Source organism: Schistocerca nitens, chromosome 5, assembly GCF_023898315.1.
Source record: "Schistocerca nitens isolate TAMUIC-IGC-003100 chromosome 5, iqSchNite1.1, whole genome shotgun sequence".
Lineage (NCBI taxonomy): Eukaryota > Metazoa > Arthropoda > Insecta > Orthoptera > Acrididae > Schistocerca > Schistocerca nitens.
The window spans coordinates 89094271-89166359 of NC_064618.1; the positions used below are offsets into that span (position 1 = coordinate 89094271).

Consider the following 72089-nt stretch of genomic DNA (forward strand, 5'->3'; position numbering starts at 1 on the left):
TAAAATGTGTAGTTACGAATAGAGAAGATATTAAAGATCACGCACAGGGTTCTGAGGCCTGATGATAGGTAAATGGTTAAGAAACGAATATGTGACAGTGCAAATAGTGGATATGGTACTAAAATCAATAAAAATTTCCAGCTAAAAAAGTGTACACTCACTCTCCAGGTGTATTTTAATGCTTGCTACAATGAATATTGTGCTGACGGACCTCACCTCACATCGTGTAAAGGGTGTGGTCTTGTGCTTTTAAAATGAACACTGCGACAGTGCAAACAATGGATATAGTAGAGAACCAATGAAATCTCCAGCTAAATAAGTGTAAACTCACACTTGCAGTATGAACTTATTCTTGCTACCATGAATACTGAACCGAGAACATTGAATACTGCGTAGAATAAACTACAAGATAACTACTTAACACCATCCAGCTGTCCTTAAACATACATTCACCTAGCAAGTTCCACACACTATGGTGAGCAGAAGACTTCACCAATAACGTAATGCTAGTAGGACCAAACAACAGCACGATAACCAATATTGAGTGAACATTGCGGGCTGGATGGACATTGTTTCCTAGCGAGTGGTACCATTGTGTCTTAGGGGGTGGGAGACGTAAGCCTCTTACAAGCGAGCAACTATTAAAAAAGAACACAATAGCAACGACTATGTTACGCTACAAGTGCATCCCAGCCTTGGTTTTACAGGAAGACAAAACCTTGTAATAACACCACATAACTATCGGAGAATAAACTGTCCACCAGAACAGCGCATGTGTTTTCACCTCGATGTGTGAAACACACCAAACAGCTTAGAACCAGTCTTATCTCCCCTCCTCCCTCACTCTCTACCCAAAGTGCTTGGGGATACTGGTTTTCTATCCTATCGCTGATGGTACACAAAGAGATCCATCTGCTTTGGTCGGTGTCAGGCTGACGATGATGTACTGTTTCAGGTCTGTGTAAATCAAACGTATTTCTAGGAAATGCCGACCCCTGGAACAACAACGAAATAGTTGCCTATTTGTCATGGAATGGCCAACAGCATGCTATAGCCCTCATCTGATTTCATGGTGGGAAGAGGCAGCACTCGTCAGACGTGAGAACGCTGTGACCAGGCGGACATAGTGACTGGCGGCCGTTGAAATCGCTGAAAGCGATTGGTATTCAGTACACTGGCGCCAGGCCAGTCACAGCGCTGCCGCCGGCCACTTCCAGCATGGCCTGAGCAGTCAGAATTACTGTCTGTGGAAGTCTTGTAAATAAACTGACATGCACGTGGATATTACATAAAATTCAGATATGTCAATACAGAAGATTGGCTTCCACGCAAGCTGTTCACACATCGGGAAAAAGCATAGTCTTTTTACACCCAACAGCAAGCTACAATTCGCATCCCTCCATCTTCGTTATTTCGTAACATCCACCTGAGTGAAACTACGAACTCGATCTATGGAACTGCTGTCGATGAAAGATGAGCAAACTGTCGAGGCGACATATTTTCCTCAGTTTTACGGATTTTGCATCAGTTTTCGCTATTTTAACAGGTTTTTCCATATTCCAACATATTTGTCCCAGTTACTCAAGTTCCAGACCACCAGCATCTGAAAATTTCCGCTTCTGGAGAATTTCCTTACAACAATGTCCCCTTCTGCAGGTGATATTGCGAGTACTAGTAATAATAGAGAAGTTAGGTGATCTAATGGTTTTCTTGGACCCTGTCAAGCTTTTCAGCAAAATTTTCATATCAGGTGCCACACCAACGGTAATAATCACAATCACGACACATTTATGGCAACTACGACAGGTAGAGAAGGAAAGACAGGAGATATAATCCAGATTATGTGCCTCAAAATGGCAGTACTAATCATACAGGTATTTCGCAGAACTATAGCCAACAGTATGCGGAGAAGAACCAAGACTGGAGGAAATGGACACCCATAATTGAGGAATTTGCTGAAGACAATAATCGATAGTCAACTAATAGGCTGGAAAACTAATTGCAGCCACATCTAACCCTGAAGCATTGGTTGTGGTGCAGAATAGGTGTTGTGATAATGATGCAAAGCTATTAAGATTTAATGATGGAGTTGATTCAGACACATGCTTTTCGACAAAACTAACAATAACAAACAAGGCTCAAGTGTTGTACAATCAGCAAGTAGTGCACAGATAGCTGAGATACCAGTGACTGGTACTATCAACACAGCTTCATCTTTGAATGTTGTGTCATCTGATCTGTTTCAAAGGATATGTGGCTGAGTTGGAGTTTCAACTTTACCAGTCAAGAACCTTAGAATTTTGGGAGCAGTTGGCACCCATTCAAGAAAGATTAGCATACAGATTAGACTCAATGTAATAGTAGAAAATGGAGCGAGTAGTTGCTCGTTTCTTTCATTTAATGGATTGGTCGTACAATGCATGATAGGCTTTGATTCACTGTGGCCAATGGATGCAAAGATCGAATTTCCTTAGGAAAATGTTATTTTTCTTTAAACAGGGTGATTACTTTGGTCAATCAGTTGAGGACTGAAATTATCAGAAGCAAACTCTCATGTGAACTGAAAGGAGAGCAGATAGATCTGATGACAGTTGAATCTGGTGTGCATCAGTCTGAATACAAAACATTCATGTGCACTAAAGAGTGCAAAGAAGCGGAAGTTGCACAATCAAGGTGTTTAACTATTTTCTGAGCTTGTTCACCTATTAAATAACTATCGTAAACTGTTCAAGCAGAAATCAGGTGTAATCTGTGCATATCAATGTCACATAAATGTACAAGCACATAAAATCTTTTGACAAAGTTCCTGGTCTCTACCATGGTCAAAAGACTTGCAGAGATTAGAAGGACGTTAAGGTTGGTGCTCTCAGAACTGTCTTACAGTCCTCATAGCAGTCAGCAAGGCTGATGAAAGTATTCGTTTAGTGCTAGACACCAGAGAAATTAATAGAATTATTATACTTTTCAGGACTGGAAAACAATGATGAGTTAATTCAAAATTTTCATGACATGAAGTACTTAACAACTATTAATTTAAGCAGGTTTCCCTTCATAAAGAGTTGCCAAAATACACAGCCTTTATTCATGCAGAAAGAAGATACCAACTTAGAATTCTGCCTTTTAGTCTAAACGTCAGCTTGGGAGTTTTCATCACCGCATCTGATTTGGCTTTATGACCAGAGATAATAGATCGTGAATGATCTGTTCACAGCGGCCATAACGTGGGCTGATCATCTAGAATTAATTCATATAATCTTACACAAGTAATCACAGGCTAGTGTCACTGCTCGAAAAATCTAAGTTTTTTCATGAACAGATCACGTTCCTGGTTCTTTTCATGACATTTCATGGAATACTTTTAACCAGGCTAGGTTATCTGCATTGATTAATGTCCCTGCTCCTTATACAAATAAACAATTGAAAGAGTTTAAAGATCTCACATTCCTTTATCGAAGATTTGTGCCAGATCAGTTGCTTAGTTCCGAAACTCCAGTGTATTTATTGACGAATAATGTTCAGTGTCATTGGTCTAAAGATTGCCAAAGGGAATTCGATCGTATGAAACAGGCATTACTAAAGAAAAAATTGCTTTGACATCCTGACAAGAGGACTCGCTTTTGTTTTTTGACAGTTGCATCATGCATTGGACTGGGCTCTTGCTTACTTCAAATAAGAGAAATAGATGAAAAACCCACATTCTGTACCACTGAATTCGCAAATAGGGTCTTGTCTCATGCGAAAGATCATATTTGACCGTTGGTTTCGAAGCTCTTGCTGTTGGTTGCTTGGTTTGAGCGATAAAGGGACCGAACTACAGGGTCATCAGTCCCTTGCTCTTGCTGTGGTATGGGCATTCTGTAAATTTCATCACTATTTAGCCGGGACTCATAGTACAGTATATTGTGATCATCATGCCTTGAGTTTCTTAATGACTTGCAAACTTTATCATGCATAATGAGCTAGCCCTTCAAAAGTATGACTTCGAGATAATACATTTAAATGGGACAGATAACATAATAGGAGACCCTTCAAGATTGCAGTAAATGATCAGCTGACTGATCTAAAAGTATTATTGACGAAGGATTTACCCCACCATACATACTACTTAGACCTATGTAATAACATGACCAGTTTACAGAGTGCTGATCGGCGGTGAAGTGTAGTAAAGAAACAGACATTATAAGAAACGAATCAAAATTTATTTGAGCATTATACCATCGTCAATGACATTCTGTTATACTATAACAATCAACAACTGCGTCATTGGCGTGTTGCCATTATGGAAGATTGTGAAGATAATTTAATATGCTACATCTACTATGCATGGGGATCTATGGTGTCATGAAATGTGCACATAAAATAGCCACATACTGCTACTTTCCTAATACATGCCGGAAGGTACAGACTTTGCTAAAATCTTGTGCCACTTATGAGAAGGCTAAGCTTCTGAACTGTTGTTGCAAGTGTGAATTGCACCTAATGTTACCCACAAAACCATTAGAACTCATCACAGCCAATATGTGTGGAGCCCTCCCGAAGGTATGGTTAGAGTTTGAATATGTAGCAGCATTTTATGTTTTATTTTCAATATACCTAATAGTGTATGCCATCAAATGTGCTATCAGTTCCACCATAATTCAAAAGCTAATGAACAGTTATGTTCCAACAGTGAGGAAACCATTTGCCACAATGTCAGACAACGCCCCAGACTTTACCTGCTATTGTTGGCCAAACTGCTTAGCAAACCATCAGATGAGGCAAATCCTGGTTTCAAAATACCATCCAGAGGTGATCCCCACAAGCCATATGTTTAGAGAATTCAACAGATTTGTTGGTCTTATTGTCAAAACAAGTGGACTACCTGGGTCGATTATTTGAAACCATTTGAAGAAACTGTGAATCAGTAACCTCATTCTTCCACAGACTGTATCCCAATGGAACCAGAGTTGCACAAACCAGAGAGAAACGTGTGGTTAGCTCCACTGCCTCAAGTTCCAAGGGCAATGTAAATGGTTGCAATGAAATGGTTTGAGTCTCAGTCCGGCACACAGTTTTAATCTGCCAGAAGTTTCATATCAGCGCATGCTCCGCTGCAGAATGAAAATCTCATTCTGGAAACATCTCTCAGGCTGTGGCTAAGCCATGTCTCAACAATATCCTTTTTTCCACAAGCGCTAGTTCTGCAAGGTTTGCAGAAGAGCTTCTGTGAAGTTTGGACGGTAGGAGACGAGGTACCGGCAGAACTGAATCTGTGGGGACGGGTCGTGAGTCGTGCTTAGGTAGCTCAGATCGGTAGAGCACTTGCCCGCAAAAGGCAAAGGTGCTGAGTTTGAGTCTCCGTCCGGCACACAGTTTTAATCTGCCAGGAAGTTTCAGGTAACGAGTCTGTTTGTCCGAAAATCGTGGAGAAATTACCACTCGTCCCAGCCAGACATTCGAGAGTTCTACAGATTAAATACCCATGTATTTGCGATCACAGCTGTGCTGAATAAAGTAAAAGGAGCGGTCGAGATAGGGGAATGCAGAAGGATTGCAAGTAGAATATCGGAAATGTATCTATGAAATTAATTTAACGAATTTGTGGAAAAGATTTAAATGTTGAACTCAATAGAAATATATAATGTTGTTTTCTGTAAAACACGTCTGTAAGTATTTTTACTGACTGGCCCAATGAAATTAAGTCCTTCTGTACGCGGCTACTTGCATACTTTCTTCTGCCAAAACAGTACCCCAGTCGGCTTAAGGTAGAAACGACAGAGCCAGTTTCTCAACTCGATAGCATCGTTTTATGTCTGCCGGTTTCCATGGTGTTAATGTGAGAAATCAATAGGGTGGTTTCGATCATTATGGAAACGTGGTAGTGCCTACACTAGGGTGACGAGACGTCCCGTATTTTGCAGGACCGTCCCTTGTGTAGATTAAGTGTCCCGTTGTCTCGACAAAATACGCACTGGACATGTATTATCCCGTTTTGCATTTACCGTCTCAAATATTATGAAATAGCCTACTTCTAAGCAGCTTGTAGCATACTGAAATGGGGAATAAATGCAGTCATACGCAAAAAATAAACATAATACACTCTTTGATTACACTTAACTGAACGTGGCACGATTTTTGAAGTCCATGGATTGGTCCTATGTAATGATTTCACATGGCGAGAAGTTTTTCACTTCCGCTTTCTTTGTGCATTGCCTACTGCTTCAGGTCGTTGCGTTTAGAAGTGTGGTTTTAGACCGTTAGAATCATAGATTACGTTACTTGACCTCATGTACTGCAAACTTTTCACAGAAATGCCAAAAGAAAGTGTGTATTTGCTGACTAAAATAGATCTGAGTTTCTATTTCTGAAATTACAACAGCAAAGTGAGAAACTCTTTTGCACTTATGTAAACATACTGTTTCAATCGACCATGGAGGTCGATCTGACGTGCATCACATGAATGTGAAGAAACACAAGGTAGCTATTTCAAACAAACCCTCGTCGCATATTATGATGAGAATAATGCCATTATAAATCGTGTAGAAAAAAATCTTACTGATGAGAAAGGTCAGCTAGCTTTCCATGAAATCGGCATAACAATCCCTTGAGATCGATGGACTGCGCTATTGCGGTCAGCAGGAAGGCGTTTGAGACAAAATTTACCTGTTCCAGAACAAAGTGTATATTCATAATAGTAAATGTGCTGGACCCATACGAATTGCTTGAAATTTGTGAGAAGCTGAAAAACAGGAAGTACATTTCAGTTATGTTGCTGTAGATAAGTGCTTTTTACCAGAAATATAGTATGGAGTGAAGAAATGAATAGATTTAATGTGGAAACAACTAAGGAAATAATTATAACTAAGATTCTATTTCAGGGTACTTCACATGTTGATTCTTATGAAATTCTGTTCGAAAATATAAGACTCCGAAATCACAAACATTCTTCTGCAAAAACTAACAAAAAAGGTTTTTTTTCGGAGGCTACCCACAGCGGAACTTCCAGCCTCGTCGTGAGTGAGAAATACGTAATCTATGTAAGTAGTAGTCATCGTCTATGCTTCTTAAAGACCTTGTTATATTAAAGTGATATACTGTGTTTGCATTGACAACAAGAAAACAATAAAATATTTACTCAGTTAGTAATGCAAGTAATTCTGATGTTTTTTAGTACGAGTTTCAACAATGATCTATGTAGTTGTAGCACAAACCAAGTATTTTAACACAAACCAAGCATGTAAATCGACTATCGCCCATCCCTGTTTTAGCCAAGACAGTTGTTGGCCTTGCTTGAGTGCAGTTGTTGTTTTGTTAATCAGTCAAGTTCTTAGTTGCAGTTCAATTTAATGCAAGTGCTACCATTTAATGTTTTTGTGCTGTGTGCTGTTGTGACAATTTCTAATTACAGGTAAGTTTGTAACAATAAAAAAGAGAAAAACTGATTTTGTTTCACCTGCTAGCGTTATGGTAAGTTCAAAATATGTACACACTATTTCAAGATCTTAATTACCTTCATATTCTATCTGTCTCCTTATAGAAGAGCTGGAGTCGTTATTTGGCGCTGTAAGACAATTGGGGGCTGCAATATTTCGGTATATCATTACAAGTGCCATTAAATTAAAATCAGGGTATAAAAATACACTTGGATTTGTCTGTGTAGCCTACAAATCACGCTGATCAACAAAAATATCGCCCAAATGGCGATGGTTTCATTTCTTTAAAACATTTGCTCGATATTCTGTCATTAGCAGCGCAAATGACAAAATATCGCCCAATCTGGTCATCATCCGGGCAGTACTCAATTATGAAATCATTTCTGATACAGAAAATGTGAACAGGCTTGTGTGCATGGGTATGATATGCATGTAAATAGCTGATAACGTATTTTATGCACGCAAATAAATAGCTGAATAAGTGTTTAAGAGGTAGATTTAAATGATTTTTAACTGATGGGCAACGATACACATTTCCAGTAAACCGGAAAGCAAACAGTCGCTAAAATTGGCGAGATTTCTTTTTTCCTCCAAGGGAACTTTTACGCTCAATTTTGTACCCCAACGACACATCATCACAATTACTTATATATTAGTTGCATCTGGAACAACAAAATCCAGAGTAATACATTGCTTAACTGTCAAAGATGAAAAGATAAAATTAGTCTGTTTAGTACATAATTAAATGAATATGTATTGTAGTATGTCTTCACATACTACCAGGTGGGGGAGGGGGGGGGGAGCTCTACACATCTGCCTTAATTCAACTCATAAAAGTACACATTAAAGACTCGAAATTTGTATAACAGCCCGTGATCGTGGTGGACACTTTATTTATAAATTTCCGTCTGGATCATATATGTCATCAAACTCTCGTTACTGGTTTTGGCTTACTGCCGTCATCGGATCCTTAAACTAGACACAAATATCATCTTGGAATAATCTGCGCTCATCTGTAATGAAAGTAGTGAAGACTGGTTTCACTCAGAAGAATGAATGCTCAGTGAAATAAAGAAGGAAAACGTGTTCCAGATGAGAGAAAGGTTTCACTGCAACGGGCTGTGTCGATGGTTTCATTGAGTTGCTGTGACAGACTAGTTTCAGTCGAAAGAATAAATGATTGATTCAACCTATGCGTTAAACTACAACCGAATGAGTCCATTGGGTTCTAACAACCGACTGAATCGATTTTCGTTCGGTTATTGCAGGCCCACGGCTCGTACGGGCCAGGCGCCAAATCGGGCTGGGCGGGCTCAAAAAACCAGCACCGGGCATGACTCTAACCGACACACATTGCCTATTGGTAAAAAAAATACGAGCTTACCCAATATCGGACCAGATTTGCCACTGTATTCAAGACGCCTTGCAGACAGAACTCAACACTGTAACTTTCATTTAAATGTTAAGACATAACATGAAATTCTTACTAACATAAACGACCACTTTGTTTCGTCCAAGTCACAAATAAAGCCAATAGAAAATAATATTGGATACAATAACATCGTCTGTATCCAGTATGTTTAACGTCCATTGTTATTTTCGCAGAGGAGATACTTTCATACACAAACAACATTCACTTTAGAGATGTTCAAAGCGACCACCTTGCAATTGGAAACACTTCGCCACTCGATGGATCGTACTATGCTGGACGCTGCGCAACACACCTGCACCCACCATTGCTGAAGCAGCGTGCACGCATGCTGTTAGATCGTGTACATCCATGGGTAGAGTACTACAAACTTCTTGTTCCTTTAAGTGTCCTCACAAATAAAAATCTAGTGGATTAAGGACCGGAGAACATTGGACCTCCACGACCAATTCATTTCCCCAGGAACGTTTTAATTAAATATCTACGGATATTCATTTCAAAGCATGGCGTTGCACGATCTTGCTGAAACCATAGCTGTCGCCAAACACCAAGTGGAACGTCTTCCAACGCGTCAGGCAAAGTACTCCGAAGGAAAAGGGCAGATTCAACCTGTCTGGCAATAGGTAAGGACATAACAGCACTCCTCCCACGATTCCAGACCACAGGTTCATGCCGAAGTATGCCTGAAAGCCACATTCACAGGTGACATGTGGGTTGTGTTCCTACCAATAACGGTTGTTGTGAGGGTTGAAAATACCTTCATGAGTGAAACTGGATTCATCGGTCGATATCACGTTATTTATGAAATGTTCGTTATATTCCACTTGGCGCAAAAGCCATTCGCAAAACTGTACTCATTGAATGCGGTCTTCCCGCCGCTGGTGTTGAGATAACATTTAATGATATGGGTGTAGTTCTTCATCATGCAGCACTTCAATAACCGTTCCTTGAGATATCTGGGACTGCCTTGGAATATCACTGGTACTTCACTAAATGGATTGGTGAACGGTTTCAAGAATCGCGTCCTCTGTTTGTGGAGTACATCCAGGCGTTGGACGACCTCTGTCCATTACCTATGGACGAAGATTACCGGTTTCCCATAGGCGTTGCTCTAGGCGAGAAAAATATTGTTATCAAAAAATGTTCAAATGTGTGTGAAATCTTATGGGACTTAACTGCTAAGGACATCAGTCCCTAAGCTTACCCACTACTTAACCTAAATTAACCTAAGGACAAACACAAACACCCATGCCCGAGGGAGGACTCGAACCTCCGCCGGGACCAGCTGCAACATTGTTATCGGGTATGTATACTCTATTGGGAAGCTGCCCTGCATGAACTTGACAGACCAGTTATAGTTGTCTACTGTGCGGTTATTAGAAACACGGATGCAGTTTTATGGACCCACTATCACATGACAAAATTATGTCCTGCTTATAAGCGACGAGAACTAGGGAATGAAAGTGTAAAAAATTAAATAAGGACCCTTCCTAGGACTCGAACCATAGGTCCATGGTGGATGTTGATTTAACGTCCGAGCAGTCTATTCAGGGAGTTGCAACGGCTGGTGATGTAGTGCGGGGTGATGCACGTTCCTCTGTACATTCTGATGCATTGTATAACGTGGCCGTGTTGCCAGTTTCTAGTATTCATACAACTCTTTTCAAAATGCACCCTATCTGATTTTGCTAGATAAACTTTTGTCTTGAATCTGGATGAGGAATCAGATGCTGATCTCCAACTGTGGAATGTTTTCTTCACCTTGTGTAAGCCTCGTGAAGAATGCAAAACAAAGGCTGATTATCAAAATAAGCTGAATGTGGTGGAATGAAGAGGAAGCCAGAGGCTTATCATTCCTATGAAATACATGTACTACATTGCAACAAGTTCGTGGCAAGTTATCATTTACAGGTAAATTACGATGGCAGTCGAACAGTCTTTAAAGAGAGAGACTACGGTGTTGCAGAAGGATGCTTAAGATGTGTTTCTGCAAGCAATCAAAATTTGCTCATGGGTCCTTCTCCATCGCCTTCAGAGGCTAATAAATCTGTCCATGTATACAATCAGAATTGCTACTGGCTCAGTTTTCAGAATGATGTCAGTTGAAATAAATTATATTGGTATAAATGTAGCTGTGCAGTTTGACTCAACAGCTTAAGGAAATGTAACTGATAAGAAAATAGTCCCATCAATATAGAGTAACAAAACAATTATTCACAGAAATTATTTGGCAGCATCGGATTGTTGTCAGGGACGAAGTGTTCGAGTGAGTGGAACACTCAGTGAAATACTTTTGAACTGTATTTCTCCCTTTCATGCACAGTATAAATAATACAAATGCAGGAGTTATGTAATTCCTTGGGATGAACTAGCTTTAACATTTACAGATTTATACAGACTTCTCGAAATGGAAACTCTTACAACTGGATACCAAACTAAAGTCTTCCACTCATAACCGCTCTTTTAATCATGAACAATATTATCAGGTTTATTTTCATATACAGGAGAGGTGACTGATGATGTCCATAATAATTAATAGCATTGAAAAAGTTTTAATTAAAATTATCGATATATATAATCTTTCACCAGAATAACGCCTGCAGCAAAGTAGCGCCTCAGGGAAATCAAAGAGGGTTTAATGCAGCTGTTTTTGTTTCTAAATTATACTATACAAATCATGCACGGGTATTATTAGTTCTATTGTCTTGTTTTCTGCGCTCTGAATAAGTCTACTTAACAGCAGTGTGCGGTACAGTGGGCATTTCCTTGTGATATGCTACGGAAGAGATCAGGGCATTTATTGTTAAACTGCAAGAAAATTGATTATAGTTAATTTATATGGGACAGACTTTTGCCATAGTGTCGCAGACTAAGAATATCTGAGGAATTGTGGGCACGAGAAAAGTAGTGCTTAGTATTAAATTCTACTACATGTCGAATAAGTGATAATAGGATCTGTGGACTATATGAAGGGATGTTAAATTGAATATAAGAATAGAGCTGGGCACGTAGCTTTGTGAAAATGAAAGTGTACGAAGATTGAATGGCTGTGTCGGAGTATAGTAATGGACCATAGTCCTTGCTATAATATCACTGAGTGACGAATTATAAAAGTCACAGAGATTTTAGTGCTGTAATTGCTGAGAGCAAGTATAGGATCCACCCTCCTTTTCCCTCTATACAAAACGCAATCATTCATGATCATTTAATTATTATTGAATGTTGTGAATAAAAAATTAAAGTCATTCCATAATTGTGTGTGTAACAGTAAATAATAACTAACATCCAAAGACGTTATTAACTGCCTTGTCTTCGGAAATGCAGCAACAAATATCTGATGATCGACTGAGCAAAAAGTTAACATCAGTAATTGTAATGAAAACCCGAAATTTAGTCGCCATTACAGTGAAGGTGCTTGAAGTTGCTCCATCTGATGTATAGATATAACGAACAGTTGGGCATATAAAGTAGATAACAACATAAACATCTTACGTCAGAGAAGTCGACGACAGCAGATCTACAGAGGGCGGCTGCGCATTCTATGGAAACTTGCAGCTTATTCGTACAGCAGAAATTTCAGCCATAGAGAAGACAGTTGCTTATGGAAAACTCAGGATGCTGAAATATTAATTCTGGCAGATTCAAAATGTACTTTACAAAATCTAGAACATCAAATATGGAGTCTACGAATCTACATCTACATCTACATGGATACTCAGCAAATCACATTTAAGTGCTTGGCAGAGGGTTCATCAAACCACCTTCACGATTCTCTATTATTTCAATCTCGTATAACGCGCGGAAAGAATGAACGCCTATATCTCTCTGTACGAGCTCTGATATCCCATATTTTATCGTGGTGATCGTTCCTCCCTATGTAGGTCGGTGTCAACAAAATATATTCGCATTCGGAGGAGAAAGTTTGTGATTGGAAGATTCTGTCGCAACGAAAAACGCCTTTCTTTTAATTATGTCCAGAGCAAATCCTGTATCATTTCTGTGACAGTCTCTCCCATATTTCGCGATAATATAAAACGTGCTACCTTTCTATGAACTTTTTCAATGTACTCCAAAAGTCCTATCTGGTAAGGATCCCACACCACACAGCAGTATTCTAGAAGAGGACAAACAATTATAGTGTGGGCAGTCACCTTAGAAGGTCTGTTACATTTTCTAAGTGTCCTGACAATAAAACGCAGTCTTTGGTTAGCCTTCCCCAAAACATTTACTACGTGCTCCTTACAAATTTAAGTTGTTAGTAATTGTAATACCTAGGTATTTAGTTGAATTTACGGCTTTTAGATTAGAATGATTTATCGTGTTTAACGAGTTCCTTTTAGCACTCGTGTAAATGACCTCACAATTTTCGTTATTTAGGGTAAACTGCCACTTTTCGCACCATTCTGACATCTTTTCTAAATCGTTTTGCAGTTTGTTTTGATCTTCTGATGACTTTATTAGTCGATAAACGACAGTGTCATCTGCAAACAACCGAAAACGGCTGCTCAGATTGTCTCCCAAATCGTTTATATAGATAAGGAACAGCAAAGGGCCTATAACACTACCTTGGGGAACGCCTGAAATCACTTCTGTTTTACTCGATGACTTTCCGTCAATTACTACGAACTGTGACCTCTCTGACAGGAAATCACAAATACAGTCATATAACTGAGACGATATTCCATAAGCACGCAATTTCACTACGAGCCGCTTGTATGGTAAAGTGTCAAAAGCCTTCTGGAAATTCAGAAATACCCAATCGATCTGAAATCACTTGTCAATAGCACTCAACACTTCATGTGATTAAAGAGCTAATTGTGTTTCACAGGAACGATCTTGACTGTGTGTCCATAGACCGTTTTGTTTCGAGGTAATTCATAATGTTTGTGTTGTGGATTGGCAGGAGAGCCATCCCACGAATTTTAGAGGAAGCCGAAAGGCACGCGTTTAAGCTCATGCAGGCTGGCGTGAAGTCTGGAGCAGGACAAGGAAATTAGAACTTAGAAAAAAGAAGGTAACTGGTGGAATACTTAACTTTAATGCATTAATGTTGAACGTAGCTCTTGCCTGTACATTATTTACAATATCAATAGTTACTGAACATGGCGCCTTGCTAGGTCGTAGCAAATGACGTAGCTGAAGGCTATGCTAACTATCGTCTCGGCAAATGAGAGCGTATTTTGTCAGTGAACCATCGCTAGCAAAGTCGGTTGTACAACTGGGGCGAGTGCTAGGAAGTCTCTCTAGACCTGCCGTGTGGCAGCGCTCGGTCTGCAATCTCTGATAGTGGCGACACGCGGGTTCGACATATACTAACGGACCGCGGCCGATTTAAAGGCTACCACCTAGCAAGTGTGGTGTCTGGCGGTGACACCACAGTTTGAACACAGTATATGTCCCAAAAGCCTGCTGCATATCGACGTTAACGATATGGGCTTGTAATTTCCCAGCTAGCACTCAAGCTTATTTCAAGGTGGATATTGAGTTTAGGTTCAGTTGAAAATTCAAGATTGAAAAATCAAGCTGTTACACAGTTTACATCAAGCTGTAAAAATTTAGTTTGCATTAAAATAATTTTCCCAAGCTTGAAATAAACTGTAATTTCCCTGGAAGGCTGTACAGCAGATGCGCGCACAGCATAGCTTCCATTGACGTCCACGGGAAGCGTCACAAGCGTTTATAAGCGTTGCACTGACAGCCATTTTACCTTTGCGACGCGCGTTAATGATCGTTGACTGTTGTAAAGTTTGTTTTATACTGGAAAATAGTTCGGCAAGTGTGTGGCGTCTCCTGCCTTACAGCTATACCGGGTCTGAAGAGGATATATAGTGTATTACGGGTACGTTGGTGCATTTTTCTCTAGTGGTACATTAATATTTCAAATGATAAATATTATTATGTAACGTAAAGAAATATCATATTCTTTTACGTAGAAAAATTGAGCCTGGGTGAAAGTGAAATGGATTACCAGCTAAGAATACATATTACAAGTTGTTCAAAACTAGCTCTCTAGTACATGGCACCAATAAATTAAAACTTAGTGTTATTTTACCTTTTTAAAATCTCGCCTTTTTATATATATCGCCCTATTACATTTGTTTACTTGTAAGTAATCGCATGTGTCACACCATGGAAGAATAATCGTGAAGTGCGAAAAGTTTCTTTGTGAATACAAATAGTAATGACATGGTAAACGGGAAAAAGTACATCAAGAACCAGTCACTACGTAGGTGTCAGTCTTTTTTATTTACGTAGCTTTGACTGCTCTTTAACTCTGGAAAATATGAAATTTCTTCCCGTTAGTATGACACTCTTGCACAAAGTAAACATACTTAAGAAATTCAAGTCAAAGAAGTCTTAAAGTTGAGGCAACAGTAAAATCAGAGTTGCAGTCTGTTATTACGCCATCAGTCTTGAGAGATTTTGTTGAAGCTGTTAATTCTTTCTGTGATGATGGACACAAAATTTCTTGTGACTCATGCTTGGCAAAAAGTTAAGCATATTCATAATAAGTGTAACATTACTTTTCATGGAAAGTAGTGGCAAATTTCGGATCTGGGCTGTACTGTGAAGGATGAATCTATTGAGAATGATTGTCGTACTGTTGAGAAAGCTTACCATATTCCAACATTTATGAACAACAGGGGACACTTCTCATTTGACTAGAACTTTAAAAAACATCTGAGTTTATTGTGAATGTTTGTACCTTTTTAATGTTGTATTTAGCTTAAATGGTGTGTGTTTAGTTGCACTAACATAATTGTGGATAGAATAAAACGTCTACATTTTTCTAAACAGTAGTTTCCTTATAAGCTTACAGTATGAGGTGTATATGATTTCAAGTAATTGTTTCTTTATAATTCAGATTAAATGGCCCTGAAACTGTTAGAAATAGTGATGTGTGGCTTCTTCATGAAGTCATCGCAAAATTACCGAAATGTAATCCTTACTTTAAAAATTTCGTACAAAAAGTTATTCCAAATTACTTTAAAAACTCTTTGGAATGAAGTCACCAGAAGTAGCTGCTTACTCAGTGACGTTTATACTAGTTAATGACTCTTACTTCATCACTGAGTTTGAAGTTATTTTGGTAATCTGGGGCATAAATTATATTTAGGTTGATCAGTTTCAACTTTTTACATTTTTTATGTTTAGGTATGGCTAACATTTTCTTTTACCTGTTACAGGATCATTATACCGGCAGAAGTCAGCGATATTTGATCCTGCTCTGGTCTGTGTGCTGGGGCCGGAGGGGCTTCAGAATTATTAAATTTTAAAATAAAACAATTTTAAACACTTTGAAAATAAAAAATTTTAAACATACATGTCTTTATAATTTGTTTCACACCATTTCCATTCTGATATTTATTTAATTAATTAGGTTCAATAAATTCAGATTAATAATTATATAGCTTAAAACAAGCTGTAAATACCAGGCTGTATTCCACGTGTGTAGATACAGCTGGAGCCAAACTTGATAAGCCAAGCTTGAAATATAGCTTGAACTCTGCCAACTTTGATGTTTGTTTCAAGCTTGAATCAAACTAACAGGCCTGAATATTCCAGCTTTGATCAAGCTTACATACTTGAACTTTACATCTGGAAACAAGTATGAAACCAGCTTACTGTGCTATCTGGGTTTAGTGGATTACTCCTGCTACCTTTTTTGAATATTGGTGTGACCTGTGCAACTTCGTCGAGCGAGCGGTTATATATGATTGTTAAATATGGAGCTAATACATCAGCATACTCCGAAAGGAACCTAATTCGTATACAGTCTGGACCAGAAGACTTGCTTTTATTGATTTAAAATGCTTCGTGACTCCAAGGATATTTACTTCTACGTTACTCATGTTGGCAGCTGTTCTCGATTCGAATTCTGGAATATTTACTTCGTCTTCTTTTGTGAAGGCATTTCGGAAGGCTGTGTTTAGTACCTCTGCTTTGGCAGCACTATCTTCGATAGTATCTCCATTGCTATCGCGCAGAGAAGGCTTGGACTGTTTTTTGCCGATAACATACTTCACATACGACCAGAATCTGTTTTGATTTTCTGCCAGGTTTCAAGACAAAGTTTAATTTCGGAAACTGTTATAAGCATCTCGCATTCAAGTCCGCGCTAAATTTTGACCTTGTGTAAAAGATCGCCAATCTTGGGGATTTTGCGTCTGTTTAAATTTGACATGCTTTTTTCGTTGTTTCTGTAACAGTTTTCTAGCCCAGTTTGTGTACCAAGGAGGATCAGCTCTGTCGATTGTTAATTTATTTGGTATAAATCACTTAATTGCTGCCAATACTACTTCTTTGAATTTAAGCCACACCTGGTCTACACTTATATTGTTAATTTGAAATGAGTGGAGATTGTTTCTCAGGAAGGCGTCAAGTGAATTTTTATCTGCTTTTTTGAATAGGTATATTTTTCGCTTATATTTCGAGGATTTGGCGATTACAATATTTAATCTCACTACGACAACCCTGTGTTCACTAATCCTTGAATCGGTTTCGATGCTCGTTATTAATTCAGGATTGTTTGTTGCTAAGAGGTGAAGTGTGTTTTCACAACCGATTACTATTTGCGTGGGCTCATGAACTAACTGCTCGAAATAATTTTCAGAGAATGCGTTTAGCACAATTTCGGATGATATTTTATGCGTACCTCCAAAATTAAACAAGTATTTCGCCAATCTATCGAGGGTAAATTAAAGTCACTACCAACTATTATCATATGGCTTGGTTACATGTCTGAAATCAAACTCAAGTTTTCTTTGAAGCTTTCAGCAACTGTATCATCTGAATTGGGACGTCGATAAAAGGATCCAGTTATTATTTTATTCCAGTCATGAACAATGACCTCTGCACATACTAACTCACAGTATCTACTTCAATTTCGCGACAAGTTAAACTACTTCTAACAGCAACATACACGCCACCACCAACCGTGTTTACCCTATTCCTTCGGACACCATTAAGTTCTTCGCAAAAATTTTGGCTGAGCTTATATCCGGCTTTAGCCAGCTTTCAGTGCCTATAACTATTTGAGCATCAGTGCTTTCCATTAGCACTTGGAACTCTGGTACTTTCCCAACACAGCTACGACAGTTTACAACTGTTATACCAATGGTTCGTGTATCTACGTTCTTCCTGTGTTCAGCCTGCACCCTTTGTGACTGAAGTCCTTCTTGTGTTTTCCTGAGACCCTCTAACGTAAAAAACCGCCCAGTCCACGCCACACAGCCCCTGCTACCCGTGTAGGCGCCTCCTGCGAATAGTGGACACCTGACCTATTCAGTGGAACCCAAAACATAACCACCCTATGGTGTAAGTCGAGGAATCTGCAGCCTACACGGTCACAGAACCGTCTGAACCTCTGATTCAAACCCTTCACTCGGCTCTGTACCAGAGGTCCGCAATCGGTCCTGTCGACTTTCCTGCAAATGGTCAGGTGTGCTTTCATCTTGTAGGCAAGACTGGCAGCCTTTACCATTTCTGTTAGCCGCTCGAAACCAGAAAGAATCTCTTCTGATCCAAGGTGACACACATCATTGGTAGTGACATGAGCAACCACCTGCAGTTGGCTGCACCCTGTGCTCTTCATGGCACATGGAGTACACATTGGTTTTCTTACCCTTCTTGTCAGCCAAGTCCTTAAGGGCCCCATACCGCGCCTAACGTTGGAGCTCCCTGTGGTGTCACCGCTAGACACCACACTTGCTAGGTGGTAGCTTAAATCGGCCGCGGTCCATTAGTACATGTCGGACCCGCGTGTCGCCACTGTCAGGATCGCAGACCGAGCGCCACCACAAGGCAGGTCTCGAGAGACTGACTAGCACTCGCCCCAGTTGTACGACGACGTTGCTAGCGACTACACTGACGAAGCCTTTTTCTCATTTGCCGAGAGACAGTTGGAATAGCCTTCAGCTAAGTTAATGGCTACGACCTAGCAAGGCGCCATTTGTACCATTGCATGTACCTCAAGATAGAGTCTCACTTGTATCATCCAGAATGCTGTATACCAAAGGACAATATAAAAGTTAAGTGTTCTAGTAGCTACGTTCTTTTCTTTATCACATTCATTACGAATCCTGTTCCAGACTTAACGCCAGACGGCGTGAGTTGACGCGTGCCCTTTCGGCTACTTCACTGTGGACTGGCTGCCTTAACAGTCCACTACACTCCCAACTACCAATAATCCCATCCTCTGTGATTGCCCGGATCTTGCAGGCTGAGTGGTTTTCTCTGAAGCAGGACAGGCGACAGCATCTGGCTCAGTGACAGTGTCAGCCACAGACAGCACCTGGAACCTATTTGTCAGACAAACCATTGAGGCCTTACGTGCAGCCACCTGGGAAACCTCTCACCACCTGCTTCGCCCTGAGGCGACCTCCCACTCGACCGCAGCTGAGGGGTCAGCCTCAGTGCGAGCAGTAACTGGGTTGGCCACCGGTGAGGACCGATTGGAGGACTCTGACGTGCTGGACGTCCATTGGATCCCCACGGACGGCACACAGCAGTGGTGCCCATCCACTGCAGCCTCAAGCTATGTAACCGAAGCCATCACAATCTGAAGCTGGGAGCGAAGTGTCACCAACTCGGCTCGCATCCGGACACAACAATCGCAGTCCCTGTTCATACTCAAGTCCATGGAAAAATAAACTATGCAGATAGATAAATGGACTATCGACTCGCGCTACAGAAATCTACTGTAGACCCTGACGAAAATGCACGAACTGTGTCTGGTAATACGCAGATATTCAAAAACCTAACTACCGATGCACTCAGGTTAAACTAAATAATTCGCCCCTGATTAGGAACTTGTAATATGTCACAAAATCGGTTTGTTTCCCGACGCAATCGAAAATGCGAGAACAGTGGCTATTAAATATTAAATTTACACGCAGAAATTCAAGAAACTAAACTATTAAAGCACACAGATGATATAATAAAATTCGCTCCTGGTTAGGAATTCTTAAATGTCAGAAAAGCGGTTACTTCCCTGTTGCTGCGTCTGTCTCGTTCGGCTACTCCTGCCTGAATAGTTATTTCTATGACTTTTTGAGCTAGTTGAGAAAACTAAACGAGGCTGCAAAACCATTCTCCTAGTGTGGGTTAAGGCTCATCCAGGCTTAGCCTGTGGTATAATGAAATTGTAGAACTTTGGAATGGCAGTGCATTGAGAATGTGAATCCTCTCATACAGCTGTGTTACACAGAACTTATGCACAGTAAGAACAGTTGTTTCTATCAAGAATTTCTTTATCACTGACTCCTATCATAAATAGATAATGGTACACATTAGTCTAATATCCAACATTCAGACCAACATATAAGTAGTTCATGTGCAAGGACTGGAATATCCATAGAGTGAACATAGCCTAATGCACATGTTCTCCACATATAACCAGGCAAGTAACGTGATTTTGGGATGACACTGCTTGTCTACAATTTGCGGTATTAGCAAAACTTGGATATTACACGTATTCAACTTGTTTTATATACGTTTCGCATGTTTGAGTTTTAGTAACAGCTATGGTGCAGTACTGTCGTTGCTATGGATGTGGGGAAGAAGGGCCAGTTACTTTTCATCGGTATGTGCAAGAAATGTATAACTGTAAATGTCATATTTATAAGAGGCACTTTATGTGTTGGAAAACATCAAGACATGGTATTATAAATCTTGTACTGTAGAGATAATTTCTCCGATCTTATGGCTATGTGTTTACGAGACAAGTGCTGGATAAATTTGCAAGTGTGTTTGAGTAAACTGACAGTCAGTGCACACATATTGGTGCTATGTTCATACACCAATAAAATTTATATATGATAGTCTGCATAATTTCCTCCTCAGGGGACACTGCCTTAATGTAGCACTGCCCATGCGGGCGAGGAGGTTTCCGCGCTCTGGATCCAGAGGGCTATGCCAGCGGTAGCGTAGCTACCAGCAGGGCCACCCATGCCAGACAGACCAATGGGGAGGAGCCAGACTAAGTGTGTCCCACAACGACCTATCTCCTGTCCGATCCTATCCTAAGCCTATCCCACTCCCTTATCATTCTTAACATCCTACACCATAGGGCAGGGAGGGCTCTAGAGGCGTGGTGAAGCCAGTCTCCAAAATACAAATCACCTGCTGCCTTGCAGTTGGTAGAGGGACCTACAAAGGCTAAGGATGCTCCCCTAAAGGTGGGGCCAGTTACCCTGTGAGCTGTAAGGGGCAACCCCCAAAATTGTTGGGCGGAAGATAAACAATCTCCCCCTGTAAAACATCAATTGTTGCGAATGCTAGCAAAGGAATAAGCCAGACAGATATTTCGATGACGACCCCAGCATGCCAAAAAAGGATAAGAGATTTGTACATAGGAACATGGAATGTGCGGAGCCTATGCCAAGTTGGAGCCCTACGTCAGCTGCTAACACAAGTAAACAACTACAGTATAAAAATATTGGCTCTCCAAAAAATTAGGTGGAAGGGGAGTGACGTAATGGATGCAGGAAATTTCACTATCTTCTATAGTAGTGGGAGGATGAATACCTTTGGAACAGGTTTTGTGGTCGATAAAGAACTGAAACATGCGGTGATGTATTTCCAACCAATCAATGAACAGATGTCCATATTAAGATTAAGGGGAAAATTTTTCAACATTACAATCATAAATGTACATGCACCCACAGAGGAGGCAGATGAACAACAAAAGGACGAGTTTTACAGAAAGGTAGAACAACTGTATGATCAGGCTCTCAAACATGATGTCAAGATATTAATAGGAGAACTGAATGCAAAAATAGGAAAAGAAGAGGCCTTTCAGCCAATCATAGGAAGACATAGCCTCCATGAAATATCAAACGATAATGGATTTAGGGCTGTAGATTTTGCTATAAGCAAAAACATGACTGTCGGCAGTACATGTTTCCCACATTAAAAAAATACACAAAGAAACATGGATTTCACCAGATGGACAAACCAAAAATCGGATAGACCATATATTGATTGATCAGAGACACGGATCAGACATAATAGATGTTAGGAGCCAACTTGGAGCTGACTGCAATTCAGACCACCATCTAGTGAGAATTAAATATAGACAGAGGATCTCACTATTGAGTAAACAAAAATGCCACAAACAAAAGAAGTTTGACATTAAGAAACTCAAGTTAGAAGAAATATGGAGAGCATATCAGATGAAAATAGAAGAGAGGATTAAGAATGAGCCCAACACATCAAATGAACATACAGAAGCAATATGGAAACGATGTAAGACTGCAATCTTCAAGGCAGCTGGAGAGGTTTTAGGACATGAACGTGCTCAAACAAAGGAAGATTCGTTTGACGAAGAATGTATGAGAAGAACTGAGGAACGTAATATAGCACGAATGAAATTATTGCAGAGAACAACTCGAGCAAATCTGAATGAATGTAACGAAAAGCGCCGTATAGCAAAGAGGGTCTGCAGTCAGAAGAAAAGAGCACTAAAAAAGAAAAAACTGGAAGAAATTGAACAGCTAGCAGAAGAGAAGCAAAGTTGTGAAATGTACCAAAAGATTAAAGAAGGAAAGACCCGGTTCCCAGCCAGAACAAATATGTGTAGGAACAAAGAAGGGGATTTGATAGGGGAAAGTAATAAAATACTTGGCAGGTGGGCAGAATACTTCCAAGAGTTACTGAACCCAGAAGTAGAAGGGTTAGAACTAGAAGAACAGGTGGAACTAACTTACTATGGAGCAGAAGTTTTAACACCAGAACCTGCACTGGGAGAAGTGATGCAAGCCATTAAGACCTTAAAAAACAATAAATCACCTGGAGAAGATCAGATCCACGCTGAACTTCTCAAGTATGGTGGGGAAACACTGTGAAAAATAATTCATAAAATAATACTGAATATCTGGCAAGAGGAGAGCATGCCAAAGGAGTGGAAAACAGCTATAATGTGCCTCATACATAAAAAAGGAGATAAATGAAACTGCCAGAACTATCGAGGAATCTCCCCACTAAATACTACATATAAAGTTTTCTCCAAGATTCTAACCAGCAGGCTTACTTCATATGTGGAAGAGAGAGTTGGAGACTATCAGAGTGGCTTTACAAGAAATAGGTCAACAACTGACCAGATATTCACATTGTGCATACTACTTGGAAAATGTTATGAACATCAAATTAACATACACCAGCTCTATATCGACTTTAAACAAGCCTATGATAGCATCTCAAGAGTGGAATTGAAGAATGTAATGGAAGGGACTGTAATACCTAAGAAGCTCATTAAACTTTCTATGATGACCCTCAGCGAAACCAACTGTAAAGTAAAAATAAAGGGCGAAATCTCCAGAGAAGTAGAAGTGAAGAAGGGACTTAGACAGGGTGACAATATCTCCTCTTTGCTATTAACCTTTGCCTAGAAAAAGTCATAAGTCAGATAGAGTTAAATAAAGGAGGAACCTTCTTAAATCGTTCACTGCAGTACCTAGCCTATGCTGACGATGTGACATTACTCGCACGAAACACTGCTGTGCTAGGCGACGCCTATCAACAAGTGGAGAAAGGTGCAAGGAAACTTGGCCTGAGAGTCAACATCGAAAAGACCAAGTATATGACAATGACCAACCAACAAAACCTACCAAATCTCAGGATAGCCGACAGGGAGTTTGAAAGGGTGAGAGACTTCAAGTACCTTGGGTCGACTATCACTGAGACAAGTGACATTGGCAGTGAGGTGAAAGCCAGAATAGCAGCAGGTAAAAAATGCTACTTTGCCGCATTATCCAAGCTTAGGAATTCTCTTCTATCATGTAAATCCAAAATCCTCATTTAAAAAACAGTTATAAGACCAGTTGTTATGTGTGGTGCCAAAACGTGGACCATGACTGCAAATAAGGAAATGATCCTTAGCATATGGGAGAGAAAGGTGCTATGTAAAATATATGGCCCAATATATGAGCAACAATGTTGGCGCATCCGTACGAATGCAGAACTACTACACCTTTTTGAAGAACCTGACATTGTTACTACCATTAAAATAAGAAGACTGCGGTGGGCAGGGCACGTGGTCAGAATGGAAGAAGACAGAGCATGTAAGAGGATTTTTGATGGCAAGGCTGGAGGCAGACGAAGGAGGGAACGCCCCAGAAAGAGATGTGTGGATGGAGTTGAAGAAGACATGAAAAAGCTGGGTGTCAGAGGATGGAGATGGAAAGCCATGGATCGGATAGAATGGCAGGATATTGTGATGCCGGCCAAGGCCCTCCAAGGGCTGTAGAGCTGAGTAGTAGTAGTAGTAGTAGTAGTAGTCTGCGTAATTTCCTCCAATTTATGCAGGTTCTCAAACCGTTGTTTGCATCTAAGTATTTATGCATAAGAGAGTTTCCTATACAGTGTCATTGTAACGTAATTAATTAAAACAGATTCGACTATATGACTCAGTGCAATAGACAACTTTTAAAAAATGTTTGTGTCACTTCTTCTATTACCCCAAAACTCGGACACAGATCCTGTATTTTTAATTTATTTGTTTCTTTTCTGATGTGACGGCGAAAAAACTGAAAATAATAATGGACAAGCTGGTGGTGCAAATCACTTGCCTTATTTATTGTAACAATTTCTCATTGTCATAAGCGCTGTTTTATCATGACACCTCACCGCCCTCTACAGTGTCACTGTGGCATAATTAATTAGAAGAGAGATTCAATAATAAGGGAAATAGGAAACGTAAAATAATATTGTTGGCTGTCACTTCTTATCAAGTTACCGAAAAGACGTCAACAAAGTGGAGTCTGAGCTATAGTACTGTGGCAAAAAAGTACAATACCACACATCTTTGCGCCAACTTCAGTTTCTGACATGCAATTGTAAGATGTCGGTAAAACCCGTATACAAAGTTTCACGGTAGTTCTGAAGGCGATCTATTCGTATCAGCGAAGTAATAACATTCGAAATACGCTAAGCACTATACGGGCTAAAATGCGCTGCCTCAAAATCACGTGACCTGAGATGCAGAAGATGTTACGGTCTGAATACCGTTTCCGCTCATTCGAATGCTCACTGCATAGATATTTATACTCTATGGTGCGGAATGTGAAATCAAATCTAGTATCGCAGTTCCAACGATAGTCGAACATCCTTGTCGATTCTGTCCTCAGTGCGTGCTATGCTCCTATCGAAGATGGGGAGGAGGTATTCAAACAAATGCGTATTCATGATATTGTTGATGGACGGAAATAAATAGTGACAGTCTGAAATACAACAATATTTTGCTGTTTTGAGATTATTTGATTTTTAATTGCTTTGATCTGAATACCGAGGATGATTTATTTAAGTTATATTGGCAGGAGTTTAATAACAAGTTGCAGCACAACTCGACATTGTATTCGTAGGTACGATTAATTCATATAGTAAGCATGATCAACTAATGATACTGCGTAGATAAACGAGAGAAAACATCACATAGCATTGTCCCAGTTGTAGGTGAGCATGTGTCACATTAACTTCTAACAATCAATGTTTTCGCAGATGCAGTCAGAAAACTACGACGTCACAGAAAGAAATTAATAAAATACGACGATATGCACTTTCGCGCTACATGCAATTTGTTCAAGGCTATGAGACGCTTTTGGAGAAGAAGTTCCCCGCGGCTCTACGTACGTACAGGATATTTACTGCCGGAATTAAGGATTTCTACAGAGACTTGATGTCATTCTTTCAGATCTCAATGCAGATACATACCGCTCTGAGAGATCGCGCACTTTTAAGTCGAGGTGAACTTGAATTGTATCACAAGATGAAGAAAGACATAGTGAAAGTTGCTCCAATGCTCTTTCTATCCGTTTTGCCTTTTACAAATTATATAGTTTTGCCAATGGTGTAAGTATATCATGTCTCTTGTTGCACTTGGTTGTCTGTCAGCATATTTTGTGTGAAGTCTTAACTCTGAACGGAAGTCCACATTAATTACTAGCTCTGAGTTATAACCAAGACTTTTGGAGTATTAATTTTGCTACAAAAAAAGCCGCCATGTGAATCAATTATTGTGTGTGAAATTTTGATAGTGGACGTATGAATGTGGGTACTGGAGTTTGCTTGTTTCCATTAGTATAGGCCTAATATATATGACATTTAGATACTTCCCTATGCACTTGATAGATATATTGTACATGCACAATCTGCAAATCACTAGGATTTTTGACAGGACATTTTCAAAGCTTATCTTGCAGGAAGTGTATTTAGGTTTCACACATATATCAGAATCATCCAGTACATGAAGAAGATAGGGGAATGGAGTGTTCAGCTGGGTGGTAGTGTCATCTGGCTCAATATTTTAATACCAACATACCTTGCAATCCTTCTAAGCTGCATCTGATGTTTTTAGCTGTTCGTCCTTTTATATCTACCCTCTACTCCATTCCTTGGTCATCCAATTGCACTGTTGGCTATGTTACATTAGCCATCCACTCCATGTATCTGCTCCTGATAGTAAATAGCAGTTCCCATAATACCTCAGTATATGAGGAGTACTTACTGAGTGCAGTGCAGTAAATTGCCAAAATATTCAGGCACTAACATGCCAGAGGAGACTCGAAATCAGTGCTGAAATAACATAGTAAGTTAACAGATTGTAGATCTTTTTAATGGTATGCATTGTTTGGACATTTCTGCATACTTTGCAAACTGGATTTCTGTGAATTGCTTTCCAGTCCAGAAAGAATTTAGAGGTCTGCCGCACGAGATTAAAATTAATGATGAATATTTTTCATTAATCAAAGCCACTTACCACCATCATTTCATCTTTCACTTCAGACATGTGGTACAGATTGACATGGTTACGTAAGTACCTTCATGTTCATTTGTAACATCATTGTGTCCACCCTTTAGCTATCGGGTCACTGTGGTGGGCTTTAATTGGAGCCTCTGATAGCCCCAAAAAATGTGCCGCCCCCCCTCCCCCCAAAAAAAAGGGGGGCATGAATGAGATGGTAAGTGTTACCAAAATTACCACTGGACCAGAAGCCATAAATTAGAAAAGGCGACTGATGTCCCACTAATGATGGCATCGCCCCAAAGTTTGTTGGTTGGTTGATTTGGGAGAGGGGTCCAAACAGCGAGGTCATTGGTCCCATCAGATAGGGAAGGAGATTAGCCGTGCCCTTTCAGGCATTTGCCTGAAGCGATTTATGAAAATCACTGGAAAACCTCTCCGTTAAGTCCTCAAGTATTTCACACTTATATAATGTTGGCAGCAAGTTAAGGTGACAAGTAGAAAAAACTTGCTGCTAGATGATTTTCATATTCCAGCAGAATGTAATTTTGTTCAGGATTCATGTGGAGGGCATAGGTGAGGCCAGTGTGTTAGCGTCCAGCAGAGTTTAGATCAGAGATGATTATTTTCATGGTGTCAGCACTTCTCAAAGCGTAACAGAAAAGGGAGGGGGGGGGGTGCCAACAGCTGGTTGTAAATACGCAATGAGAATGCAGCAGACAGACAGTATGTTTTGTGGCAGTAAGTTGTTTCAGTTGTGCCAGATATTGACTCGAACATGGAATGTGCAACATATTTGGAAAAGCAGCAGTCATAAGCCTAAAATTAATTGGAATGTTCTCCACAACTGTAAAAATTATTTTATGACATGTGATATACAGCTGAAATAAGTACTTTTTGAAGTATTCAGTAACTGTCATTGTTTTTCCTCATATGGCAACTCATGTTGATTTTGTCAGCTCACACAGTCTGTCACCTTCCCAACTTAACATAAACATTGAGTTGGACGGTTGATGTGTTTGTCACCAAAGCCTTCATTCCAAAAAGGCAGAGAAAATACCAAAGACATAGTGATGGCTGTTTTAAGTCCACCATTAAGAATATCAAGTAGTTCCATTTTTGGTGCTCAAAATATGTGGCCCCTTTTCTTATTGGTTATTTTAATCTGTATGAAAAGAATGCATTATTAATCTATGTATCTTATTGGAGGTGGAGTGCCCTGGCTAGCATTGGTCCTGTAGCCATTAATATCTAAAGATGCTGGAATTCTTATACTCACTTCTAAGCACATTTAAAATTACTCTTCAATACTTATTGTTAGTAATAAAACTAAGCTTCTGCTGAAATTTGATTTGTACTTTCACAGTGCAAGACACTGATGTTTTTCATATTGACTTTTTTTCCCAAAAAAAAGTTCAGAGTTGAATCATGCACTCTGGACTAATGTCATTCATCTAGCTCCTACCTTATGTAAAGCAATAAATTGGGAATTATTAAAAGGAAATTAAATGCATGTCCCATTATGTAGCCTACTCCTCCTACAAATTGTATGAATATCTTGATTCAAGAATTGAAAATTCATGTTATCTACAAGGCAATGAACTGTAAAGCTGTATGCCAAGTGTTAGTCTCAGGTGAAGACATAAGGCCTCTGCTGTCAGAAATGTGGTAGCTATTTCCTCTGAATAATACTAGTAGTCAAGTAAACTTTTAAATACAATATGGGAAATTCTGGCAAAATGTAAAAATTTACACCAAATAGCAGAATTGCTGAGTTGCAACAGGCACACAAAGATGAATGAAGGCTTCACTAGCTTTTGGAAGAATCTTTTTTTTCCCATGTCAAACTTCATTGGTTGAGATGGTATTTGATATTATTTCAGTGGTTACAAAACTGAATCAGATTTACAAAGAACTTGAGCCTGCTTATCAATGTGATGTTGCAACCCCTCTGGCCCAAATGCGTGCATCAGTTTAGTTGGCAAAGCTGTCATAAAGCCGTTGTATCCTATCTTAAAGTAAGCTGCCACACAGCTGCTCTAACTGGTCCTTGATAATCTGGATACTGGCACTGGGACCAAGTTGACATCTACGCTGGTCACACACATTCTGTCAGGGATGGATCTGGGGATTTTACAAGCCATGGGAATACCTCAGTATTGTGCAGACATCTCATACACACATTTGCTGTGTGTGGATGAGAATTGTCACGTCATGTTGAAAACAATACTGTTGCATGAGAAGTAACTCGTGAGGATTTAGTATCTGATGGTGATTTGTATTCCCTGTCTAGCCTTAGTATTCACAGGCAAAACATACACTGTTTTACGGATGCAGAATAGGATAGAAAAGATGATGCAGGCTCTCTCTTATGTACTGTGTGCTGTCAGAGTTCCCTCAGTCATTACCAGCTATGATCTGAAGTCATACCCAATAGCTCCCCATATCATGATGCCCGAGTATCACTGCTGTGTCTCTCCAGTACACTGGAAGAGTAGAACTTCTCCCAAGGCCATTGCCATACTCGTTGAGAATGGTCATCAGGGGTAATGCAGAACCACGATTCATCACTGAACAGAACGTGATGCCACTCATCAGCAGTACCACTCCAAACAGCAATTTGTGTTGTGGTGTTAATGGCAGCCTACACATGGGAACATAATTTACTAGTCCGTCTGCTGCTAGTGTCTGAGCTACGGTGCAGGGTAACACCCAGTGTTGTAGGAATCTATTACTTTTTCTCAGATGACAGGAACAGGTGTGAAGGGATTACAATGTGCTCAGTGTACAATATGGTGGTTCTCTTGTGATAGTCAGACAAGGTCGACCAGAACTGTGACAATGAATATGCCTGCCCATATGTTCCCATCTGGTCAGACATCAGGCCAATGATCCGAATGCCCCATAAATCTGGATATTGTACGATTCAACCAGCTGGCCAAGTAGAGATCCACAATGAAGTCCCTTCCAAACTTCATCAGGTGCTGATAACATCTACAAGCATGCAGTGTCTCCGTGTTCTTCAGTGATCACTCAACATATGACCCTGTTCATGAACCTTATATACCGTACTGGGCCTGGTAACAATACTAATGCTCTGTGGTAGCCGTTGTACCTGTTAAAGAGAATTGCAACTCTCATTTTCGTATCCACCCGTGACGTGTACATGTACAAAGTTATATTGCCATCTGACCATATCTTGTGGGTGCTTCACTTTTTTTGTCAGGCTTTTCATATCAAAAACTGCAAAATTACGAGAGATGGAATGACTGGATAAACCAGATGGTTTGATGTTCCCTATTGGCTTTGACCAGTGATGTCATATTATGCCCTAAGATGCTACACAAACATCAGTTCCATATGTCGAGCAATAATATAGCATGTAGCCATGGCATGAAAATATAAACATGAAATGCAGAATTGTACAAATTCATAAAAAAACATTGAAAATTAGGGAGAACCGCAGGAAATTGGGAGTTGGAGGAGGGGGGGGGGACTACAATCAAATATCAACTGCAGAATTATTAATCCAAAGTGGTTTTTTGGTATGAGTGCAAAATAGTGGATTTATTTGCATAATTGTGTGAGAGACAAGTGCAGTTGGCTTGTGGCTCATTGTCAATAACCTAGTGTCTGAATCTATTGTGGTTATTATTATTATTTTGCATGATATAAGGATTCCAACATCCTTCATTTTCCTATAACAATTGTACATTTTTCCTTCGCTTGGTCCAAGTTTTGGTGTGCCACTTTCACCTAGTGAAGAATCTCCTTCAAAGTTCTGAAAGTCTGAAGTTCTATCTTTTTTTTCTGTTTGATCTCCTGTAGTTGTGCTCATCAACAGTTGGCAAACATGTGCCCTCCTATCCTATTTCTTAAAATTTATTAGTTTGATACGTGCTTTTTTAGTATAAGTCGTAATCTCAGATGTATAGAATATCTAAGTGAAATATAAATTATTTCTGTCCATGTAATATCCATTTCACACTTGGCTGATGGTAACTAGTGATATAAAATTCATTGAAAATTTTGATGACACTTTGTTAGTACAAGTCATGTAATCTAAAATGTTTAGAATATCTAAGTGAAATATAAATTATTTCTGTCCATGTAATATCCATTTCACACTTGGCTGATGGTAACTAGTGATATAAAATTCATTGAGCATTTTGATGACATTGTCATCAGCATTGTACATCCTGGGCTTTACGTACAATTTATTTCCAGTGTTAAAATGTTTACTGAATGTCTAGATACCTGTTCCCTCGACAACTGCTGTGCTCTCATTTCTGGACCATTCAGCAGCGTGTGGAATTTGATGTTCATAATCTTCGGTCACGTTTATACCACTGTCGACCAGTGTTCCGAGCTTTGCAGGCACAGTTGGACAATATAGAAGATGAATCCTTACACAAACCGTGGGCAAGGATTTTAAGTTTAATAGGAAGTGGTGTGCATCCAAAAACCGAGGATATTGTGAAGTGCATTGACTTATTTAAAGGACACCCATACCACATCCTGTATCTCTATACTGGTCACGTTGTAAGTATTACAATTCATAGATTGTATCCTTATGTGAAATTAGGATAAGTTATGAAAGAAGTTGGTTAAAATTAGTAGCAGAACTACTGTTGGTACTGTTATTTGAGTTTATAAATTACACAATTTTACATTTAATGTAAACGGATAGATAAAACTTCTGCTCACTAAGCGGCAGCAGGGGAACACACCCACACAAAAGGATTTAGCTATTAAAAGCTTTTGGAGCCACTGGCTCATTCTTCTGGCAGAAGAGTTGAAGGGGAAGGAGGATGGGTGAAGGAAAAGGACTGGAGGGCTGTAGGAGAAGGGATACAGTTCAGAAAAGTCACCCAGAACCCCAGGTCAGGGGAGACTCACCAGATGGGATGAGAAGGAAAGACCGATTGTTGGAGACTGCACCGGATGAGGTTTGAAACCTGAGAGCTTAAAGGTGGAAGACAGGGTAATGTGCAAGACAGAGATTACTTCTAAAACATTGTGCAAGAGTTGATAAGACTGTAAAGCTAAGTACATTGTATATAACAGAGGTGGGAGGGGGACAGCAAAAAATAGACGAGTCAGAAAATGAAAGATGTAGGAAACTAAAATGGAGTGAAGAAAGGAGTAGTTACTGTGAATAAATGCTGAGACTGAAGGAATTAACATAAATTAAGGGTAGACGGGTGGCGAGAACCAAGGACATGTTGTGCTAGTTCCCACATGCAGAGTTCTGAGAAACAGGTGCCTGGGGGAAGAATCCAGATGGCGCGTGCAGTGAGACAGGCACCATTGTCATGACTGTCATGTACAGCATACTCTGCAACATGATATTGTGTGTTGCCTTTATATACCCCCTGCCTATGTCCATTCATCCTGACTGATAACTGGGTGGTAGTCCTGCCAATGTAAATGGCCAATCAGTGCTTACTTAACAGCTGGTATGTAATGTGTCATTTCAAAGGTGGCTGTATGGGAGGGAACATGTTGATTTCATCCTCACTGTAGCCAGCTACACACTTTCGTCCACATCAAGCCTACCAAGTAACAACATTACTTACATTTTGACAGTTGCATTCCTTTCCATGTCAAACGTTCCCTCCCATACAGCCTTGGCATTGAGGACAAATGTATTTGTTTGGATGCAGACTCTTTACAGCAATACACCACCACCCTCAATTCAGCCTTCACTGGACATAATTATCCCAGCAGCCTAGTTCAAAAGCAGATTTCCCGGGCCATCGCATCCAATCCTGGTACTGCTGATCCCTCCAGAAAACAACTTCGGAGCACACCACTTGTCACCTGGTATTATTCTGGTCTTTAATGTATCAATTAGCTACTTTGACAAGGCCATGACTTCCTAAAATTGTGCCCTGAAATGAGATGCATTCTGTCTGAGATTTTGCCCACCACGTCTGGAATAGCTTTTCGTTGCTCTCCCAATCTCTGCAACATCCTTGTCAGACCCTATGTTTCTTCTGCACCCATCTCCCTACTCTATGGCTTTGTACCCCTCTGACCATCCCCAGTGCAAGATTTGCCCTATGCAACCCCCCCTCCCCTACCACCATCTATTCCAGCCCTGTAACTGGCATAACATATACTATGAAAGGGAGAATCACCTGCGAAACAACACGTTACATACCAGCTGTTACGTAAACACTGTTCGGGCTTTTACATTGGCATGACTACCACCCAGTTGTCAGTCAGGATGAATGGGCGTATGCTGAAGGGCTACACAGCCAACACACAATATCTTGTTGCGGAGCATGCTGTACACAACAGCCATGACCACAGTGCTTGTTTCACCACACACGCCATCTGGATTCTTCCCCCAGACACCAGTTTCTCAGAACTCCGCAGGTGGGAACTAGCACTACATGTCCTTGGTTCTCGCCACCTGCCTGGCCTTATTTTGCGTTAATTCCTTGCGTTTCAGCATTTATTCACAGTAACTACTTCTTTCTTCACTCCATTTTAGTTTCCTACATCTTTCATTTTCTGACTCGTCTATTTTTTGCCGTACCCACTCTTATTAACTCATGCACGAAGTTTTAGTAGTATTCTCGTCTGGTGCAGTCCTCAACAATTGATCTTTCCTTCTCATCCTGTCCAGTGAGTCTTCCCTGGTCTGAAGTTCAGACTTTTCTGAACTGTACCTCTGTCTATACAGCTCTCCAGTCCTCTTCTTTGATCCCTCTTCCTTCCCCTTTAACTCTTCTGCCAGAAGGAGGGCCCACTGGCACTGAAAGCTTGTAATAGTTAAATCCTGTTGTGTGTGTGTGTGTTCCCCTAACGCCGCTTGGTGAATAGATTTTTTATCTATCTGTTTAAATTATATTATCAACAATTTTACATTTGTAAGATTAATTATGTTAAATTTCACGTTTGTGGGTACCGGTTAAGGATGCATTAGTAAAGCTTAAATGCAAGAAATTTTATGAGGGCCGTCCCCCCCCCCCCCCTCCCAAACCTCCAATAGACTATAAATAAAAGACAAGTTCATAGAAAACAATTATTTTTTACCAAAAGTTTTGTACACTTACTGTTACTCTTCAGGCATAATCACCAAAAAGATTGAGACATTTATCATACCTGTGGACGAGCTTTGCAATACCCTCTTCAAAAATGTTGCCGGCAATGACTGCAAATGAGTATTGACGTTTTGAAGATCTTCGTTGGTTTGAAAGTGCTGGCCTCCTAGCCGCGTCTTCAGTTCAGGGAAAAGGTGAAGTCGCTGGGAGCCAGGTCAGGGCTGTACAGAGGATGATAAAAAATGTCCCATTGAAAGTGTTCAAGGAGCCACTGGGTTGTGCCAGCAGTGTGTGGAGGAGCATTGTCATGGATCAACACAATTCCTGAAGTCAGCATTCCTCTTCGTTTGTTTTGAATAGTTCTCCACAAATGTCGTAAAGTTAAACAATAAGCAGCTGCATTGATAGTGGTTCTGGGCTGCATAAACTCTACAAGCAACACATCTTTTTGGTCCCAAAACATGGTAGCCATAACCTTTCTGTTGTTGAATGTTTGTTTGAATTTTTTTGGTTTGTTTGGTGAATTTGGATGCATCCATTGTTGTGATTGTCGTTTTGTTTCCGGTGTGTCGTATTGGATCCAAGATTCATCTCCAGTAACAGTTGATTTCAAAAAGTTCCCTCCTTAATCTTGATAACAATCAAGGAAATTTAAAGCTGACACCAATCATTGACTTTTGTGGGCGTCAGTCATCATTTTTGGAACCCAATGGGCACAAAGTTTTTTGTACGCTAAATGTTCAGTAACAATAGTGTGTACAACAGGTCTTGAAACTTCCGAAATTTCCATAGACAAAGCAGTTATGGTGAACATATAATTTTCCCTTACCATTCTGTCAACTCATTCAACAAGGTCAGCTGTAGTAACAGACTTGCGTCCTTCGCCCCGTCATCATGCACGTCATTTCGGCCATCTTTAAACTTTTGGCACCATTCACGCACACAACCATCAGTCATGAAGTTTTCACTGTACACTTGGCTCATTCTCCGATGAATTTCTGCTGCACTGTTCCCTTCTGGTTGCAGAAACCAAATTACACTTCGTAATTCACACTTGGCGGGAGCAAAAATGACGGCAGCCATATTTACGTGGCTGTAGTGCAATGCAGACTGATGCCTTGAGGTTGGCAATGGCGGAGTGTGTAGTGCGAGAATTGCGCAGTAGCCTACAGCACATGTCCACTTTCTGCCGCTTACGTAGCTTCTATACTAAGCAGTCAGAGGTTGAAGGGGGGGGGGGGGGAACCTGCCGTAGTGTAATGCCATGTTTATACTTCACAGCTACTTTCTGATGTTTCAAATTGATTGCCATGTAGTCTGTTCGATTTGCTGTAATAGTTTCTAATCGTCATCATTTAAAGATTTTGCGCCTACCAAAAAGTAAATTTGACTGGAGAACATTTCCAGGCTGTATTTTTTATGATGTTAAATTGTCACTAACTGTGAAGATTGTCTTAAAAATGTATTGACAAAGAGCCCCATCTAATGCAACAATTTATAATTGGTAGTGTAGTTCAAGTTGATCAACAGACATCCTAAGCCTTTTTTCAGGCAAGACTGGGCTTTGGCACTACATGAAAATAAAACATTTTATATCAACAGGTGTGAAAAAAACTTTGTTGCCAATGGATTCCACATAATCTGACTCCTGATCAAAAACAACACATTGATTGGTACAGAAAAACTCTTGGTGTTTTGAGCAGAACGTAAGCCTACGAGAGTCTGATGAATTCACAGTGCGGATAAGAAGATTGTTGTTAGGTTTTTTCCAAAATGGACCCTATTGGTGTTGTAGCATTAGAGTATAGATGTCCATTACTGACAAGTGGCACACAAACGTATATTTACTACAAATTTTTGATAAAGTTCACCCACAAGGCAAAAATTTCATGTCATGATGACAAATCGCTGCATGCAGCAAAACTAGAGACTTCTTAGCTGTATGCCCCAAAGGTCACCATACAAGCCGGACCTAGCAGCTTGTAGAAAAAATAATTTAAAATATTTGAAAAACTAATCTTGTTTGTTTTTGTAAAAAATTCACCCTTGTAAACGAGTGTTTTTATTTTAACTGCAATACACTATTTCAAGCAGACCTTTTCCAGCAAAATGGTGAAATACTTTGCTGTGTAAAGAATGGAGCAATGGCATATTGAAATGCCAGCTTGCAGCTCAACATTTTCATTTACACAGACTATAAGCTAAATGGTGTTTTGCAAGAACAAGACGCAAGGTTATAATTCGGGGGCCACGGCCAAATCCATATCTGCCGTTGTGATTTGAAATTTTATAGTGGTCTGATACATCAAGCATTCAAACACAACAGAAAATAGTATTCACACTAGCTTTTGAGCTCTTGCACTTTTTCTAATAAAAGTGTACACACAGACCCAAACATACACTCCCATGCCATGAGTGATACTGATTATAGATTACTGAAGGACATGGAAATGTATGTTCGGGTGTGTGAAAGTGCGTACTTTAGCTAATGTGAACACTGTTTTCTGTTGTGTGTTTCTGTACTTCACACCAGTCCACTAGAGGTGAGTTGTTGCCTTTCCCTTATTTTACATCTTGTTCCATCCAGGAATTTCCATTATTGTTATCATTTGAAGTTTTCTTTTGCTCTCTGTCACCCAAGACAAGCGTCACTCTGGTCATAACTTAGTCAGTGCCCAGAACCTTTAAAGTGAGTCTGAGTATATACAATGTTTTACATTCTTGTCAATCACTTATGACGGAATGAAGAAGAGGGTCCATACAGTATACTAATTTGTCTACTGTCTTACAGGTTTTGCTGATTTTTTTATTTGTTGCTGGGCTTTTGGAGAACTGAAATGGGACTTTTTTAAAACCTTGAAATTATCAAATTAGAATTCATGTTATAATGGTAGTAGAGGATGAGATAAGTTAAGTAACAAATATAAACCAATGCAGTAAAAAATTACTAAATATAGATTGAAGTTTCTCTTGCCCTTTACAGTCAGGCAGCTTAGATATGTTTGAAAGCAGTATGGTAACTCCAGTGATATACACAGAGGAGCCTACTGCCGAACTTAAAGAGTATTATGAACAAAATGTTATTTTATGTTGTGAAATGACGATGACAATAAAATCAGAGAAATTTAGCCCTAGACAGAGATTGTATGTTGAAGATATAATGATGTTTTGTGTGTAACTAGGCGATGGAATCAGAGATCGATTGAATTATCTTATAGTAACAAGTCACTAAATACCTGACATTCTTTGGACATGGAGCAGTCATATCCGGATCGACATTAAGGGACAAAATGATTTATTGACTTTAAAAGAAATCAATACTACACAATTGAAAATGATTGTTTCAGAAATGATAGGAAAAATTGTGTTCCTCCTGCACCAATGCTGCGTTTGGTCCATCAGTGTGATCATAATTTCTAGAGATAAAATGATTAACATTCAAATAATGAGGAGATGGAGATACTTAAGGATTATTTGTGTAAATAAGCACACTTCATATATAACACATTTTTTAATGCTACATACCTTTTTATATTACAGTTACAATAGCTGGTGCGTATTAACAAAAGCTTTGCACATCACAGGCAATACTTGAGATTAATGTCCTCTTGATGGTGCCTGCTTGTAATTAATTATATAAAACTATATGTTTTCTATTAATGATATGAATATAATAGAGGGAAACATTCCACGTGGGAAGAATATATCTAAAAACACAGATGATGTGACTTACCGAACGAAAGTGCTGGCAGGTCGATAGACACACAAACAAACACAAACATACACACGAATTTCAAGCTTTGGCAACAAACTGTTGCCTCATCAGGAAAGAGGGAAGGAGAGGGAAAGACGAAAGGATGTGGGTTTTAAGGGAGAGGGTAAGGAGTCATTCCAATCCCGGGAGCGGAAAGACTTACCTTAGGGGGAAAAAAAGGACAGGTATACACTCGCGCACGCACACACACACACGCGCACACACACACACACAAGCAGACATTTGTAAAGGCCAATGTCTGCTTGTATCTGTGTATGTGCGGATGGATGTGTGTGTGTGTGTGTGTGTGTGTGTGTGTGTGTGTGCGTGCGTGCGTGTGCGTGCGTGCGCGTGCGAGTGTATACCTGTCCTTTTTTCCCCCTAAGGTAAGTCTTCCCGCTCCCGGGATTGGAATGACTCCTTACCCTCTCCCTTGAAACCCACATCCTTTCGTCTTTCCCTCTCCTTCCCTCTTTCCTGATGAGGCAACAGTTTGTTGCAAAAGCTTGAATTTCGTGTGTATGTTTGTGTTTGTTTGTGTGTCTATCGACCTGCCAGCACTTTCGTTCGGTAAGTCACATCATCTGTGTTTTTAACTATATGTTTTCTGATTGAGAAGACAATTGGCACATTTACAGACTATTTCGCACAAATTATCAAATACAGATTGTGGATTGCAGCAAGTCCGTGTCCCTTTCATGGAATAGAAACAGTAACAGGTGACGTGCTCAAGGCCTCATTTGTCTTGAAACAACAGAATTCTTTTTATATCATTAATCGATGTGTGTACATAGAGATTTACAGCCGCCATGCAGGAGTGGCAAAGGTAAAGAATGATAGATTCTGTTGCTGCTATGCAATGCTTCATTCCTTTTACATTACAATTGTTGATAACTTCAGGCTATCAGGCATTTACTATTGAGCGTGTACTAATGTTTGAGAGGCGAAAATTACCTGTATTAAAAGATCTGCCAACAGTTGTTCATCTTGTGCACTATTTGCAAATGGAACTTGAGGAAGATGAAACAATAAGATACATAAAATATTCTGTCACTGTGTTGGGAGGTTTCAAGGAATTCTTCTTTTCAATGGCAGGTATGGTGAGGGGAGAGATCAAAAGGAACGAAATGGTTGATGCTGTTTAATTGACCAGAAATCAGTACACTTTATTAACTATGTTTACAGATCTTCCACATAATGCACTTGTGTTTAAATATTAACAATGCCTTTGACTCATAAGACAATGCATCTAAGGCTTAAAATCTACTTACAGTAAAAATGCAGAGTACAAGCTGTGTGACAAATGAATTCAGCGGCATTATTAGTAGTCATTTTTGTTTCTGTCGTATGTCATCTACTTGTCGGTCATGCTAGGCCCATCCATTGTTTTCCCTTGTGTAACGAGCCACCCTCACAATGTGGTTTTGGATCCAGACTGATGATCTCCCAAATATTAGTGGAATGTCCCCATCTTTTGATACTAGTATAGCCTTCCCAATTCCTTGTCTTAATATTAGCAGATGATTGTTGAAACTGGTCCTCAGTTTCCTTCGCGAAAGTGGTTTTTATTTTCAGTTATAATATTTTGCATTCCTCCTGGAGCAGGGTCAGGGTGGCCGTGGTTGGGGCCGAACAAACAAAGAAAATTATTTCATAGCTTTATTTTTTTGGTGTGATAATTAAAACTTTTGACTACCTGCCTTAATGGTCAGTACGTGCGGTGTTACCTCACTTGATCAGAAACGCAGGAGAGAATTTAGAAAGGGAATTGAATTAATGGAAGTTGTATACACTGTGAATTAGTGAAGCTTGGTGGCAGGAGCAGCAGGTGAGGCCAGGATTATCTATACAAAATCAAATAGGAATAATACAGAAGTAAGTCTTAACAGTGAGTAAGAAAATAGGAATGCAGGTAAGTTACTATAAACAGCATAGTGAATGCATTCTCATAGCCAAGGTAGCATTTTGTCTAATATCTGCCCAAGCTGTACAAGCTGATATTTCTATTTGCTCCACAAGTGATGAACAAAATAAAAGAATGTATGATGAGATAAATTAGGCAGATTGACTGTTCACAGAAGCTCGTGCACATTCAGTTTCTAGGCACCAAGGCTATGATATGAAAGTATAGCAGTCATGTTAAGGAGAAGTTTGTTTCTGTTGTTTTGGAACTATATATCTGAATCATACAATGAAGGCTTTCACGACCGTATGGTACTGTTGTTGATAATTCTTCCGGGTTATATGGCCGTGGTCCATGGAATTCTTCTATTCCTAACGTTTCGTCCAATACTATGTTGGACATCTTCAGAGGTATGGCTGGTCCTGCTGACAGTCAGTAGGACCAGCCATACCTGTACAAAATGTTAGGAATAGAAGAATTCCATGGACCACGGCCATATAAACCGGAAGTATATATCTGAATGATGCTTCATTGGTGTGTGTGTCAAACATAACAGTAATTACCTGCAATAACTCTATCAAATTTGTATGTTATTTGTAGGAACAGGCTGTCTGTATGTTCCTAGTTAAATGGAAAATCTGTGTGTAAAAGCAGGCCTTTACCCTTTGTGATTTGTTGTGTAGTCATGGAGATATGGGCAAACAATCTCCGTGCATATTAAAGCATCATGGTGCTCAAACCAACTTTCCAGTAATTCTTTATGGGGCTACTTGAAGAGCAGCAACATGCAAGACAATTCCTGCAAACATTTGGGAGTACCAGGATTTTCCAGACTGGGAATATGCATCTTTATGTAGTCTCATCTGATGGGCAGCAGCATCTAGAAACATATACTTTGGAGTGCTGCCAGAGATCTGTTGAAATTGTGTGGTAGTATTTTAGAGATACATACCGGATTTAGAACATACTACAGTGAGTCCTCTTGTACCTTTAAATTAGTGTACTGGTTATTAATAACAAATCCTTTGATTACGCTTGCATGTGTACAGAGCCCTCCACATTGAGTTCATATTCGTGAATGCATCATGCAGTTGACTGCCCGGCTGTTTCCTTATCTTCCTCCTTGCCACTGAGATTATTCAGTTATCAATAGCAAAATGTGGTATAATTGCTAAAGTTGAAGACCAATGGGTAGCTTCAAGAGATGAAATTAGTGAAGGTAGCGGAGGATGACATGTGTAAGGAATTAGAAGCATGTATGACTTGAGAAAAGACATATACCAGCTAGAGGAAAATTAAAGAAGAAAAGAGAAGCAACTGCAAGAGCTCAGATGGAAAACTAGCACTAAGCAATGAAGGGAAAGCTTAAAGATGGGAGTATACAGAGCTTCTATACAATGAGATGAACATGAGGCAGCATTATAGAAAAGGAAGAGGACATAGATGAGATGGTAGATACGATATGCAAGGACAATTTGATAGAGCAGTGAAAGACTTAAGTTGAAACAAGCCCTATGGAGTAGACGACATTCTGTCAGGAATACTGATAGCCTTGGGAGAGCCATCCATGGCAAAACTATTCCATCTGGTTTGCACGATGTATGAGCCAGGCAAAATATCCTCAGACTCCAAGAAGAATGTGAAAGAAAGCAGGTGTAGACAGGTGTGAATATTACCAGACCATCAGTTTCATAAGCCATGGTTGCAAAATACTAACACAAATTCTCTACAGAAAAATGGAAAAACTGGTAGAAGCCGGCCTCGGGGAATATTGGTTTGGATTCTGGGGTAGTGTAGGACCACACGAGGCAGTACTGACCCTGTGATCTCTATTAGAAGATAGGATAAGGAAAGGCAAACCTTACATTTATAACATTTGTAGAATTAAGAGAAAGCTTTTGATGGTGTTGAGTGGAATACTCTTTCTGAAATTTGAAGGGAGTAGGAGTAAAATGCAGGGAGTGAAAGGCTATTTACAACTTGCACAAAAACCAGATGGTAGTTACAAGAGTCGAGGGACATGAAAAGGAAGCAGTGGTTGACAAGGGAGTGAGACAGGGTTGTAGCCAATCACTCATGTTATTCAGTCTGCATTGAGCAAGCAGTAAAGGAAACCAAAGAAAAATTTGGAGTAGGAATTAAAGTTTAGGTAGAGCAAATAAAAACTTTGAGGTTTTGTGAGGACATTGTAATTTTGTCAGGAACAGCAAAAGACTTGGAGAGTGTCTTGAAAGGAGGATATAAGATCAATATCAACAAAAGTAAAACAAAGATAATGGAATGTAGTAGAATTAAACCAGGTGATGCTGAGGGAATTAGATTAGGAAATGAAACTCGTAAAGTAGCAGATGAGTTTTGTGACATGGGCAACAAAGTAACATGATGGCTGAAGTAGAGAGGATATAAAATGTAGACTGGCAATGGCAAGAAAAGTATTTCTGAAGCAGAAAATTTTCTTAACTTCAAATATAGATTTAAGTGTTAGGAAGCCTTTCCTGAAGGCGTATAACCTTATATGGAGGTGAAAAGTGGACAATAAACTGTTCAGACAAGAAGAGGATAGAAGCTTTTGAGATGTGGTGCTACAGAGGAATCCTGTAGATAGCTAGCCTGTAATTAATGAGAAAGTTCAATATAATTGGAGAAAAATTTTTGGCACAACTTGACCAAAAGAAGGGATTAGTTGATAGGACACATTCTGAGATGTCAAGGGATCACTAATTTATTATTAGAGGAAAGTGTGGAGTGGAAAGGGGGAGGGTGGTAAAAATCTTTCAAGGGATACCAAGAGATGAAAACACAGTAAGCAGATTCAGAATGATGTAGGTTGCAATAGTTATTTGAAGATGAAGAGCCTTGCGCAGGATAGAACAGCATGGAGAGCTGCATCAAAATTATGTTCAGCCCGAAAACTACAACAACAGTGTAACATTTAATATATTACAAATTTGCAATAAATATTAGCATTGTACTACCTCTACATGCTGGTCAGAAGATCTTTATTTATGGATTCATTCTCTAAGTCTCCAATCCAACTACTACTACACATCAGCTACACCTGTTTCTGTGTGGACTGAACCAGTGGGCAAACTAATTGTCTGTTGTTGGGTAACCTATAGTTAAATGTCAGACTCATGGTAAAAAGTTCTAAGAGTTGCCAAAAGTGAAAGTAGTAATTTTTAGGACTCACCAGGGACCCACTATAGCCTGATATTTTTTACCACACATTCCTTGAGAAGAGCAGCCAGTGCTGTTTTACAATTTTTTATTACACTCACTGAATCGAGCAGAAAATTAAGAAGAGGGTAGTTTCTAAACAGATTTCCATAATGTTCGAGACAAGAAACTAATTCTTTACCACACACATCCACGCGAGTTTTTGGGGGGAGGGTGCTTATCATAATTATTAGAATTGTTTCATTTGTTGAGTGTCTTTAAAAAAAAAAAAAAAAAAAAGGCAGTAGATAGATTCAGTTCACTGTTTTGTTCCAGAGACATCTTCTTAAAATGCATGGCATGCATGTTGGATGGCGACGCAGGTACCGGTTATCTGATCGAGCTCGAATCATACACGAAATGGATATGGCAATTTTGAGGGAAGGTGGAGTGAAAGCAATGAGCCATGACCAGCTGAGATGGGTATGATACTTGTATTTAAAAGTGTAACATACTGTGTTTTGTATCCAGAATCTTACTGAGTTGACTTTCAACAGGCTTGTTTCCTCCGTGGATTAAATCCTGTTAATGTGAAAGAAGATGATCTGATAGAATGGATAAATAACTGGATTGTAGTCTCAAAGCACGTGGATGAAAGCAGTTTGTCACTTTTGCTACATTGCCCTATTCTGCTGGCATACAATCAGCCCGGTAACTGGGCACTTATATATTGAGTCTCCATTTGAAATTTGGCTCTGTACCCTCTCAAATTTGGTATGTAAATTGACAGGCATTTCTTCAAATTTCCACTTTCTGATAAGTGAATGCTGAGACAGAGCCCAGGCAAGGTAGCTGATGCCATGTGGGATTTATTACAATGATCATTCTAACACTAATAATTTTATGGAAAAGCTTGAACAATCTGTGTTTATTTTTTCATCATACTGTATTATCGGAACTAATAAAGAATTTTGAAATTTCTGCTGACTGAAATTTATTTTACTCTTCCAAAGTGGTATTAATTGCCACGACAAAATGAAAGTGACATTATGAAAACAGTTTAAAAAAAAGCTTGTTGGTATGAGATTTGAAATATATGTATAAACAGTCAGTGTGTATTCCATAGTCATGGAAACCACAGCTTTAACCTTGTGAGCAGCATGTTATGTGACTTTCAAGCTTTGGTTTTGACAATATGCTGCACATAATAGTAACACATTTTTCATATTTTAATTAGGCATGTGTGTTGCTCAGTTCTATAATTTAAATTTTTGGATGCACAGATACAGCCAGCTCTTCAAAACAGAATTACATTCAAAGAGGCAGTGTTCTTTTCTTAAAAAAGTTCTTAAGAGAAAAAAAATGTACCCCTGTCCGAATTGCTGTATACTGAAAATGAAGTGTTTATTTTCCTTGTTTCTGCTCTTGGCACCAAACAAAATGACATAATTTATAAAGTTATAACTACTTATAGAGTGTGTAAATGAGTTTGTACTGGAAGTATCATCAGAAAGTGCATGGATTGGAGCTTCAAGTGACATTGTGGTCAATTAAGACTTATCACTGTCTCAAGTTGAGTGCAGACAGAGAAGAAATTGACTGCAGCCTGGTTGAATGTACCATTCTGACTAACACTTTCGCTGCGACATCGGTGCAGGTGCGCAACTGTCCAGTGCGGCCTGGCAACGTGCGAATGCGGGCCGATAACACTCTGAAAAGGCAGGTACTGTCATGAAACAGATTCGAAAGCTGTGCTTCCACGCTATAATCACTCTGCAGTTCTTCTGCAGCCTCTAAATGATAATCTCCGTGGTATGCCTAATCCTCACTACACAGAAAATCACTGTCTATTACATTAAGTAACTGTTCCTGTCAATTTAGCACTTTTCCTGCTTCTTTTCACATTGGAAGGTCCAGGTGTCTGTTCATTAGTCTTCATTACCAACAATATATGTTCGATAACTGACCACACAAAGGTGTACACGCTTTTATGCTAGCTTCGTCGCTGCAACTAGACTGCGTAATCTGGCAGAGAGTGCGGACACTTACGAGTGTCAGCCACACTGGCTTGTGGCTTGTTGTGACGCTTATAAGCGTCAGCCACAGCGAAAGTGTTAATCTGAAGTGATTTAGCACACCCGACCGCCAGTTTTCTAGTATAAGTGTAGTGCCTTAACCATCCACCAGCTTTGAAAACACACACAGTTGGGACTCGGTTGTTGCTATCGACAAGTTAATTGATTGCTGGTTTTAAAAAAAATCCGTTAAATGTAACAAAAGAAATACTGCCACATTCAATTTTGATTTCTACTAAATAAAATGGTCTATTTCTGTGACACTGTCAAACTGCAGAAAGTATTTCTTCTGATACCACAGTGATATTAGAAAAGATTTTCTACGGCACCTGTTATTGGGCAGATGTGCTGATGATCACTGCCTCCTGTCTGGTGCATATGGGATAATCTTCATTATTTTTAACCTGGTCCCATTCAAATGTATGATTCACATTTGAATTGCTGGTACTAGGTGTGCAAATATATACAATTCAGGTGAAAGATGAGGAAATAGCTAATATGGAATGTGGTGTCATTTTGAAATGGTGTTCCAGTATGGATTTAGTCTGCACATTCTGAAAATAAGGTTCAGAATTCCATAGTGTGGGTATTTCCATAAATTACAAAAGTTTACTTTACAACTTGACATTTCTTTAAAGCAGTTTCAATAACATGAAAATTTTCTCTGGAGGGGTCAGGTGCATTAAGCAGTTTTGACTAGTTTTAAAATTAAGCTTGCCTAATATGCTCTGCTATGTTCCTCTTCTCCAAGTATCTTTCACATTTGTGAGTAGCGTCTTCTCAACATCCAACAATAGTCATCAATTGTATACTTTCCTCGATATATCTTTACTGTTACTTATATCATGATGGAAGTGCTCATTTCCTCCCATAAAACAACTGATTGTTAGAAAAATAATTTAGGTGAAGAAAGTAAACTTCTACATACATGTTGCATGAGGCAGTTTCAATAATTTCATTGAATTTCCACTCTGCAGCAGAGAGTGCGCCTATTTTAAATTTCCTGGCATAATAAAACTGTGTGCCAGATCAGGAATAGACTAAGATTTTTTTTTACCTCTTGCGATCAAATGCTCCGTATGAGCCATCCAAGCATGACTTGGTAGATACCTGCCCAGGAAAGGGAAAAGTCCAAGGTTCAAGCCCCAGTTCAGAACCCAGTTTTGATATGCCAGTAAGTCTCAGATCAGCATATATTGCTCCAGTGTCAGAACCCATTCTGGGAACAATCCTGTAGGCTGTGACTAAGCCATTTCTCTATCTTTTCTCCCAGGAGTGCTAGTAAATTTGGAAGGTTGGAGAGATAAAGTGTAATTTGCAGCTAGTACATACCTAATTATTTTTTGTACCAAATTTCCTAGTTGTCTTATTGTAATGCGGTCATAGTTGACTCCATGCTCATAATTTCACCAACTCGCAGTCTCTTTAAAATGACGTCCCTATTAATTATTCTATTTCTATAAAAATACCATCATTAATTCTTTTTTCCAGACATGTTCTATCCCTGCTGTATAGCTGTCACAAATTTCTTCATGAAGCCCAGTTTTATACGTAGAAGTGGAACTTCTTTTGTCACTGCTTCCAAAAAGACTTATCACTGTTCTAGTTTACATATGCAAGAAAGAAAATTTGATGCCACTTGCTTATTGGCTGAGTAATATTCCAGTCACCTTCATACCACACACAGGGTACATGAGGCTTATACAATACACACTGCAGAACATTGTTTTCATGTCTTATTGAAAGTCAGAAAATGGATGGTTGTTACATATAACAATTTAAACTGTATTTGGTACCTTTTCTGAAAAACCTCCACTGTCCTGAATTGGATTAATATATGTCACAACTGTCAGAATGTCCCAGTATACAGATATACCTCCAGCAAAAGAAACTGACCTGTGCAGTTTCTATCTTTTGACACCTTGACATCAAACACCCACTGTGCTTTCACAACTCTTTGTAAATTTGAACAGATTCATCAGACTGGACACGAAACATTTCCTCAAAGTATGTGATACTATGTTCTATTTTCTTCTTTGTGTATGCACCAGGAGAAATTTTATAAGACTACAGTACAGTCTTCTCATGAAATTTAAAGTATTCGCTAGGCCTGCTATTTTTAGGCAAGCCAAAACCCCACATTTCTCTGAACAAAATTTAAACTTACGAAATATTTCTTTGGAGGCGTAATTCTCAACCAGCCGTTACCTGTAGTAGTTTTTAATTTTTCCAAATGAATGACTAGAGGTGTTTCACTTTCAGTATTCAAAGACTCCTCGTTTCCTGTGATTAATTATGATTTATAAATATTTTCTGAAATATTGCTACCACTTTGACTTTTTGAATTGTTAATATTTTACCACGGTTGGTGTCAAAATCACTTGTATATTCAAGTAAATCATAAATCTTTGCCATTTTATTCACATAATTTTTCCCTGAAATGCCACTTTCCATGACTGTTTACAAAATTCACACAAGTTTAAACTTTATAGCCTAAAATACCTCTAACATCAACAGAAAACTTAACAAATTGGATAAATAAACTTCCCTGTGCATTTTAGTAACTTTAGTTACTCAATAGAAGGCACATCGATATTATAAACTCGGTTTTTCTAAAGGTTGATTATTTTGATGTTGGCAGTTCTAGGTAACTTAAAGAGTCATAAATGTTGATGTTTGGCTATTCTAGGGTTAATTCTTTGACATTTAAAACATTGAAAACCAAAAAATGTGTATTTCCAACAAGGACTTAAGTCCAGATCCATATTAAATTGATTTAACCACATAATTACTGCTTTTACCTATTTTTACCGATTAAGTTTTTTGAGCTATTTCGCTTAATTAATCAAATTCCCACGAATTTATGAACTTTGGGAATGTTACCGGCAATATTCCCTGGGAATATTTCTTCACTTTTAAATTACCGGGAATTTTACAACGCTAGCATACTAAAAATTATCACTAAAAGTCCAATTATACATTGTTGAAGTTAAATTATAATCTGTTACAATTCAGAGTTTTAACCAAAATGATTGGACCTAGTGTATCTCATAAAAGACATAATAAAGATCTTAATAACTCATAGTAATCATCACTCTAGGCTCCTTAGGAAACTATTTTTAACTAGCTACGATAATATAGTTCAACAGGGGGTATCAGATACCACAATTTTCAAACCATACAGGGTCAAGAATATTAATAGCTAGTGCAACATTTGTTGTAGCTGCAATAATAAAACTACAGTATCTGATAATAGGTCCTATTTGGTATAGCAAACATATGATTTCAGGTGTAATGGATATCACATTTTAGTAAAATCACTATTCCTATATTTTGTAGCAATGTCTTCAATTCTGTAGTCTCATGACTGAACAGATTTCAAACTACCAAATTTACAAGAAATTATCAAAAAAATATTTTTCTATATTTGCACATGACCACTTACTAATCCTAGACCCATTCTCTATTTATGCCAAGAAAAATATTCAGTGTTATCATTCATTTCCTCAACTATAAACTGAAATACATCATCTGTATTTAACAGCCTATAGAAAGCTAGTAGGATGATGACAAAAGTCATGGGACAGTGATATGCACATATACAGATTATGGTAGTATCGCATACACAAATTATAAAAGGATTGTGCATTGGCGGAGCTGTCTTTGGTACTCAGGTGATTCATGTGGAAAGGTTTCAGACGTGATTATGGCCACACAATAGGAATTAACAGGCTTCTAACATGGAACGGTAGTTAGAGCTAGACACATAACATATTCCATTTTGGAAATTGTTTACCTCTCACCAAGCACAATACAGTGGAGATAAGCAACACTGCATGAAATCAATATGGGGCATACAACAAATGTATCTGTTAGGATAATTTGGCGTTAATGGGCTATGGCAGCAGGCGACCAATACTTCGCTAACAAGCACGACATCGCCTGCAGTGCCTCTCGTGGCCTTATGACCATATCGGTTGCATCCTAGGCAACTGGAAAACTGGCCTGGTCAGATAAGTCCCAATTTCAGTTGGGAAGAGTTGATGGCAGGTTTCAAGTTTGGTGCATACCCCATGAAACCATGGACCCAAGTTGTCAAAAAGGCACTATGCAAGCTGATGGTAGCTCCATAGTGGTGTGGGCTGTGTTTACCTGGAATGGACTGGGTCCTCTGGCCCAACTGAGCTGATCAGTGACTAAATGTTTGTGTTCAGCTACTTGGAGAGCATTTGTAGTCATCCACACGCTTCACGTTTCCAAACAATGATGGAATATTTATGGATGACAGTGCACCGTGTCAGATCATTCTGTACAATTAGAGTGAATGATTAGGTCACCCACGTCACCTGACATGAATCCCACTGGCAATTTATGGGACCTAATTGAGATGTCAATTCATGTACAAAATCAATTTTTCTGCAGTGGACTTACAACAATTTGTTGACTCCCTACCGTGTTGAGTTGGTGCACTATGTCATGTGAGAGGAGGTATCCCATGACTTTTGTAAGTAAATATTCTTGTTTTGTAAATATACTAGGTACTGCATGTCACATGGTTAATGATACAAAATCTCACCTGACTATTAACTTCTGCAAGTGTAAATTCTTATCACAATCTATTTCCTCACCAAAGCCTGTCTCTTCCAATCCTGCATTGCAATGAAAGATGTTTTACAAGTTGTGCTTTACACCACCGCCACCACTACTGAAGTTTGTGCACTAGCCCTCCAATTAGTGATTATGAGCACAGAGATATAATCTTGTATGCTCAGTAATTGTCAGTAAATTATACCCGAGATTATGCATATTTATAAGTGTATGCCACACTGGCTTGTTAGCCATTAAGCATCAGCCACAGCAAACGTTATTCATGATCACAAACCAAACCATTCAGTTCATGCTGTGAAAATGCACTGCAATTTCATTCAACGTAGTATCAAGTTGGTACCTCTTGTCACATAGCCTGCCAGCTGAATCTTTTGTCTGAGGGCTGACATCTTGCAGTGATGGCACAGGAATGTGTTCATTATTTGAACATACAATGTTGCATTTAGCTGTTATCAGTAGGACCCCCAGATCTTCACTGGATATAATTGGTATCTGATGCAGTTGTGGTGGCCCACACCACACCAAGTGTACACCAAACCATTCCACATGCATGACATGCTTTGTGGGAAGCCCACTTATTGAACCTGATCTGTTAGTTTATTTTTGAAATATTGAAAATATGTATTTTCATTAACATTTTTTGCAATTTCTACCCATATGTAACAATGTGTGTGTTGTGAATCCATTTGACTAATAAACTCTTCCTGCTCCATACATCACCATATGTGACCATTCATAGAAAGAAGGGGTGGTGGGGAATGATGTCCACACCATATTGGTGCACAAAGGTAACTTTCACTTTTGTCAGCAGCTATGATGGGTGTTTATTCCTTGTGTTTATTTTGTCCCTCCAGAGAATATTTGCACAACAATATTCCCATATAGCAACAATTTGCAGCTAAAATCCACATAAATTAAGAAACAAAACAGTTGCATATTGTTTTAATCCACTTTCAAAGTACACTTTAGTCTTTCTGAATGACCTTATGGTCATATTTTTGACAACAGGCCATTAGGAAGACTATGTTAGGATGGTAATGACAATCAATAAGAAAAAAAAAATATAATATTCAGAAAATGTAATAAAATATTTATTGATTTATAGTAATAATACACACAGTTTTTACACAAATTTTTACGACAATCAACCATAATCATCACCGTCAAATCACTGATAGTTGATTCATGTCAGGAACCCAATGGTTCCAACAAGTCCATTCTTTGTAAGCGCTAATGGCTAAGAGCAATGAATGATGGCAGACGTCCTATTCTTGGTCTCTTCAATACTGGCTCGTCTTTGTCAGGTCCAGATCCTTTCAAATCACGGTGACTATCCTCTGCTTCTTTATGTGGACTTATCTCTGACTTTTTGAAATTTTCTTCTTCAGTTACAGATGAGTCTTTATTTTCAGTTTTTTCTTCTTGGTAATATCTCTTCCTGGCCGGGTCTCCAGGTGTGTGTTCAGCCTTCACCTGTTTAGCTTGGTTTGAAACAGTTTTCTTGTTTAACTTTGAACCTGTGTTGTGGGGGTAGGGGCAGTACTTACCTTTCTTACAGGTTCCATGCTTCTCATACTCGGGGCATACATAAGAATGCCTCTTCTTGCACTGCTTACGAAAATTGTGAAAGAAAAAAAAAACCCAAGGGGTTATAAGAGAGAAATTTAAAGGAAAAACAATGCAAACATTCCATATCCATTACTTTACAAGAGGAACGAACTTTCAGCAGCACCTAAATAATATAATACTGCTGATGCTATTAGTACTATTACAATTCTGCAATTTACAAAAGAAATAATTGACCTCATTCCCGATAACACAACAACTATACACTTACAACAGGTATTGGCTGCAGTAAGTTTGAACTGAATGTGCCTAAATATGACATTTATGTCAGCAACATTCCATCAGATTCTGTAATTTTACTTTCCTTTGGAAGATTATATTCAAATCAAGGTAAATAATTTAGGAATAAATGGGATCACTCGTCAAACAGCAGACGCACTGAATCACCAACAAGCGCACGCACGCACACACACACCTGTCTGTATGCTATGCTGTGTTGTGCTGTGCTGGCTGGACACACACACTTTTAAAAGGATTTTTTTTTTAAGGCTACCAAGTTTTCACTCTCGTATGTGCGCCTGTCAATGAGTCAGCACTTCTGCTATTCAGTGAGTGGTCTCCTTTGGTCCGAAATTATTTATATTCTGCCAGAACTTTCCTTACTGTATCTGTATTCAAATCAGTTACACAATTTTGAACTGGGTGACTCTCAGTGATTTCTCCACTTTGAAATTAAGCTTTGTGAGCCTTCCTGAGATTGACACCAACTCTGTTCACAGTTCTAATTTAGAACAGATGAGATGTATCAGACTGGCCAAAATACATTTCCATATAAAGTACCTGACATTAGGATTCCTGTTATCTGCTTTGGCCTACAGTCACACTACAGTCTGATTAAAATTACTTAATAGTGGATACTTCACACACTGGAGTTGGTTTCCATCCATTGGAGCACTCAATGTCACACCCAAACCATTCCCCGTTGCCAAATTGCGACAACAATTGTTCATTTCACTACCAATTCCTTGTTCATCTTTCACTTTTTGTGTGGTTGGATCCCAAATCCTGGGTCTGGTCCTTTCATATTTCATCACACATAAGACACACACACACACACACACACACACACACACACACACACACATTTATGACGTTGCATGAAGCTGATTTTTTTTTAGGGCTACAACTCAACTCATCATAGCAACTCGCACCACACCAAAGTCATAAATACGGCAATCTAATACTGGGTAGTGGCGTAGTGGAGCGGTTGGCATATAAATCTGGTGTGTTGAAGGTCGTAGATTCAAGTATTGTCAAATGCCGTGTAATTTTATTATTTATAAATCTGATCAAAAGCCTATTTTTTATTCAATTCATTTGTTTCACTTTATTTTTTTTTATTTCTAATACTTTGTCACATCTTTTCCATCATTGTACTGACTTTTCTATTTGCTCTTATTTTTCTTCCTATTATTATGCTTTTGTTTGGAATCTGCCTGTGTCATATAATCTGCAACCAAGTGGCTACCAGGACTACTTATCGGTTGGTAATGTAGCAGCACGTCACCAGTGTGAGGATAGTTTCAAGTAACTAGCAATAGTGGGAAATTACAATTCACTTCTAGTGCTGAAACTGATTTTTTTTGTCTCAAGTATGCTCTGACAGGTTACCTTTAACCAAAAAGTGATTGTGATTTTAGTTCTGCTGCTTATTGTTGACTGCCATTTTGTCAGATATATTGAACATCTCAGGATGTGTTACATTAGGACACACGTTTGAATTCAGGGCTACAAAACATGTCGTCAGAAGCACATCAATAATTAGCCTCTTAATATCAGCTGTCGATAAAGAACCTTGCATTTCCGTCATACCACACAGTGGCCACTTCCAACATTGCTCCATGTAACATGTTAACAGCATTTGTGAAGTGACTCACCGTGTCGTGTGTGTTGCTTATAAATTGAGCGGCAGCCAGCAGCTGATGTGGCAACACTAGCAGCAATTGACAGACATCAGTCAATTTTAATCCGACTATAACATTTTGTCAAATGACTATCAACACAGTCATCAAAATCTCTTATCCTAGTACACTAAGGTAGTGTAATTACATATTAACTTCTGTAAATGATTTTGACAACTGTGTGCTATGGGACAGCCCAATGGTACTCTGTAATGAAACCAGTAGCCACTTGACAGAATACTAGTCTGACTGTAGACTACAACCAAGTTTTCTCCTCATTTTTTTGCTGTTCCAATTGGACCTTAAGCAATTCCATTCATCCGGGTGGCTGTGTGTAGTGGTACAGGAAAACTGGTGTCCCAACATTAAAGGGGTCGTGATCCAAGTCTAAATTGTATTCTGAGGCCAATATGAAAGAGCACTATCAATTTATCTATAAATTTAATATTGTGAACCTATTCAGCAAAAAAAAAAAAAAAAAAAAAAAAAAAATTATTTGTTGTGAATTAAATCATTCCAGTGAACTAGGGAGTGAGAGTTATTTCCTTTGCAGTTGCAGAACAGTTACGCAACAGATTCTCTTATAGGTTACATGAATTAACTGTTTATGAGAATCCACAATTATTTTTAACTATTTATTAAAATGCTTTATGGAAAGTTTGAAATTGCTAACAATGTCCTATGATAATTTTACAATAATTTAAATTTTAACAAAATGACACCAAAACATTTTCTGAACTGAAGATGTTGTTTCTTGTGGCTTCAGAGTTGTTAGTTTTTGAAAGCTTGTATTACAGCTACTACCAGAATTTCATAAAGTTAAGAAGAAACATTTTTTCAATCAGCTGAAATTAAACATTTTCGTGTATCTCCATTTTATAGTAGTTGATAAATTACTTCCAGCACGGAATATTTATTTATTTATTTTAATAGAAAATATTGCCCCAGTTTACCTCCCACGTTACTGCAAATATCAGTGATATAGATGCAGCATTGAGAAACTGCTAATATCACTGTGACCCCTGTCAGACTCTTTTGCAACATAGTTCACTCCCATTTTAAAGATTCCATAAATCCAACTGTGTCCAGTGATTGAAACAAAGTACATGTCCCATCTTTCTATAAGGATGATACCGGAAGTGATCCATAAAATACCATCCAATCTTAGGCACATCCATCAGTTGCAGAATCCTAGAACATATTCTGAGCTCAAACACAATGGAGAATCTTGAAGTACATGACATTCATGGTAACCATTGTGGAGTCCAAAACACTGATCATGAGAAACCCAATTTGCACTCCGACAACCTGAAAGCCATGAATCAAAGATCAGGAGAACGTAGAAGTCTTTGACTTTCGAAAAGCATTCGACTTGGCACCCCATCAACATTTATTAAAAAATGTACCACAATATATAGGGTATCAAACAAGATTTGTGACTGGATTGCAGATTACTTGGCAGGGTGAGTGCAGCCTGTTACCCTTGGATGGTGTCCTGACAGAAGTAGATGTGACTTCAGATGTGCTATGGAGAAGTTTGCTAGGACCCTTCTGTTCATGTCGTATGCTAATGACCTGGCAGTCAATAGTAATAGGAACCTCAAACTTCTCAGAGATATGTTTCAATATGTGAGGGACACAAGTATAAACCAGAATATCTTAACACAGTTTTACTGGTGATACATACCAATAATTACTGACTTATTTTCTCAACATAGTTTCCATAACATAAATCCATTTTCTGCCTCTGATAAGCAGCTTTCTCATCCTTTCACGTAGAAACCAAAGTGGCTGTCCCAGTAGCCAATTGTGAGAGTTCTGTTTGACTGCATCATCGTCATCAAAATGTTCCCTTCCTAGAGCCCTCTTCCGTGGACCAAACAGGGTCGTCACAAGGGGATGTGCGAACTGTACGGTGCAATTTGATGAGGTTGCTAATGTAGTTAAGTGAGTTTTTCACAAGCAACAACTGTTGCATAGGGCCACGCATTGCTGAGGAGGAGGATGATGATGATGTGAATTGGCTGCAGACTGTTGTGATAAGCAACCTTTCCATCATCCAGCAGTTTGCACTAGTGACTGCATTCATAATCCTTCACCCATGCAAATAGTCAACCAAAAATACATGTTTTCAGTCCCGAAACATGTTGCCTCAACTTTTCAGCTGACAGCATATGCCTTGATTGGTGTCCCCTCTCCAACTCTCTCCCACTCCATAATCTTCTTTTTGTTGTTTGAGGTACTTCTTGGACAATGTACAGCAGTTGAAGTTGGCCAGCAGATGACTTTACGTCAAGTACATCATGGAGTTTCCAACACTGCACGAACTGCAGAAGGATCCCATCTGAATAGGTAACATCAAGAATCGACATGGAAGACTATATATTCAAAAAGGAATAGCTCAACTATAACAACTGTGGCTATGGCATGTGGCAACTTTGGGGACCTGATACACATGCTTAAGCTCACAGTCCGTAGTGTCACACAATGTGATAGTCGGGCAGCTAGCACGTAAAGTCAGAACTATAGAGTATAGCATCTGAGATGTTAATGTCTATGTGATAACACCAATAGGAACCTCTCCAGTGGACACCAGCTAGACAAAGCATTGTCCCTATGGGTGAAGAGTCTTGTGTCTCTGCGTGAAGGTGTGAGCTATGCCGAAGGTAGAGGACCTACTGTCGGAATGGTCACAGCTGATGGATCAGACTTACAAGTTTCCCACAATGTCCCATCTTCCCTATCCACTCCTAGCCCTTACCCAATTCCCATTCCCAACCCAAAGGTGTGATGCAATCCGTGCCGAGGGCTGCGTGGCACATGGGTAGATGTGTCACAAATGGAGACTCAGGGATACCTGATGACCTCCCTGAGTAAATAGCCTTACACCACTTGGGGTATCTGTGGTGTCCCCAAATCTCGTGGGACCAATATGGACACGACTAAAGAAAATAAATTAAAACAATCTGAGGGACTGAGACCTCAGACACAAACATCGGGGTCATGACTGAAGGCAGGCATTCCCACTACTGAATTAGGGTCCAGACCTGAGCCAGAAGTGGGAACAGTAACCAAGAAGTTGGACCAGATCAAGATTAAAGCCTTGTCTGGGGCCCAGGAGGAAACTACTCGGGGAAAAGAGAAAAAAAGGAAGGGAAAGAATGGCTTCCTAAAGACAAGTGGAGGGAATTAAAGGGACTTGAACCTAAGACCCCAAGAAAAAACTGTCTCAGGTTGAAGGTGATACACAGACCCCCACAACGTTGAAGACAGGCAGCAAGAGGATAAGGGAGGAATCTAGACTCCCTCCTCCCTGGATAAGTGAGCCCAGAAAAAAAACGAGGCAAGAAATAGGGAAACAGACCGATAGTACTGCAGTCTCTGTTTTTAAGATGGCAGTTATCCAGGAAGGCTATCCACTGGTGGCCATCACCTCAGTTCTATCTAGACTGTGGTGCCCTCATTTTTGTCTCTGAAGGTGCACACGGTGGAATGGCTTAAGGACAAGGTGCCCGTGACATCCCGATGTGAAGATGCAAAGCTGCTGGTCAAGACAGCAGTGGAGCTTCTTAAGACCGCAAAGATATCAATATGGGTACCAGAGATCCTTAAGGATGTCTCTCCTAAGACTCTGTTTGATAAAATAGGTGCCCAAAACTCAAAAGTGTCGACTGAGGACTGGAGAGAGACCAACCAGAAGGTTTTATCAGAAGGACGAACCCTGGTGGTGAAGGTTGGAGAGAAGTCCCTGAAGGCGATGCAAGAGCAAGAATTGAAATTGTTTTTACGGTTCTCACAGGTCAGAGACTGGAGGTACTGCAGATTAATCTGCAGCACAGTAAAGGGGCCTCTGCTGCCTTGAGCTGCTGCCTGGGGAGGCAGGAAGTTGACGTGGCCCTGATACAAGTACCCTATATAAAAGGGGCATATTGGGCCTCGGTGGCACTGGAGGTCAGCTTACTTATACTAGAAATCTAAGAAACTCCAGAATATGCATCCATGTAAGAAATGGAATTTCTTTAATGCCAATGATCGATTTCTGTTCCAGGGACCTAGTGGCCATTACAATGCAGCAATGTGAGGATAGTATCACGAGGGAAATTTTATTGCCCTCAGCATACCTTCCTTACGAAGACAACTCTCCTCCTCCTTCGGAGGTGAGGAGACTGTTAGAGGCTTGCCGTCGGCGGGTGTGGGGACTGGAAGACATATAGGTGGGACCTTGATAAGGAATCCAGTAGAGTTTGAGGAAGTTGCAGAGGCTGCAGGACAACTGCACAACCAAGAAGTGCACAAATAGGAGTGTGCCTTGGAATAATAACTGTTTAACCTTGTGAGATGTAAGGGACAATGAGCAAAATATCGTGAGGCCCTTGTCAACTACAGCCTCGCAATCAGACAAGTGAAGAAGGCATCCTGGAAGGCATTCTGTGAGGAAGTGGAGAGCACGGCTGCTCAAGCCAGACTTCACAGAATCCTCACTAGAGTACCAACCAATCCAGGGGGTACATTGAGGAAGGAGGATGGGGAATATACAAAGACAGCACGAGATGGTGGAACTGCTCCTCAAAACTCACTTTCCACAATATGCTCTGCCAGACAACACAGACCAGAATGTGATCCCGGAGAGACAATTGTTCTCAGGCACTCAAAGAGAGGACTGTGAATTGGCCAAAGAGTGTGTGGACTTCAATAACATCCAATGGGCAATGCGAACATTCCAACCTTTCAAGTCAAGGAGAGAATCTCATAAGAGTCCTATGCAGGTTATCCAGGGTTAGCCTAGCAGTAGGAATCACTCCCAATGCTTGGAGGGCAGTGAAGGTTTTCTTCATTCCAAAGCCAGGGGGAATTTATCATATACCAAGGCCAAGGATATGAGACCAATCAGTCTGTCCTCCTCCATTCTCATAACATTGGAAAAACTGGTTAATGTACACATTGGGAGAAGAGGCTAATTAGGGCTCCTCTACATTCAAACCAACACACATATCAACCAGGTAAATCATGTGAGACAGCTCTCCATCAACTCATTTGGAGGGTAGAGAAAGCATTTCATTTCCAAGAAATAGCCCTCTGCATCTTCCTGGATATCGAGGGGGCCTTCAGTAACATGACTTTTAATCCCAGGGTAAGGGCAGCAGAGGTGCATGACCTAGGGACCACTATATGTAGGTGGACCAGGGCCATGCTTAGTGGAAGGAAGGTAGATGCTACCATGAAGAATGGAAAGATGGTAATTAACACCCCTAGAGGTTGCCCACAGGGAGGAATTCTGTCCCGTTTATTGTGGAATCTAGTGGTGTGCAATGTAGTGGTGAACGATCTCATTGAGGCACTAAATTCCAGACAATACTTCTGTCAAGGATACGCAGGTCACATTGTCATAGTAATACTTGGCAAATTCAATGACACAGTCAGGAATATGGGACAAGGACGGTTGGACGTTGTGCAAAAAATGGTGCATTGAACAGGATCTGAGAGTTAATCCTAAGAAGACTGTTGTAGTGCCATTTACAAAGAGACATATTCAGCATGCAAGTCGTAATCTAAAGCTCTTCGATGAAACTCTACCTGTGAAGGGGACAGTAAAACATCTAGGGGTGTAACCTTGGATGAGAAGCTAACTTGGACCTCTCATATTAAGAGTATCTGCTCCAAGGCAAAAAAGTACTTTAGTGAGTACTAGGAGGGCTTGTGGCAAAAACTGGGGCCTAAGCCCCAGGGGTATGCAATGGATATACACCACAGTGGTTAGACCTAGGATTTCCTACGGGGCCATAGTGTGGTGCAAGAAGGTAGAACAGCGGGTTCCAACTAAGGAGCTTGCTAAGGTGCAGAGACTGCTTAGCCATAACAGGTGGAATTAGCAACACACCAACCGTTGGGATGGAGGCCATGCTGGACATGCCTCCACTACACCTTTGGGTCAAGATGGAACCAGCAGCTGCAGCATACAGACTTAAAACTGGCAAAAACTGGATCTCATCGGGGTATCCAGAAGCACACACTAACATAGTGAGTGAGGTAAATATAGGAATGGCTGGGGAAATGCCTGCCGCCTATATAATAACTCCTAACTGCTTCAACAAGCCTTACAATATAATACTTGGAAACAGGAAGTAGTGGGAAAAAACAGTTTGACTCCTTACCGGGGACATTATTTGGTTCACTGATGGGTCAAAAACAGACCAAGGCATTGGGGGCAGGGGTGTACGGGGTTCAGCCAAGACTGGAGGGGGCATCATCTCTCTAGGAAAACTGGTCTCTGTATTCCAAGCTGAAATTACTGCAATCACTGCATGTGTGGAGGAGAACACGTGTACATGCTACAAGGACCGTAGCATCTACATCAATTCAGGCAGCCTTGAAATCACTGGCAGCTCCTGCAATGACATTAAGATTGTTGCAGAATGCCACAGGGCTCTGGTGGAGCTAGGGGGAAGAAATACGGTACTAGTGAGAGTCCCTGGCCACTCAGGGATCTGTGGCAATGAACAAGCCGACAGATTGGCCGGGATGGGGCAACAACTCCATTTATTGGACCGGAATGTGTGTGCTGACAATCACCAAGGCTATGATCAAACTAGAATTACAGAACTGGCTTGGGAAACAGCATCTATAATATTGGACCAAGGTCCATAAACAAAAACATGGGAAGGTAATGATGCCCAAGGCGCGTTTTAAAAAAGCTCTGTAATCCTGGGATTGAACAGGAAAGAGATCAAACTCATGACTGGACTGATGACAGGCCATGGGAATTTCAAAAAACACCTACACACAATGCGTATAACAGAAGAAGACCCTAAATGTAGGATCTTTGATGAGTGTGAAGAAACTGCATCACACGTAATCTTCGAATGCATGGAATTGAGAGCAAAAGTTACAGAATCTTCGGGACAACTAGACCCGAAGAAATTGTGTTCAACAAAAAACTGGTAAAGGGACTCCTTGCACTATTTAAGGGCATTGGTTGGCTTTACTAGATATACAGGGAGCAATACCACACAACAAACTCTGTTTCTGTGCAGGCAGTGGCGGTTAGACCTAAGCTGTTTTAGCTTCCCTGTCAAAATCAAATCAATCCAATCAACACCAATAGGAATGGCACCCCCTTCTTTGGCTCGGTACGGGCTTTTGTTAAAGTTTCGAGAACATACCTTCACCAAAGAGTCAAGCAGTATATTGCTCCCTCCTACGTATATCTCGCGAAGAGACCATGAGGATAAAATCAGAGAGATTAGAGCCCACACAGAAGCATACCGACAATCCTCCTTTCCACGAACGATACGAGACTGGAATAGAAGGGAGAACCGATAGAGGTACTCAGGGTACCCTCCGCCACACACCGTCAGGTGGCTTGCGGAGTATGGATGTAGATGCTTTTGGGTTGGTTGGTTTAAAGGGGGTGGGGGGGGGTGGGGTGGGGTGGGGAGAAGGGATCCAACTGCGAGGTCATCAGTCCCTTGTTCCCAGTAAAATAATTACACAATGGAAAGAAGAAAAGAAAGGAGACGTACAGCACAACAAGAGAAAGGAAGAACCAGAAGAACGGCACCAGGACAACCAATGCTACTATGAACAAAAACAGGAAAAGAAAACCATACAGAGAAGCAAGAAACAGGTAGAAGGCGTAAAAACAAGAGAGCACATGACCGTGGCTGGCAGACCACAAGAATAAAAAGGCAAAACCAGCCACTCTGCAACACATTAAAACATCCACCCCAAAAACATTGGAGTGGAGAACACAAAATGGACAAAGGACATGCGTTAAAATTTATATAGAATGATAAAAGCCCACTGATGTATATAAAACTTGAAACTAAATTAGCCGATGAGGTGTTGTCAGCTAAAATTAATGGCAACGAGTCTGGTAACTGAAAAGTCCGCCGCAGGGGAGCCAAAGGAGGACAGCTCACCCAGATATGGGCCACTGTCAGCCTGGCACCGCACCGACCCTGAGGTGGGTCATCACGGCACAGGAGGTAGCCATGTGTCGCCCAAGCAAGGCCAATGTGGAGCCGGCAGAGAACCAATGAGTCCCTGAGAGAGGCCGCATAGAGGACTGCCACACATTTGTAGACTCCTTAATGGCACCCAACTTGTTGTGCGTGCAAAACCTTGAGGCGTAGTACCGAACGCAGGTCAGTTACAGAGAAGCCCATCTCCATTAGCAGTTTCCGCACAGCGTGTTTGGCCAGCCTGTCATCAAGTTCGTTGCCTGGGATTCCAACGTGACCTGGGGTCAAGACAAACAACACTGAACGACCAGACTGTTCCAGGGCATAGATGGACTCCTGGATGGTTGCTATCAAAGGATGACGAGGGTAGCACTGATTGAGAGCTTGTAGGCTTCTCAAGGAGTCAGTACACAGAAGAAACACCTCCCCAGGGCATGAACAGATGTGCTCAAGAGCACGAGATGTAGCCACCAGCTCAGCAGCGAAAACACTGCAGCCATCGGGCAAGGAATGCTGTTCAATATCTCCTCTATGAACATGCGCGAAGCCGACATGAGCATCAGCCATCGAGCCCTTGGTGTAAAACACTGTGGCCTCGGTACTTGTCAAGAATCGAGAGGAAGTGGCAGCGGAGATCCGTGGGTTAACTGAGTCTTTAGGGTTATGTGAAAGGTCCTACAGCTGCTGCTAGACCATTAATGGCCACTAAAAATAGACACACTCACTACAGAGCCCTGCGGGACCCCATTCTCCTGGATATGGGAGACACAAACTTGGATCGGATGGCAGACTCTAGGGACACAAGATTATCAGAGGTAGAGCGACCCTGGCGGAAGCCGCCCTGACATGGAGCCAGTAGGCCACGTGACTTCAGGACCCAACCCAACCGCTGACACACCATACGTTCCAGCACCTTACAAACAATGTTGGTGAGGCTACAATGTTGGTGAGGCTGATGGGCCGATAGCTATCCACATCAAGTGGGTTTTTACTGAGTTTGAGCACCAGAATGATGGTGCTCTACCGCCACTGCGATGGAAAGACGCCACTGCGATGGAAAGACGCCATCATACCAGATCCGGTTGAGGACGGCGAGGAGATGTCACTTGTAGTCAGATGAGAGATGTGTAATCATCTGACTGTGGATCCGATCTGGTCCAGGAGCTGTCGGGGCAATGTGCACAGGCACTGAGGAGCTCCCACTCTGTAAATGGGGAATTATAGAATTCACTGTGGCGTGTAGTAAATGAGAGGACTTTCCCTTCCAGATGCCGTTTGAAAGTGCGAAAGGCTGGGGGGGTAATTCTCCGACGTAGAGACTCTAGCATAGTGCTCAGAAAAGTGCTCGGCAATCGCGTTTGCACCGGTAGATAACACGCCATTTATGTTAACACTGGGAACACCTGTTGGGGTCTGGCACCCAAAAACACACATGATCTTTGCAGACTTGGGAAGGTGACTTATGGCACCCAATGGTCGAGACATATCTCTACCAACACTCCTGCTTCCGTTGTTTGATAAGTTGGTGAACGCGAGCACAGAGCCGTTTTAAGGCTATGAGGTGCCCCAGTGAAGGGTGCAGCTTGTGCTGCTGTAGAGCTCACTGACACTCCTTAATGGCTTCAGCAACTTCCAGTGACCACCAAGGGACTGTCTTTTGCCGGGGCAACCCAAAGAGCGAGGGATCGTGTTTTCTGCCACAGAAATGATTGTTATAGTCACCTGCTCAACCATGACATTGATGTTCCCATGCAAGGGAGATTCAATGATGACAGCAGAGGTGAAAGTTTCTCAGTCCGCCTTGTTTAAAGCCCATCTGGGCAGGTGCCCATGGGCTTGATGCTGGGCAGTGACAGGAAGATGGGGAAGTGGTCACTACCACACAGGCTGTCATGTGCTCTCCAGTGGATAGATGGGAGAAGTCCTGGGCTGCAAATTGATAAATCAATGGCCGAGTAACTACCTCGAACCACAATGAAATGTGTGGCGGCCCCGAGGTCGAACTGAGACTGTAAAGTTTCGACATTTCTGCCTCTGCCAGTAAGCACAATACCACCCCACAAGGGGTCAGGTTTCCTGGAGGGCAATGCAGAAAGCAGGTTGTAAAACTTAACAATTAACAGTTGTCGTAGCTCAGCCAGGCAGTGGAAAAAACCGCCGGCAATTCCACTGGAGGATGACATCATGTGACTGGGAAGGCATGGAACATTCAATGAGGCCTCATGGTCACCTGCTGTCACCGACGTTTTGCCTGAGCAGCCTATACCCATTTTGTCTGAGGGTCCATCGTGACCTAGGTCCTAGCAGATGCCAGAATGTGCCACCTCATCTGTAAATGCACAGCTTGGAGGTAGCGGTGGTGTGGGTGCCACCGCAATTCCCTTGGTCTTTGAGACTTTCTTTTTCGATTTCTCTCACTTTTCCTTGGGTTTCCCTGGCTGGGAGGACTTCAGTCTCCGGGACTGAGGATGAGCATGAAGCCCTGTGACCAGCTAGCAGAAACCTGGGAATGTAGTGACCCAAGGGACCCCTTCCTAGTGAGAGCAGCCAAAGAAGTACGCTTTTCCGGCTTAGAAGTGGGGATAGACGTCCCTGATGGTTTGGAGGGGGGGGGGGAGGTGTTGCTCCTGAAATAGGTGGTGCAGGAGTTACAGGGAGGGTAGAGCACCCCACAATCAAGGGGGCAGGTGTAGTCTTCTGGCTCTGAGAGGTGAATGGGGTTGACAGAACTCATGGGGCTACAACTGTTGTAGCGGCAGTGTAAGGGACGTAACATGCTGTCATGCATACAGGATGTAGGCTTTCAAATTTCCTCTTAGCCTCAGTGTAGGTCGGTCTGTCCAGGGTCTTGTACTCCATGATTTTCCTTTCTTTCTGGAGAATCCTGCAGTCTGGCGAGCAAGGCGAATGGTGTTCTCCACAGTTGACACAGATGGGAGGGGGGCACATGGAGTATTGGGATGTGATGGGCATCTGCAATCTTGGAATGTGACACTGGAAGTACAGCAGGAAGACATATTACCAACCTTCCAACATTTAAAGCACTGCATCGGAGAAGGGATATAGGGTTTTACATCACAGCAGTAGACCATCACCTTGATCTTGTCGGGTAATGTATTACCCTCTAAGGCCAAGATGAAGGCACTGGTGGCAAACTGATTATCCCTCAGACCTCAGTGTAAACGCCGAATGAATTTTACACCTCGCCGTTCTAAATTGACACACAGCTCATCGTCAGACTGCAAAAGGTCCCTGTGAAATATGATACCCTGGACCATATTTAAGCTCTTATGGGGCGTGATGGTTACAGAAACAGCCCCCAGCTTGTCACAAACAAGTAACACCGTGACTGGGCAGAGGATGCTATTTTTACCAAGACTGACCCAGATCTCATTTTGGACAAGCCCTCCACCTCCCCAAACTTATGCTACACAACTCTTCCACAAGAAACAACATTCATTTTCTTTATTACATCTTTTGTAGCTGTGATTCATTGACATTGAACTGTGCCCCAAAAAGATTTAATACAGAAAGTTAATAATTTCAAGAACTTCAGAAATCTAGAATAGGATTCTTCAAAGGAAACTAATTCCCAAGAGTGAAAAATAGCATCTATTCAAACACATACTGCAATCATGAGCATCATTCTCTCAATTTTTACTTGACTGTTGACAATGAAGTCATAAGTGGGAGCATGAAGCCCAAACTGGGAAAGGATATCAACTTAGTCCTCTCAAATTAACCGCCTCAGCATTCATTTCAAATGATTTGGAGCAATCACAGAAAACAAATCTGGATGTTTACACGAGGATTTGAATTTCTGTCCTTCCCTGTGCCACCTTACTCATTTCAATGCAGTATGAGAACAATAATGTTCAAATAATACCAGCTAGTCCAAATACCATACTCCGAAAATTCTCAACAGCAATGAAACAGATAAGCAGTTATCCTCCTCAAACTCTTGCTAACCAGAGCACAAAATAAACTATAGTATTTACTTCTTGTGACATGTGAGTGCAACAAAATTATACATCTAAAACTGTGTGTATGCTATGACATGTTTCATTAAACTATCCGTTCAGTGGCAGTGACCTAACAGTTTACTACAGATATGTCCTTGTGCGCGATGGTTATTATTATTAATTATTATTATTATTAGTGGTTTAGGACCCTAAATGGTGAGGTCATGTGTGCCCTTGCATTGAATAGAGAGATGAGGGTGGTGAAAATCTAATAAAACATTAACAATAAATTTGAAAACTCAATTTCATCAACACAATAACTCAAAATACAATTGCGACATTGCAAGATCTATTAAAAAAATAAAAATAAAAAATATATCAGCCATAAAAGTCAGACAAACTAAAATAACTAGATAAAATCAAAGACAAAATACCTACACATACACTGTTAGGAAGCTGACAGATTACTGTGGCTGGATGACTTCGTAGAAATAATGGGTGACAAAAGCCACTGAAAACTTGCACCCAACATTTTGGGAAGTAGTCCCAAAATCACACAGAATCTTAAAATATGAATAACCCTTGCCTATTTATCAGTTAAAATAGAGGGTAAGTCATACAGGAGATTTAGGTCTGTTCTTAGATCACGATAAAACACACTCAATTAACACGTATTGACAATTGTTCCACATCTGACATCTCTTGACAGAACAGAAAGCCATGTGTCAATGGGCAATGTCCCACTTTTAAGCCTTGTGAAGGCTACTTCTTCAGCTTATTGTGGTTGGAAGGTATGCTGAAATCCAGCATAAAATAATTTCTTTTTCCTACCTTTACAAGAGAAGGAGAGCATCCTGCACTTTCTGCAATATTCAATCTGTTGGGTACATCTGACCAAAAGCAAAGAGGACACTTTGGAAATCCGAATCAATGAATTTCTTGCCACAATGGAATCTCATCTGCTCCAGCGCCCTCAGCATAGCTAACACTTCCACACAGTAAGCTGAAAGCCGTTCTGGAAGTCTTATCCTAATGATAATGCCCGAGAACATGATGGGGCAGATATAAAATCCTCCATCCATCTGTGTAAACACTAATAAAATCTGAATAGCAATTTAAAATCTCATTAAACTTAAAATTAAGAATATATCCTGGGAGTATAATTCTTATTGTATTAGGCCTCTTTAGTACCCAAGGGTTCCCTACTCTACCTCTGGCTTTGGACCTGACTGCCTTCCCACCTATACCAACTCAAGGCTCTCCCTCAGATATCCTGAGTGGTCTTTTCACCCATGTACAGTTACGGAACATTACAGCGGATATGGATAGATAACAGAGATGGATGCTGTCCATTCTGGAACAGAGCGAATCCTGCATGCCCGCGTGAGGTGGCGGCAGTTAACTGTGGAGGCCCACCAGCCTCAGCACACAAGCTATCAACTCGACTCATGTGATAAATTCCTGTTGACAGCCTAATGGTGAACCACATACAGCATTTTGAGATAGAAAGGTCTTCCTGATCCATATAGTTGTCATCCATATTCAAGCCAGGGTAACTCAAAGGCTTAATAAAGTTGGAGAAGATATGCCCTATTGGCTCCAAGACCTAGGACTGATGCATTTAATGATGTTTAAAACCTTGAGGCATCTCAGTTTTAGTTTCTTAAGGTGAGGCAGCAATATTAGCCTCTCATTAAAAGTCTGGCACAGATATTTCACCATTTCCTTAAAAGCAGGAATGGTATCCCCCAGTTCTAAAAAGATAAAAAGAGCAGGAGTAAATAAAAACAAGACTTTCAAGTGTTCTCCAAATAGAATTTAATACCACTGGTTTTGCTTATTCCTCCAACTGCCTAATCACCAACTACAATTGCCAAAGAGTCATTGCAAAACTGGAGGAGACACAGAAGATGGAGAAGTCATCCACAAACAAGGAACATGGTACAGGACTCATTACTGTGGACATAATACTGTCAATGCCATTACACTTTAAACACTCCCTTGAGGGATAAGATATCTTTCTAATAGGAAGGACTGTATGAATGCTCGAAGACGTCCACAGAAAGCCCATGCATAAAGCTGCAACAAAATGTTATGCCTGCCTTCAAATTTAGGAATACACAAACAAGGTGTTACTTATGCAGGAAAGCTTGCTGAATGACCATTTCAAGCAGTCGGGTTATCGAGTGTGGAGTGAAGCCTCCTGAACTCTCAATGGGAGTAACAGTAGTGACGTAGTTTCAAGAACCCACACTAGGTGCTAATTTACCATATTCTCCACTCTTTCCTACACAGATTCAGAGACTGATGCAGTGTTAATTATTGGGGTTAGTCCAATTCCTTCCGTAGTTTTAAAAAATCATAATTATAATTATAGATTCTTCCCACAAGTTGGGAAAGTCTCCTTCATCCAAACATCACTAAAGAGCTGATCAACTGTTTTGACATGTTGTAGGACTGGGCACAGTATGACGAGCTACTGACAATGCAAACTAACTCCGTGAGGGAGGAAAGCTGGTTGTCCATTGTGCTCCACCATAAGACAAGAAATGCCTAGTTTTATAACTGTCTCATAGAAAACAATACAAATATGTTTTAAGCAGTAAAGGAATGATTCTGATGTCTCACACTAATGCACCACTTGTGTGAACAATACTATTTCTTCCTTGTATAGGTATATTTACATATGACCAGCAAGAGCATAAATTGGTCCAACTAGCCAGTAAGAGGAAGACTTATCCATATTCAAAAACAGGTTTAGATCTGATGACACATGATTATTCCTCAATTCCCCCTCAGTTAAAAGCTGACACTGAACTGTGGATTCCAAAAAGAGCTAAAAATTTGGAAGAGGGAGTTTACTGTAATGATAATACTCATAACTATCAACTATATTAAGAAATTGTTGAGAAACAAAGCATTAATATCAATGTTCAATTATAAGTAATTTTTTTCTTACACAGGAACCACTCATTTTAACATACCTCTGTTTTATCTTCTGTAAACTTTTCTGTCTTGTTAATATTGTGAACTCAACCATTGCTGTCATAAAACTAATTTCTTTTTAACTCACCCACAAAGGAACTTTAATTTGTTTTGCTAAGTTATACTGTTAACTTGGTCCTTTCTGACTATTAATGTCCAATTTTACTACTGTTACTGTTGGCTCAATTTATTACACTCTGTTTAGCATTTTACAGTCAACAATTGCATGCAGGCATGTCAGTTTCCCCAAAAGCTATTTTGAATGGGGTTGAGGGCAGCAATGATGAGAATAGCTGCTCACTACCTATCAAATCCACGACATTCTGAAACGGAACAGCAATACCTAAATGACTGGAATAAGCACCAGTCCACGAAAATTTAATCTACCACAGAAGATCATGTAGCATCACTTTCTAAAAAATTACTATTCTTCTCAAATTCCTCTAAACCTGCTGTCCACATAGCAGTTAGTCAAATATCCAACAGCATCGTAATGTAGGACAGAATGACATCATACAGCTTTTAACAGCCATCTGGTAGCTAATTCTGTGGAGATGGGTGGTAGTGCACATTTCTTTTTTAAATTAAGAGAACTATTACCACTGTATAATGACATCAGTTACACCTAATTGCATCATAACAGGTCCCTGTGTTGTGATGACATACTCTAGATAAAAATCTTCACAGTACCCATCCCTGTGGTAGACATCCTGCAACTAAAAAGGTCGGTACATAAAAATTACAAAGAACCGATCAGCATTAATACTGAAAGCCTACACCAATAAAAACATTGGAACATGAAAGGGAGGGAGAGAGAGAGATGGGCCAAAGGAAGAGAGCATTCAGAAATTGAAAAGGAAACCCCCAAAGAAGCTGTTAATGTTTATCACACAACACAGAAGAACACCAATGTCCATAAATTAAGATAATCTTCCATTAAAAAACATGACAACTTTATGTGGAACTAACTATGGCTGGGCAAGATGAGACCTGGATGGACTGCCAGTACAAGATCACTTAGTCTGAATGCAACAGTCTATGAGGGTAAAGTCTTAGGAAGTAGCAATATTTGTTGTTTGTTTTTGGTGCACAGTATTTTAGTCACAGTAAATATTTGGATATTATACATGGCCTGATCACTTGCATATTTGAGGTTGGTCACAATTAGTAGGAGGGGGGCCAAGTGTTTAAATGTTACACACAGAATCACTTCATGGCCACAGATACGGTACCACAACACAGTGCCAGGCCTGATACCTTGCTTCTTAGGACAATGTTATGTTCGCTTTTACACAATATAAATGTCTGGTCTACACCAGTGGAAATCTTGCAATGGAATATGAATTTGTTTCATGTGTATTTGGAACTGGGTCACCAGAAGATGCATAATAATGACTGGAGCTGCAGACCTGGTTGAATACCTACAATATAATTGCATTGTGCGTCTGGATTGGACACCTCACTCCCTGACAAACTCAGTTTAACCAAACACACTATGTGCATAACACTATGAAATCATCCTATCTTGTATTTTCTACTCCCATTAACAATTAACTTTTTATTCTAGTTTCAATTCAGTTACTTGTGTGGTATGTGACACAGAAATATTTCAAATGATTAACTGTACTATCTCACACAAATTTGTTATCCTTATAATTTGAATGTGTTGATTCAATAGGATACATAGTTTTTATTACAGCATCATTAATTAAAAGACGTGGCTAACTGAAGTTACAGTAATGACATGTAGTGGAAAAATCATTTTCAGATAACTGCAATAATCTCTTTTTCTTGAAACATGTTTCGATTTCTTGAAAACTAATTAACTTTTAAGAAGTTTGTAACTAAACTTCGAGAATAGATACACTATTGGCTTTCATGCCATAGCTCTATTAAATTCCAATATTTGACACCCCTCACTAATTCAGCCACTAATTAGATTTTCCCCCTGCGGGTTCGGGGGTTAGAATAGGCCCGCGGTATTCCTGCCTGTCGTAAGAGGCGACTAAAAGGAGTCTCAAATGTTTCGGCCTTATGTGATGGTCCCCTCTCGGGTTTGACCTCCATCTTTCTAAATTATTCTGAAGAGCGAGCCAATTGGGGAAGGGCGCCTTACATGGTGCACTGTACGCGTCGTGCATTGAGACCTTTAGCCGGCTTTTTCGTCGTTGCAATGGTGTCCCGCTCGTTTTCCATCTCTTGGGCGAGGATACGTCCCTGGGTGCGATTACCACGCTGCACTCTGCAGTGTTGCTCTTAACTGCGACGACGACCTTGGACATTTTTGCACCCAAGATCCAGCACGGTAGCCAGTCCATTGTGGTGGGGCCGCCATGTACCCTGTTGGTTGTAGCCCCCTGACAACACAGGGATCGCTCTACTGATGCCTGCGCCATTAACTCCCCACGTATGCCAAGGAGTAGATGCCCATCTCCCTGGGGCATCAGGACTCTCGGCAATGGCCATCCTGCCAGGTGGCTATTGCTGCGGCTGGGTGGCGCCCGTGGGGAGGGCCCTTGGTCAGAGTAGGTGGCATCAGGGCGGATGACCCGCAATGAAGTGTGGTACATCATCTCTCGCTGGCAGCCAGCCACCAGCAGTCTCTAAGCGTTCGAGGGCTCATTTTAAAGCTAACGTTTATGACCCCAAATCGTTCCCATCCCTGGCCACTCCATGGGAGGAACGAAAGGCAATGAATGACAGTGACGTGTATTCGCCCAGGTATCTCATCTGTACCAGAGCTGATGGTGACTCATTTCTATCCGTGAAGCCTCAGTTCTTTGTAGAGCATTTAGAGGACAAGTTTGGGGAGGTGGAGGGCTTGTCCAAACTGCGCTCTGGGTCAGTTTTGATAAAAACGGCATCCTCTGCCCAGTCACGCAGGTTACTTGCTTGTGACAAGTTGGGGGATGTTCACGTTACCATCACCCCACATAAGAGTTTAAATATGGTCCAGGGTGTTATTTTCCATAGGGACCTCCTTTTGCAGTCTGATGACGAGCTGTGCGCCAATTTAGAGCGCCGAGGTGTACATTTCGTCTGGCGTGTTCATTGGGGTCCGAGGGACAATGAGGTAGCTACCGGTGCCTTCATCTTGGCCTTCGAAGGTGATACCTTACCAGAGAAGGTCAAGGTGATGGTCTACCGGTGTGACGTCAAACCCTATATCCCTCCCCCGATGCGGTGCTTTAAGTGCTGGAAGTTCGGTCACATGTCCTCTCGCTGTACTTCTAGCCTCACATGTCGAGATTGTGGACGCCCATCTCATCCCGATACTCCATGTGCTCCGCCTCCCGTCTGTGTCAACTGTGGAGAGCCTCATTCCCCTTGCTCGCCGGACTGCAGTATTTTACAGAAATAACGTAAAATCATGGAATATAAGACCCTGGACCGACTGACTTACACTGAGGCTAAGTGGAAATTTGAACGGCTACATCCCGTGCGCATGAAGTCATCTTATGCCTCCACTGTCACTCCTGCTCCAGCTGCAAGATATAGTCAGCTCTCAGAGAGGACCTCACCTGCCCCCTTGACGATGGGGGCCCCTTCTCTCACTGTTGCTCCCACACCATCTACCTCGGGAGCAGCACCCAATAAACCACCGGGGACACCAGTCCCCACTTCTAAGCCGGAGAAGCGTAAGTCTTCTTCGGCTTCTCTCGCTCGGTAGGGATCCCTTGGGTCACTCCCTTCCCAGGTTCCTACCAGCAGACACCAACCAGTGGCTGAAGAAGCCACAGGTCGCTGGTCGACGGGCTTCGCGATCCTCTTCGGTCCCAGAGACTGACTCCGATAAGCCCTCTCAACAACGGCAACCAAAGGTACAGCGAGAGAAAATGACTTTGAAGACCCGTAAGTCCAAGACACCTGTGGTGGCACCTACTCCACCGCTACCTAAAAGCTCTGCGTCTGAGGATGAGGTGGAGATCCTTGCGTCTGCTGAGGACCTCTATCTCACCGATCCCTCAGACGCAATGGATAGCGCTTGCACGGGTGCTCCATCGGAGGCAGCAGGTGACCCAGCGGCGTAATCTGCCTTCCCAGTCCCGTCACGCCTTTCTCCGCAATGGACAATACCATCCTCCAGTGGAACTGCAGCGGTTTCTTCCACCATCTAGCTGAGCTCCGCCAACTTATCAGCCTTCACCCTTTCTTCTGCATTGCTCTTCAGGAAACTTGGTTTCCAGCAATGCGAACCCCCGCCCTCCGTGGCTATCGGGGTTATTATAAGAACCGGGCAGCATATGAAAGGGTGTCTGGTGGCATCTGCCTCTATGTCCTTCACACTCTGCACAGCGAGTCTGTCCCTCTCCAAACACCTTTAGAGGCTGTCGCTGTTCGGGTGTGGACGCCACAGGCTGTTACCGTCTGCAGTCTTTACCTTCCACCGGATGGTGATGTCTCGCAGAATGTCCTGGCTGCGCTGATAGCCCAATTGCCACCACCTTTCTTGCTATTGGGCGACTTCAACGCCCATAACCCTCTGTGGGGTGGGTCAGTGGCAACAGGTCGAGGCGCCACC

At 40.7% G+C, this 72089-nt stretch overlaps 2 protein-coding genes across 2 annotated transcripts in view; one reads left to right on the top strand and one right to left on the bottom strand.

Moving 5' to 3' along the window:
* The first annotated feature begins 24957 nt into the window (after window positions 1-24957).
* LOC126259246 (LETM1 domain-containing protein 1) lies at window positions 24958-43430 on the top strand. Its single transcript, XM_049955873.1, has 5 exons — window positions 24958-25202; window positions 25339-25689; window positions 30835-31123; window positions 42786-42932; window positions 43007-43430. The coding sequence occupies exons 1-5, from the start codon at window positions 25132-25134 to the stop codon at window positions 43181-43183; spliced, it is 1035 nt and encodes a 344-aa protein (XP_049811830.1). The 5' UTR covers window positions 24958-25131; the 3' UTR covers window positions 43184-43430.
* A 6771-nt stretch (window positions 43431-50201) lies between these two features.
* Window positions 50202-72089, bottom strand: part of LOC126259323 (uncharacterized) — a 77564-nt gene continuing 55676 nt past the window's right edge. Inside the window, exon 7 of the mRNA XM_049956007.1 lies at window positions 50202-50740. Within this exon, the coding sequence (XP_049811964.1) occupies window positions 50363-50740 (378 nt within the window). The 3' untranslated portion in view covers window positions 50202-50362. The remainder of the gene's footprint in view (window positions 50741-72089) is intronic.

Coding starts and splice junctions, on each gene's coding strand:
- LOC126259246 (XM_049955873.1), top strand. CDS start 25,132: ATGATTTATTTAAGTTATATTGGCAGGAGTTTAATAACAAGTTGCAGC. Junction 25,690..30,834: donor TATATAGTTTTGCCAATGGT/GTAAGTATATCA, acceptor CTGAATGTCTAG/ATACCTGTTCCCTCGACAAC. Junction 31,124..42,785: donor ATCTCTATACTGGTCACGTT/GTAAGTATTACA, acceptor GTTTTGTTCCAG/AGACATCTTCTTAAAATGCA.